Genomic DNA, 52,550 nt, shown 5'->3' on the forward strand with positions numbered 1-52,550 from the left:
ACTGATACAAAGCTATCGTCCATTGCACACATTTAGTTCCACGTATCCTGAAGCATGGATGCAAATTTAGTAGCTGACTGAAGGTGAACAAAATATCAAATCAAACTGTTCAACATCAGTCAGCTACTAAATTTGATTCCATGTTGCAGGATATAAAAAAAAAAAATTACAAGCCTGTAAAACTAAAAATACTTTCTGCATTTCTGATATTGCGCAAAAAAATAAAATTACTAATATGTCAATACAGACTGACTAATAATTTCCCTTTCAGTTAAGTGCCGTCATAGAAAAAAAATTACAGCTTGGAAAACAGAATGTGAAGACAAACGAGTGGCTGGGTAACCTGTGCGAAGCCGTCAAGACGAAACACCGACCCAGGTGGTTCTCACACATTTAGTCGGCGTTTTAAACCAAAACTACCCAAAATACATTAGCCATGTTGTGTCGAAAATTCTTGAGGAAAAATGTTTTATCTGAATTTGTGATCTTCCTGAAATTGGGTGTTCTGTGGTGAAAGTTGAAAATCTTTTTTGCCAATTTTTCTCATGTTTCACCGAACCAATTTTGGCAGATTTTTAGTATGTTGTTACAAAGCCATTCAACAATTAAATGACGTTGAAAAAAATTCTGTTGCAATTAGTCTGATGCTAAACCACAATTTGACTGGACTATTACCACATACATTCCGCAATGTGTCGGCCTCGCCAAAGAACGCGGATGAATCGAGATTCCCTTGTGGCAATGCATGCAGATAAAGCATTATTTTATCCACAATTATACCTTTGTCGTTATTAAAAAGTTATTTCCTCGACCTACTCTTTGGAAATTAATTTATGAGCGACTTTCAGAAATAAGGCCTAAGAGTTTACGACGCTAAATTAAAAGGGCGTTTCTCGTGTACTTGACTCAGGTAAGTGTACTCTGTACTATGTATGATAACATCTTTCGAATTAAAAACAAATTTTTCAGTGAACAGGAAGCTTTAGTGTATCAACTCTTTTTGAGACCTACGTAATGAGTAAGATAAGGTTATTAGAGACTGTCTTTTGAAGGGTTTTTTGGCCTAAATCAAACATACATTTACACGCCCATGCTTAACTTTCACCTCGACTATTAAGTTAGTTATAGTCACAGAAGTGCCTCAATGTTATTTTTCCCTTGTGAAATCCCGCCTGAGAAACAGCAGGTTTTTTTACCAGACTGTCAAGTGGGATAAATTAAAAGAAATATTTTTGTGCATTTATTTTAAGTCCCATGAAAGTTGTGCGACTTTTACTGTTAAGACGTGTGTCTATATAGAATGGCTCTGTAATGAAAACTTGCTGATATTGATGGTCTTTATTTTCTTTTGACTTGTTTTTCGTCAATATTGTATAAGGAAAATTATAAAATATCACAGGATAGATCAGAAATAAAATTTCAAAATCAGTATTGTTGAAATACTTAGGGAAGAAATTGTTGTTTATACAAATGTAAATAGATTTTATCGGTGATCCAACGCGATGTCATCATGAACTCACATTTTTGTGAACTGATTTGAATCTAACGATCAAAAGCCGCAATAAATCTGCTTTTTATATGTTGCGCAATCGTCTCAAATTTCTCACTACAACAGCGTGCAACAAATGGGTGCCCGAACCACGTACTGCGTTGGTTATTTGTTAATTTTTTTTCCTAATTTGAGGCTATCGAGACGTATGCCTACGTATGGTGCAGGGCTTGGACATGCACTACGCGCGTTTCACTTCCGCAAGCAAATAATGGCACAAAACAAACCAAAAACAGATCTATCAGTGTACACCATTCAGTAAAATAAATAATGATTTTAAAAATTCTTAAAACAAATGCGACCATCTTGTGTAAAAACAAAGTTTCCATGCTATAAATCTTTCATTTTTCCGGCTTAGAAATCGATCCTTCCCTCCTTATATAGTTTTTCTAAATACCCTGTTTGTCTTTGGTTATTCATCCTGGTTTTTGTGGACAATTGCGTTTTCTTCCAACCAGACGAAGAGACAATAGACGTTCCACGAGTGGATAAAGTGCGAAGGTATATTAAGTTTTTGGAATAAAAGTAAATGTCATCTTAAGCTTCCGGCCTCTAATTTCTCTTCCCGTTTAAATTCATATTTTTATCCACTTCAAAGGACCTTCGATAAGATACCTGTCGTCTGTAGATTAAATATATCAAGAAGAATATTTATCAATGAACATTTAAATGGTTTTTCATATCACCTCTCCAGGAATTATCCAGATTTTCAGTCAAAGAAAATTGTTTAGTCCAACAGCACGTTCTCAGCGGCTGGCAGGCACAAAACGCAATTTCCATTTCTATTTGGGAAGCCAACAGTTGATAAGCATCCCACGGGGGAAAAGAGGTTTATAAATGTCGAGGCTAATTAACAGAAATATAAAACTGAGACTGGCGTTTTCCACTGAAGAGAGCGGATTGTTTGAAGGTCGGGAGCGTCGCACTGGATTCGAAGGTAAGATAGCAAAAAAACCCTAGAGGGTTCTTTTTTTTTTCCAATTTGAGATCTTGAATTTTACTTTATTTTACTTTTACACATACACGAGTTAATATTCAATATATTTACAATGCGAAGTCGCTGAGGCTGATTTTTGACCGTTTTTCCCTGAAAAACCTTTCAGTACACTACTATAAATTTATGATATGGAAAAGGAAGGCATTGCAGCGACCTAAGCTAATCGTATCTTCTATCTACACTTTTTCAACGGTGTTATTTTTCATTAATAGTTGTGAATTATTTTTATTATATATTTTATGGTCATTGGATGCGCTTATATATATATATATTTTTTTGGCAGACACAAAATCGCTTTTTATTCTAATAGCTTGACTCTAGTTGCAGCATTATATTACTTTATAAAGTATCAGTTGGCTAACGCTTTTAAAAGGAACAGTTTCTTTTAGGATCAGCGGTAGTCGTTTGAGCGGAAGACTTAAAATGAAAATAAGTTTTTAAGTACGCAAAGCGCTGCTGTGTCTAAGAGGACTTTTAACACGGAATAATTCATGAAATTTATCCTTTGTTGACATGTTAGTCACCTTCTTTTGGGTGCAAGCCACAATTACACTCTGGAAATGGCGTCAAATTTTCAACAATGAATACATGATACTAAAAAAGAAAGATTGTCTCAAATCATGAATTTATGCGTCGGGCGGCTTAGCAAATTTGTGAATTTGAAGGAAATACATAGACACTCAAATTCTTATTAATAAATAATGTTTCTGATAAAATTTGAATTCTAGAGGGTTTTAGGTGGTGCTGCCGGTACAGACGGCAAATTGTTGTTGTTCGAAATATCTGTAAGTTCTCTAACCTTAACTTACATTAGTGTGAACTTCAAAAGTAAGGAGAAGTGATATGTCTGTAAAGTGGTTATTGTGAGAAATTCCTGCTTGAATATTGCGTGCCTTAAGGTTTAATTTCGCATTGTATAGTATGGCCATATTCTTGTTGGAGTGACTTGAATCTAGCCGTAGAGAAAGCTTTGTTCTTTATAAGGTCTTGTTGACGTCTATGAGCGTCATGACCACAATTTTAGCGAAAGTCACCCTCCATTCATCTTCTTTTATTAGTATTAATAATTTTTATTTTGGTTCACGAATTACAGATCTTTAAGCACAAAATTCGACGCCGGCGCAGCAGAGACAACAAATGGGTCGCATAAGATATATACTAAGAAAGTTTTTTTATAACAAGCGGTATCATTAGGGTTGAGGTGCACGACTTGCCTACAAACATTTCAATACATAATGAATACCAATTTGACCATTTGTAACACCCACAATTTCACATTAAATACTCGCTGTACTTTCCTCTTCCTACAGAAAGTCAGTAATTGCATTAAAAGAGATCTGTGCAAAATGTATAATTACGTGTAATGGATATAATGGTAGAATTGCCAATCATCTAGCAGCTTTCAGAGACGTTGCAATATCCTAGGGAGCAAAGTTAGCGAGTGTCAAGGCTTGGGAGAAAACTAGGAAAACATTGGAAGGGCAAAGTGCTCCAGCTAATTAAAAAATACTAGATATTCAAGTTTACTTTTCTTGCCTGTCACGGAAGAATCATAAAATTAAACTGACCTTCACGGGCCATTTTGTTAGAGTATCATGTGGAAAGGATAATTTATATTATATTATCTTTATTATTTTTTATTTTTTTCTTTCTTTATTTCTTTAATGAAAATACTAGCATCTGCTCTTGAAGAGGGCACCTTTAAATCGACGAGGACCAATCGACCCAAAGAAATGTTCGTAACAAACCTTTTAGTGAGCTAAACTTAAATTTAAATTTAATTAATGTTCACTACTTCGCGTAGGCTCAAGCCGCTGTAGGAAAAATGCGCGAAGAGGAACAAAGAAAGGTAAGATCCGAAACAGCGGGCAAATCGAGGCAAAATACTGCGTAACATTGAACTTTTCCTGAAGTTTTACTAATTTTGGCAATAGGCGCCTTTTATTGATCTAGCATATGTTTAATTCTAAGATCTAAGTAAGCTTGTGTGTTCAATTGCTGTTGAATTATACAGGTATGAGAGCTATTGCTCATCGTCCTGCGATCCCAAACCCAATAAACATTGGGTAGGATTTTTTTCCCTTTTCAGGAAAACAAAGGAAAACTTACTTGCTACATGGGACCCCACATTTCACGCAAAGTTCTCCACTTTCCCGGCCTGAGTCAATATCTTAATTTTAAGTCAGAAATAAGCTGGTTCTGGGCATCATGTGTTGATTACGAAGAAAAAAAAAGGTGACACACTTATTAGCCATGGAAACGATAGCTTACCGAATAAAGGTTAAAAAGTGATCCTGGCCCTATAAACAAGCCCTAAAGTAAAAAAAACAAAAACATAATGATAAATAAGTGATAATAATAATAATAATAATAATAATAATAATAATGATAATAATAATAATAATAATAATAATAATAATAACAATAATAGTAATAATGATAATAAACGCGATTTAAGTCTATACCCTTCCTCAAGGAAATAATATAATAAAACAAGAGAAATCCGAAAGGGATAATAGTTTTCGATTGATTTTGGTGTTTTTTTGCTTGTATTTAACTTTTTTTCTTTCAACCTCAGTTTGGCTTGTAGCGCCTTAAAGACTTTCAAAGATCGAAAGTCGAGGAGGTACCCGGAACTAGGATTCTTGACAGAGCTTAACCCATACTATCGACATTCTACTTTAATGGGAGACGAGTGACTTTTTAAAGGGCCAAAATTGCGTGATTCGTGGAGGAAATTAACTTGTTATTAATTTAGCAAGGAAGGGCGCTCGACATTGAAGTAAAAAAATAAATTAGCTTCTGTTATTCAATAAACCGTTCATTAAGCCTCGTGAAATTCTATTTTCATGAGCACGCAAACGTCTCACACATAAATATATTAAGTTATACAATTACGAAAAAAAGCAGAAAGTCTTAAAAGGTAACTCTGAAATTTATAGGAGTAATAAGATATTCATTTTTTTCTATTATTTCTCCTTCAATATGTTGGGCTATGATGCGAATTTCATAAAATACTCCTTCATTTGAATTTTAGCTCTGACAAAATTTTCAAAAAAACTTTCCTCGATTTGTGCAATTTATTACAAGACAGCTGTCGTATTCCTGGGGTGTATCTTTTAAAATTTATACATCAATTGCCTGCTGGTGAAGTTAACTTCGACAACGTAAGTGAAAACTAACCTGTTTTAAGTTCTTTTTCTCTGCTTATCTGTATAGTACTTGCCATGTACTGGTTTTAGTCGTATCGTACTCTACCACATTTCTTTCAATTCCTGTTTCTTCGGAAGCTTTGAAAACTCCCATGCTTAAATCTAAATCTTCTTTACGACGCGTCTGTGGTAATAGTATCTCAACTTAACACATTATTCTAAGAAAATGAGGCCATTTTCTTTCGCACGTTAGTCGAATCGGTAACTTTTTGCAAATGAAATTGAACCTGATTATAAAACTGTTGTTTTCTTAAGTCCATAAATTTGGTGAGGCTTGTTTATAATATTTTTCCATACGAATCGAAGAATTAAAATTTTGATTAAATTCATTTCTATATAGCTATATAGCGCTTAAAGCTCTGTCCCTCCGTGCCGTAAATGATATGCATAAATAACGCCGTAAGTAGCTTTAACGTGTTTTAGAATTATAAATCTGGCTTGGTTCCTACGTTGGACCTCACCATTTAATTTAGAAAGACTTCATCGCTTTTTATTCTTTTTTAGTCCCTAAGGCCGATGAAACTCTTGCATGAACCTCACCCTACCCGTGGGCGAACTATTGGGTATTTGCTAATTTTTTGTTTTCTCTTGACTCCAACCCCGGACTGAAGGAAACACCTCTTTAAAATAATAACTACATAATTATATACACGTAGCTAAAATGAATTTTGTAATAATGATGGAATGGTATAGCGAATACAAGTTGTACTTGTTACTTATTCTTTTCCCAAGAGACCCCCTACAAATCTGTTAAAACAAATTGCCAAGAATGATTGCCAGTCTGAAATAATATTCTAAGCGTCTAATTAGACTGTTCCGGGGCTTAATTCTTACGTGCAGTACATATAAATTAATTCATGACATTAGTTTCTCCTAGTCTATTGATTGTTATCATAACTTTATAACCTAAGCAGATTGGCGTCTGTCTTTTTTTGTTTTTACGTCATTTTCTTGTTGTTAATGCTATAAATCTTTTCCCGTTGTCTGCTGCGGAAGGGATTAGTTCCATGCCAACAAATGTAATCTTTTCCTTGGGTAAATTTCTTGTTTATTGCGTTTTTGTCGCCAATATGTCTTATCGTACACGACAAAAAGCCTACTTATTAAATTTCGTTTGTTCTGTTGTACTTTTTTTAACATTTTATCTAAGTTAAAAAAACATATTTTATGTCATTGATTGAACTTTTAAAATTGTATTTTGTCAGTTTCCACTCAAAATCACGAAAAAAATTCCAAAATGAATTACATAATGAAAATTATTTCTGTTGAAAGGATATATCCTGTTACAAGTTTAGATAAGTGAAGAGTTTGTCGCCTCCCTTACTATTACAAAAAAGGAAGACTCAGAAAAGACAACTCATCTTTTGTGCACTTAGGGCATAATTTAATCTCACGACTGAAAAAGCGAATTTATTTACGTCTATTTTCTATATCCTTCAGGCTATAAATTATTCTTTCGTAATATTTACTTTATAAGATGCTATTTGCCTTCACAAATTAAGCAATTACCGATTAAAAATAACGTCAAAAGATAATCCAGCAACTTTGCGTTGAATGCTTTAATTTTATTTAGTTACCTCCTTACTACTAAGCGGCGAGAATTTTTTTTTTTCTCTTTGGTTGCCCCGTACTTAAAATCATCCATCTTAAATCCAGCTCTAAAAGTCCATAACAAATAATAATAGAACTAGTGTAGGTCGCTTTCTAGGCTAACGCTTGTTCAGCCGTGCGGGAACGCTTGGGTATAGGGCCTGGGGAAGCTACTAGCCAGGGTCACGTCGCATACGAAATCTGGTCATTCACGATGACTAACATTATTTTCTATGGTTTTGGAGCAGATGATGGCTTTATAAGCGGTAAATTTAAGACTTAGTTTTGTCTTTTGGCCAACCGTTTTTAATTGCTTATTTCGTGGAGGGGGGAGGAGGACGTATAAGAACCTTCCACGCTCTCTTTCTCTCGCCCTCTCGATACATCGATATAACTATACAGCTACAGCTGTACATAAAAGAAAAAAAAAGGAGAAAGAGTTATCACGACCCCTGCATGAAGCTTCTAGAAGCCATTCAGCACTTATGATTGGGTGCTAACAATTATAATTCTACGTTTTTTTTGTTGTTGCTTTTGTTTTTTGCCGCCACTTATGTAAGGGGATTAGACACAGATAAACTTCCCCTCTTCAATTTCAGCTTACAAAAACTCTTATTGACTTGCCAGACGACGGTCATTTTCCATTGACATTTTTTTGAAATATACACATGTCGAATATCGGCTTCTAGGTGAAGTACCGCGACAACGAAAGTACAGGCCCTCAAAACATTAAATCGCTTGACTGGTCTTGACATAGCTTTTATCTTAGAGGTTCAAATTCTATCCTACTTCTTCATATCTTCGTTTTCTTCTTTCTTCCTCATGTTTCCTCTTTTCCACTGTTTTCTCTGAAACAGTGCAAAACCCCACGCTTATGTAAATCATCTTCTCTAAACATCTGTAAATAAGTGTTTACATGCATTAGTTAAAAAATGTTTTAATATAAACTCTTCCCCGAACTTTTACAAGCTTGTTGAACTGCTTTTGTAAGAGGGCCTCAATGGGGTTAACCAATAGGCGTAAAACGGCCCAAAATTTAGTCGATAGCCGTTAAAATTGAAAAATTTTAACCGTTAGCCATAAATAAGGTAAAAAGAGTCAACCGTAAGAAAATTTTGCTCCTTAGATTTGATAATTTTGAGGAAGGCGCTAAACTCATTTTTGACCGGTTGTGTTTCTTACTTCGCGGCTACTTTAACTCCGATCCGTACGTTCGCGTTTCTGCTAGTATTGCTTTCCCGAAGATTCCTTTAAAATGAACTGTTGTTTACCTTATCAGGAGTCATGAGGAATGATCCTTTTCATGGCTCACAAAAAAATTTTAATTGACTGGCAATAGCTTAGCCTTTTTTTTTTCTATTTTAATCAAAAAGTTCATGTCATTTTAAGAGAATGAGAAAACTCTAATGCGGCAAGGAAGCCGTACTTCTTCTCTTGGCTCCGACACTTGTAAATGTGAGAGTCACAGAAATGTTCGAGTTCTCTATCTGTTTGCTTGTCCTTTTTTAGTTCATGTTGTACAATCTGTTCTTCAGTGGGGTAAAGACCCTAGTTAAAAGGGAAGAGAGTAGCAAATTCAAAGCGACGCGAAGAACGAATCAGTAGCCCCTGAGGAAAAGAAAATCACGCCAAGATGCAGAAGACGGAAAGTAAAGAAATTAATTTTTAACTTTTTTGTTAACCGTAACTGAAAACATAAACCGATAGCCGTAAAAGAGCCCAACTTTCAGCCGATAATCGTGAGAGACCCTCTTGTAAGTGAAATTTGAAACTAATTGTAAAGTTTCCCTTTTTCAAACCTATTATTGGTTTGTTTTCAAAACTTCACTTCCAAAAAATCGTCAGAGGCGTTTTTCCGATTTTATTTGCTGTCTTCATTTAGATTTCTTTTGCACCTAAGTGAAATTTTCTAGGACATACAGCACTTCTACTTTTCGTTGGTAGCTCTCGCGTCCAAGTAAAATTCTTTTTCAAATAACACTGAAATTCTACAGTTCTATTTTTCCAAAAGCTTTGACGCACCTGTTTTTCATGAACATTTTCAATGTTGCAATACATTAAGGTAATCCGGTACAGTTTCTCACAGACTATACCGATATTTTTCAATCTCCACAAGAGTATTTTATGCTCGGCTGATCGCCATAAAGTTTTCACCACTTATTTTGGTATTACCACGATAGCAATAACCAAAAAAAAAGTGGCAATCAGTTATAGTCGAATTTCGCGCGATCTAGATCTTTCTTTGAAAATCCAACAGAAAGAAGACATTTGAACATAACGCTCCCGGACAAACTTCTTGGGCAACCATCATATCTTCATCCCCCCACCCCCAAACTCTGGATATGCAACCGGGCATTGGATAATTTTCTTTCACTCGACTCCACAGCCGTGGAATGACAAACTCCACTAAAAAATACTCCCCCTTTCAACACAATACAAAATATTATCGGTAAAGAAAGGCATTTTGTATTGAAAGAATAAGTAATCCAAGGTGGCCGTTGCCAGGGGCACCCAACGAGAATATAGTTCAAGACCACTTAAACATAGAATTGTTAAACGTATTTTAGTATTTAAACGGTAGATATAGGCATATTTTAATCCGCTAAAAATTTTTCATCTGTTCGGATTTCTTAGCTGAAAGTCTAGTGATCCGAAAATTATAGGGATCAAAACTTAACTTTTCGAAAATTTCAGCCAGAAAAAAGGCTCCCGAAAATTCTAGGCGACCTGTTTGGGGTAAAAATCCGTCAAAAATAGGCAATTATACCATTTTTTAGATGTTCGAAAATACTAGGAGAGGCAGGCAAGCAAGAAATTTTACAACAAATGTTCCGAAAATTCTAGATCTCCAATCGTCTTCCGAACAGATATTTTTCCGAAAATTGTCGTTGGGTGCCCCTGTGTTGCCATATAGTTTACAAGGAGCAAATTTGTGCAACTCCATTTTTTCGTCCACTGAAAGGCAATTTTAAATCTTCACTCAAGCATTGTCAAAAATCCTTTCAAATCTATGGTAATGTAAGAGTCTGTTTCCATGTTATCTTACGTACACCACACATAATTTGAAATCGTTATTTTTTCCTTCTTAGTTTGTTGATTGCAATCAAAACTTCAAAGCGTAGACGCGTGACGTCTGTCGTAGAGCTTGGCGTCTCTTTTTTAGACCAAAACAAATCAAGATAGTCGGAAGAGAATCAAAGCAGATATTTTACGTCTTGCATAATCCATTTATCGGTTACGTGCGAACCAGCAATTTTTTTTATACATTTATTGCGTCTGTTTTTCCTTCTCTTTCGCTAACGTTGTGGTTAAGTAATGTCTGTTCATTTGATTTGCTCAAAAACTGCTCTTTCGTTGCAGGTCGAATTGAGCAATTGGCCATTAAAACTAAGGGATGAAGACAATAATAAAAAAATAATCTGAGGTTGCAGTAAATACCAGTTACTTTGTAACTAAGCTACCGCACGTTTCTTATTGTAAGTGATTTAACTCACTGTTGTGCTTGAATTGCTCTTTTATGAATTCACATACTCTATTGCCCAAATCACCTCAGATTTACTTTTAATTAGCAGGATTTAACAACCACTCGTTTGATTTTAGATTGGAGGCACCTTCATGAAAAGATAAAGTTGTTCACTGCAGTGTCTTGTTGTGATGTTAACTTATTCAATAAAGAAAAAATGATATATGATTTGATGCCTTAAGTGGGTGTACGTGGATTTTGTATGCTCTTTTTAGTGGCATACTACGTACGCCTTTTTGTTAATTGCTGTTATGTCGAAAACAGCACGTAGCACTTAGGGCTTAAAGGGGTACATACAGTCAGAAAGCTTAAATAATCTTCATAAAAGGGCACACTGCAGGCAAGAAAAAAAGAAAGGTAAAAAGATTAAGACAGAGTACTCCAGAAAACGTCGCGAAATAAACCGAAAACAGTGAATTTAATGATTTGTCATTGATGTGTTTATTCTTAAGTTTTTTAAATGTCTTTATTATTATTATTATTATTATTGTTATTATTATTATTGTTGTTGTTGTTGTTATTATTGTTATTATTATTATTGTTATTATTATTATCTTCTTTAACTTAAATTATACCATAATACAGCATAAAAGCTGAGCCCATTCCAAGGGCTTAGGGTGGAATGAGGTAGAAGTCTATTTGATGGATAATGCCTTTCTTAGGATGTGAGATGTTCTAAGCAGTGTGATCCTCTGTAGTTCATGTATTTTGATGTTACCCGGCATTCGTAGTATATATTTCTCCAACCTTCCAACCAAAAATACCCTAAAATATTGTTAAAATATGTTGACATCCGAGAGCAAAATATATAATTGCTTTTAGGTTTGGGTAGCTTTAGTCAGATAGGATTTTGACACGACTTTAAAGCAGCACTATAACCTGAATCTCAGGCAAACGTAGGTCACGGAAGCCTTTTTGACTTTGTGTCCACTTAAATTCGTAACGACAAAAGCATATGCGCAAAACTGAATTAAATGTAAAGTATCATTTAATTTGTAATGGCATCGGCTGGAAACACAAAAGAAAGAAATGTCACGCGTGAAATATTAAAAGTAATATTACTAATACAGTCGAAAAAAAATAAATTTAACTATTATTAAATTCAATGCGGCATCGAAGACGAATTCAAACCTGCTTTCAGACGGTTTGCGGACGGACACAAATTACTTGATGAATGCTATAAAGAAGCATGTGAAAAATTGAACACCTCCGCTCACACCCTTTTGGCTTTTTGCACTAATTAAAATGTTTAGTGCAACTTCAAGCTGCATCCTGTTGCGAAATCAAATTATCTTTTTGTTCCTCGTTTTGAGACCGTCATTTGTTTTATACAATCAAGTTGTTCGTGTATTCGGTTTATTAACAGAACTCGAAGTTTTGGCTGGTCAAAATGACTTTATCAAGACATACATTTACGTTAATACTTGTATTACACCTTATCTACCGTTTTGATCAGTACCGTAAATAAGAAAAACAGAAACATTTTAACAAGGAAGTTTTTCATATTTGCATGATTCAGATCTCCAAAGCGATTTGCCTCTTTGTAGTAAAAATGTTTGTCTAAAAGGATCATTTTGTGTTTCATTCTAGTTAGTGTTTTCCCACATTGATTACTTCCATGTGATTGACAGTGGTGCCAATTTAATATCCGAAAATCCAAAACCACTATATATGTCGTCATTTAACGGACAGCGATTAATTACTGCAACTCCAACAAAAGGCACGGGTTGACGACTCACTGCCACAAAGTGAATTCTATATTCGGCGGATGATCTGCTGATACTGATCGCCAATTGAGCAAACCTCGAAGAAAGATGACAAAAGTGGCCGCCTAGTTCTTTGTTTTCTGATACATGTTGATTTAGTTTTCCTCCCTTCCGACTTGGTAAGAAGGTTTTTTCTCTTTCCGTTTCTTTTAATTCTAGTTTTTTCCCAGAGAGTTTGTAACGTCTCTGAATTTTTCTTGCTTTTACATCTATTATTGAAGCGGTAGTTACGAGTATATTCTTAAACCTCGCTATACTACTCAATTTATATATTTTTGTATCCACAATAACCGCGACCAACTGACCTTTGAATGTCAAGATAACAGCGGGAGGCGATGATTCTTAGTCGATTTTCTCGAATTGAAACGAACTTTAATCAGCTTTAACCATTTTTTATTATGCAAAAGAAGACAATCTTTTTCACCTATTAATCAATACTGTCGCCTGAAGAAAAATGTCAGAAATGTAAGGGCACATTGGCTATCCATCGTACAACTTTGTTTTCTCTGCCAGATGCTAAAATGCATAGCCTTGTCCTTGTACCAATATAGTTTAGAACGCACTGAAATATACATCAATGTTTACTCCGCACTCCATTTTGGCCGTTTCAATTAATTAAGGAAGAAGAGCTGTTATTGAAACAAATCGATTGTGCTGACCAGAATGAGCAGCTGAATAATTTAAAATTTAATTTGTCCATAAAAATTAAATATAAAAAACATATCAACTCCAGTGTATTAAATCTGCATAAATATATAGGAATACTTGAATTGACCGAATTTGGCTTAAACTATACCATAATTTGAAATTATGTTCTAAAAATATTTTTTGTTGTTCCATGCAGTGCGACCTCAGAGAAATGACTTTCAGCTGGATTTTAAAGTTGTCGCATTCTCAGTCTCCGACGTCTTGTTCGATTCAAAAACACGACGTAGGAGCAAAAAAAGGAAAAAAAAGGTTTTCCTGTTCAACGTACAAAATCTGTGATGCACGACTTTTCGTGTAGTGCTGTTTATTTTGTGTCGTTTTTTTTTTTAATTTAATATTTAGTCATCAGTTGATGGATGCGATTGTTTTATTTCACTGAACTACATAAAAATAATAATTGTTTAATGTCATTGAAACTAAACTCGTGCAATTCAGTAGGCTACAAACATGGCGCAGCGGCAAAGACGGATCTTTATTTTATTTTATTTTATTTTATTATTTTGCAACACAAACCAAACGTAGAAAGTATTTTCTCTTTAGGCGGCTTCAGTAACAGATTACTATTCGATCCACTATTATAAGATCAGAAGATGTCAACCTAACACTAATGGTGGCAATAGTAACATCATAGTGCGTTCAAAGTTAATTGACACATTTATATCCACTGTGGTTCACAACAGCCACCTTAAGGTTATTGCTAAATATTTGCAAGGGAAATCAAGAGAGAATACCTCATTCTCTCTTGGTGGAATATGTTATATTACGCCATTATAGGAAGAAGAATACATGTACGTCAAAAAACCAATCGAGTTATCTTTCTTTCGCCATCATGGATTCTCTCTTGTTGTTATACATATTTTTTAAATTTATTTTGTTAATTTGCGTTTGTTAAAGTTGTTGCTTTGTTTTCGTGTAAGAAAACAGCCGACATTTCGCGACGCCACCACTGGTTTCCCAGCCAAATGACGTCGGAGAAACGAGCGCAGGAATTCCATACTGATGACGCGTCACCGCCCAGATCTGGGTAGTGCTTCTGATTGGTCGGGCCGCGTGGGAAATTTGATTCAACCAATCAGAAGAAATCAAGGAGTCCTTCCTGGCTTTTTGGTATCTTAGTTGAGCCCTCGACATTGAAAAAGCAGCTGCTCTTGCAAATTGATTGGCGCCAAAAAAGGGGGCACCTTTTAGTTTAATTTATTTCTTTGATACATTCTGCATATATTACATTCCTCATAATTATGTCATTCCGCAAGCCATGCCACATGCCATTCCGCAAACTCATTCCTCCTTTTACCTTCAACGGGGGAAACCAGTGGTAGCGTCGTCAAATGTCGGCTGTTTTCTCAGGCAAGCTCTCTTTTTGTTTTGTTTTTGTTTTTTATTTTGTTTTTCTAATAAAACGGGCAATCGAATACCTCAAGAGTGATCATGAGTGGAAGTCAACCATTTCACCACATGTGAGATCATCCAGATTCCAGAATCTGGAAAAATTTTTCCTTATGGAATCCGGATTCCTGGGCTTCGAAATCTGGAGTTCAGCTCAATGAATCAGGAATATCGCTAACGATTGGTATCCGGAATTCAAGTTCCACTGACAAGGAATCCGGCCCCTGGAATCCAAAATTCAAGACTGTCCTGGATTTATTGGTATAAGGCGAAAAATCGTTTTAAAAATACAGTGGCGGATACAAGGGAGGGGCCCGGGGGGCCCGCTCCCCCATTTACTTTTAGACCAAAGTGAGGCTCCAAAGGCCAAAATAATTTTTTTTGAGACCGGGCTCCCACCTTATCTCAGGGTCTCGATAACCGCTCTCCTGCCCCCCCTCCCCCCCTTCCCCTTATCCGAAGGTCTGGATCCACCACTGAAATATAACCATTTATCACTTTATATTTCAGGTACCATAGCATTTTCAATCAAGACAGCTCAAGCCAAGACCTAACCACCATTCAGACACTTACGTGATCAGAACAAGCGCCTTCTATAGTGAGTTTTGAATATACCATTTTCTTTTGCTTTGTTTTAGAATTTTCTGATTACTCGTGCACAGGATATTGAATACACAACAAGAGAGGATAAAGGGGACAGAAAAGGCATCCCCCATACACACCCTATTCCACTGGCAATTCGTCTCGAGTTATTCAGTTAGAATCGGGATAAAGTAACCTCGCGCGATGCGTGGATGCTTCGTGGAGGTTTTGCATGACTAAACGCCATGCACAACATGTCGGGCGAAAGGCAATGAAAGCGTAAAGAGATCGAGAGCATTTCTGAATATTGAAGCGAAATGAGTCGGCGCTCACCTGGGAAAAGGGAATCGCTCTACTCCTTGACAACCCGTGAAATCATTTTAACTCGAAGTTATGGTAACCTCAGTGTTTTAATAAAAAGAGAAATTTCGCCGGTCTATTGAAACCGGTCGTTTGTGCAATAAAGCAAGTAGCAAGTAATACTCATGTACTATAATTAGTTTAACAAATTATAATTTTATTGTAGTTTTTCTAAGTTGTGAAGCGCTGTTGATCAGTGAATGTAAATAGCGCTCTAAAAGTTATTAAATTATTATTATTATTATTATAGGACACCAAGTGTTATTTGTGTTGAATAATAAAAGAAGACTAATAAAAGAATAAATATCAAACCAGAAATTGCTCTCTTCAAACTTTAAATTATAAATGATCCTGAGAGAATATTCACTGTGTTAAGGATTTCCCTGCTGTACTGTTAGCTCTATACATGAGAGGAAGGGCGATTCTTTTTTAATTTCCGTTCCGCTGACACAGCTTTAGCAGAAATCTCTCTTTAGTCGTTTTCGTCGACAAAACGAATAGCAATACTGCTCTCGGCGTCTTCCGCCATTTTTTTCTGCCTCAATTCGTGAAGGACGCGTGGCTCTGAGCGTGGGTCATCCACGCGGAACACATTTGCGCTATGTGATTGGCTGTTGTCTAATCCCCCTTGGGATCTGTGGTCTTAAAAATAACTCGAGACGAATTACCTATGGAATAGGGTGTGTATGGAGGATGCCTTCTCTGTCCCCTTTATCCTCTCTTGATACACAATCATTACACGATGTTGGAGATGCTCAGAATCAGTGACGTAATTCAACATAGTGGTCATTTTACTGAAAATTCATGGTGTTGAAAACTACTTACTCAAAAAGGCAGTTGGTTTAGATTGGCAAAACAACTTTGCACGTGATATCACGCTTTTTTGTACATTTCTTTGCCGTCACTGCACGACTACGACGTGAAAATGCCTAATTTCACGTTTTGTGCAGAACGTGAACACAAGACAACTACTTTGTTTTTCTTTTCCTTAACTCCGTTACAGTCCTTTAGAATTCACCTCCAGAAAAATTGCCAACATTTGACGAATTGAACGAGATAGAATAAGGGCCATTAAGTTTGAAGCAGCCCTATATCACCTTTTAACGTCGCCGTCGTTGTTGCTTAATTAACAATTAATGAATGAGGCTGAGTATCTTATGGAGAATTATGGAGCTCGAGGAGGGTGTTAGAGGCGGATAACACCCTCCGAGATCTCCATAATTCTTTATATGATACGAAAGCCGAATTCAATAATTGTATTATTATTCATTCAAAATAATTCGTAGTTTAAAAACATGGCTAAAACATGCTTACCTCCATCGATCCATCGATGTTAAGTTCATTTTCCATAGTACACGTTTAGGGTTATTCAGCTCAGCAAATATTCTCCAAATAGCGGATGTCGCCCTTCAAGTTGTCTTCTTGATGTTCTTGCCATGTTTTTAGCTATTATTTCGCCTAGTTCTTACTCTTGAAATGAGTGAAATGTCCGCTGTTTTTGTTTTCACAACCAAAACATCTCAACCTCGTCCCCAGGTCTTCTCGGTTTACGGTACATTAACCTGCAAGCTGCACTTTTGACGTCATCGGTTCATCAAACGCAAAATCTTCCAAATTTGGTCATCAGTAACCGGTTATGGTCAATTATGCGTGTGCTTTAGCCAATTAGAATGAGGGAAATATTTTTATCTAACAGGGCTGTCGAGGGATTGGATATGGTACACAAACGTTTTATGATCAATAACGGAATACGATAACTATTTCTTGCATGCATGTAGTCAGTCTGCAGACTTTACTACGTTTCTTTCAGTTGTCGATACTTCGATTAAGGGACATGTTTGGGAATTTGACAATTTTGGCAATAGGCCTTTTGCATTGGTTGATCACGAGATCAACTTTCTGTAAACACAACAAAAGTTCGCTTTTAAAAACCTTTGTTAGCAGGAACTGAAAGAGCATATTAAAATTAGGTAACCTGTACATTTTCAGCCGTATATTTCAAAAGTAGTGATTGCAACGGCCGCCGAAAACTAGGAGGATTCGTGTAGGAAAAACAACCATTTCTTGTTAACCTGCAGTCAAGCTTAACTGGTTTTCCAAACAGACCCTTGTAAATTTGGAAATCTTCAAACTGTCATAAGTATTTCCTTAAGCATTATGGGGCTCAAATCTCTTTTTTATTTATAACAGGCAATTTGAGCCCTTAGATGAGTAAGGGAAAGATTAAACGACAGTTGAATTTACAAGGATTTGTACATAATACCACTCAAGCGTGACTGGCAGGATTTGTTTTTCTCAGACATATCCTTCCAATTTTCGGCGGCTTTTGCAGTCGCTCCTTTTGAGATATACGGCTGAAAATTTACAGGGCCTAGTTGTTTAAAGCTGGGTTAGTGCGAGATTTGAATTCAGATTTGAAAGCTTAAAAAGCAGTTCAGTCTTAATTCTTTTGGTCTACAAGTTAATGATTGGAAGCTCTAAAAATATCGGAGAAATTATCTCAGAAAATGCTTTTGAACACAAAAAAAAAGAAACCCGGGTTAAATTTAACTCCGGGTTAAGCGCTAATCGGCCTTCGAACAACCGGGCCCAGATTACTAAATTTTAACATGCTCTTTCAGTTCCTGCTAACAAAATTTTCCAAAAGCGAACTGTTTTCACGTTTACAGAAAGTAGATCAAGTGACTATAAATAAACTATTGCAAAGGGCCTATTGTTTTTGTTTTATTCATTTACCTATTTTTGGTCTACCAATGACTTTATTATTGCTCTTTTTCGTAGAATGAATTCCAGCAATCAAACAACAACACCTATAAATGTCGCGACATTGGCCCCTTCGCACTCAATGGGAACCAAATTTGGATTCACCCTCGCGTACGCAACGATCTTTTTGATCGCGCTCTTCGGCAATTCTATTGGGCTGTATGTGGTGAGCGCAAAAGCACCTTCGAAACGAATTACTTATCTGCTGATCAAGAACTTGGCAGTTGCTGACCTAATTCTAACCCTGACAGTGATGCCAAACGCTGTTTGGATCATGTATTTCGATCATAACCGCTGGTTCGGTGGAACAATGGGAACTATCACGTGTAAAATTGTATTCTATGCCATCACTGTTTCTATCGCTGCTTCCGTGATAACATTGACTATTATCTCCATCGATCGCTTCTTTGCTATCTTTTTCCCTCTAAAGCTAACTTTGTTCCACAAACATAAAACCATCACAATGGTTATATGGTTCGTCTCATTACTCACTGCTACGCCATACTTATTGTTGTTCAAAGTTAAGAAGCGTGGAGACTATTATCTTTGCTTCCCCGAATGGCCATGGTCTGAGGATCTCAAGGAAACATATCTCGTCATGAGAGCTTTTCACATTTTTGCCTTTATTGCCTTTTATGCACTTCCACTGTTAATAACAGCTGTAGTCAACTGCCTCATTGCACGTAGAGTCTGGTTTCACAAGTATCCAGGCAATGCCACCAGTTTCAACAAAACCTTGACGGGAGCAGCGAGGCGAAAAGTCGTCAGAATGTTAACTATCATCGTTGCCGGTTTCGCCCTATGCTGGCTACCTACCTACCTAAATCACTACTTCTTGTATTTTCAACCAGCTGTTTGGAATAAGACTCACATCGCGATCTGGAATTTCAATTTTTGGCTGGCGCAAGCAAACAGTGCGATAAATCCTCTCTTTTACATCGCTTTAAACAGAAGCTTTCGCAACGCATTTCTGGATACTACGGCTGGGCTATTCGCATGTCCTATTCGTGTTGCAAATCATTGCATGGCCTGGTTTGCAGAGGAATCATCAGCATCGTACCTTTCCCAAGAAACGGAGCATGTTGCACGACACAGACAGTGGAATGGCTTCCGCTCTTCAGGTAGTAGGTCAGTTGGTCGAAACGGCACTGGAAGAACCCATGAAACCAAGCTGTAATCCTTTAGGGCAATAATAACTATAATCTCCGTCTAGGTTATATCTTAGTTTTAGATACCTTGAAGTCAGAAATACAATATCGTGAGCATATTGGACTCTTTAGAAATTTTAATCACAAGGATGATTGCAGGCTGAATTGGACGACACGAAGACCTGTTACCAATTAATCATAGCCAATGTATTTTTCTACAACACCTTTTTGTGGATGAATTGTTAATACCAAATATCCCGAATTAGGAAAATATCACTGGCAGAGAGTGTGATGTTACAATTCGTCCATTTTGGAAAATCCCAGTTTGGTAGAGTAAGTGGTTGTTGCTATGGTCACTGTGATAAAAATTCTGTGATTGGTGGATTTAGCTGAGTGCACTTGATATGACTGGCTGGTGTAACTGTTCAATCACAGGTGTCCGATTACAACCATACGCAATAATTAATGAAAAATAAAGCAGTAAATGCGTCAATCATATTTCAGGAAATGCAGTGGTTATGATTAGTGCGTTTTTAATGGTCTGTTTGAGCAAAAATGGCTAGTTCTTCGTTTACTGCCTTGTCAAAACATCGCAATGTTATCCAAAGGTAATTGCTTTATAACGGTGAAATTCAATCATCTCAGCTAGTTGAAGAGTCAGGGTGAATGTCTTCACTTTGCAGAGGTCACCACTCAGTAAAGATCAAAAGGACAGTAAATATGTGAAACAATTTCTGAAAATTTTATTGGCGACCACTTTACAGAATTCTTCATAACTTTAAGACTTTACCAGGTACCGAAAAAAGCAATCGAGCCAATGAACTTAAACCAGTTTGTAGGAAAAATATTTATATTATCATAGAGCCTTTTTGCCCAATATGTACGTCATAAGTATACGATGCACTCTTAGCAAATATTCTGGTTCAGAAAATAAACGCTTCAAAGTAAACGAAAAATTCATAAAACTGATATTCTATCTTTAAAGATTAAACTTATCACCACCTAATGTTGCAAAAGTTTCCCAAAACTTCCATGAGACAGAAATATCAAAAGAAAATCTTCCCTTGGGAATATATAAGGTTGCCATACAACAAGAATGTAAAAAGTAAGGTTTTAAGTTAACAGTTATGCTTTGCAAAATTTCCTATATCAAGAGAACATGTCCTGAACGAGTTATTGCCTAAACATTGCTAAACGTTATTTGTGGCATTAGTGTATCAATGTTATTAATTGAAACTGCTTTAATTGGTGCTAATTAAAAAAGAAAAGTAGAAATTAAATAGACGGCCAAAATTAAAATGTTGAGTTGAATTTGTTGTTTTGTAGTTATGCTCATTTCTCTCTTACTTCTCTGAATTTTATTACCAGCGGATTACTTTTATTTTAGCTGATTCCTGAACATTCTTACTTACTTACACAAACTGTAATGCAATATCACGGTCCATTTGCTTATTAAGTTAATTTACGGGAAGTTTACGCAATGGAGTTAACTGTATATTAAATGAGTTGCTTCCCATGCGGGCTCTACAACAAACAAACAGCTGCAATAGACAGATACAATAAGTCAGATAATTGAAATGACACGGCGTCAAAGCATAGGGGATTCTTGAAAACTCTCAGAGTCTTAAAATAACTGAGAAATGATAATGTCTCGTGTCTTGCCATTAGGAGACGTAAACATGGTGCCCTCAATTCGTGCTAAAGAAACTCAAACACTGAGTGCAGAAGTGTTTCTACTTTTCCCTCGAAATTAGTCTGCAGGAAATTTTCTTCTGAAATCACCCATACCCACCCCAAACCCCCCCGCCCTCGCAAAAGTCAAATGGTCAGCAGGACTTTTTAATCCAAAGGAACCTCACTGTAACTTACTTTTTTCCTTTTTTTGTCATCTACTGGTGCTGGTTGTCACGACTCAGCAACATTCTGTGACATTCTGGCAAGTTTTTTATGCAGAAGAAATTCACAATTGGCACGTTAAAATACACATTGATGATCATGCATAAATAGTATTGATAAAGATCAGTGCAGCGATGTTTTTAAAACTTGTGAACATGTATGGTTTCTATGGTTTGGCTTCCGACGCTGGTACGACTTTTACATAATACCATCAGCTAGCTATTTAGGTGGTAGCCTGTTTCAAGCGTTCACTGATAGTAGACCGAGGGCGAAAACTTGACGGTAGACTAGAGTGGTGTAAGGGGGACAAGTTTGTAAGGGGAGGCTCCCTCGCTCTCGCCCCAGTCTCCCCTCGTTTTCCCCTCGCTCCCAATATTCCTTTAATTATTTAAAACTGAAACAGGGTAGATATCCTTTTCTTATAGAATTATTAATATATGTATACCATCTGAAAATCTTTTAATAGTTTAAAGCGCAATTTAATAAAGGAAGTGCAGTTTAAAACAGTTTCATATACATATTTATTTGCTTAGTTATATTATGTAAATACTCGCTTTTTTGTGAATCAGTTGTATTTTTTATGTGAATCATTTACATTATTGAAAATTGTCACTGAAAAACCCCTATGGGCGGATGTCAATAAATTATTGTATTGTATTGTATTTTCCGAAGTTGAGGGAATTAAATGATTATTTTACAGCAAAGTTGCTCACAAGTGAAACCCAAGTGTACCGAGGAAACCTTACCCCGAGCGATTAGTCGAAGTAAGAAAACGAGATAACATTTATTACCAATAGGCTACAACTACTAAATTATTAGCTACGCCCAAACTACCGTTTTACGTTTATCTAATCCTAAAATGTTCCTTCATTCTTTATCCGTATTATTTGTAGTTTTGTAGAGTGACATGGTTTCTGAGAGGCTGATTGCGTTTTTTGCTTTTGGGATTCTGATTACTTTTTTGGCGCAGACCAAATCTGTGGAGGCTACTCGACGAGTGGTGATCCCTGTAGGTCCCCGCATTGTACAGTGCATGAAGAAGGTGGATCTTCCTAGTACTACGATCTTCCTAGCTGGAGAAGTCCAAACGTAAGAAGCAATTGATTTTACTATATTGTTTTCTTTAGCTAAACATACTTGGAACTAAAGTAGTATATTTGTGTTTGTTCTTAAATGTCCAACAGAATTTGTTACATGACAAAGGTTGTGAGAAAGGGCCTTAATGGGAGTATCGTCCTTATTCAGGGGAAGACTAAAAAGTCTGTCATTAAAACCGCAGCACTTTCTCCTCAGTTATTTAAAGCCCTGAGTGTTGGACCAGCTCAGGTTTTAACCAGCGACTTCGCGCTTGGTAGACCTTTGCTTATCCCATTCAGTTGACCAGGCGATGGCTTTTATTTTTTAAGGGAATTTTTATTCTCACCAACGAAAAATTGAGAGAAGAGCCAGTGAAGCCAAAGAAGCACTAAGATAACGGCAAGTGCGAAAAAGAAATGAGAAAAATCCCTCTTATTTTAAATTCTTAGTCATTTGAAGAGGGTTTGTCGCATTTACTTTCGATTTATTTCACACTATACCGTTCAAAAGTCTTGTAGACCATTTAACTTTTGTGAGCTTATTAATGAAACTTTTGAATAAATGCGGGCTGACTTGCTTGACTACAACTTTACATGCTTTTTGTTTTAGAAATTATGGTGGGGAAAATTCCTATAAGCATAAGAACAATACGGTCTACGTTGCGGGAAAGGGTGTTACAAAACAAGGTAAACCCCAGCCTTGCTTCCACGCGTATTATCTCCCTGTTAGCTTGGGCTGCCTGTGGAGAACCTAATTTTCACAGTGGTATAATTCTTTTCTAGAGGAAGGTTTCCTTTTTGCAAGTTCTTCAGTAACTGACTACGTTGATGCTGGAAACTTAAGTCAACCATTGGATGCATTAACTTTTTGTGTCTGGATCAAATTTGAAGACTCGTCTCGAGATATGGATTGTGTCTTCAGCATTCCATCTCAAACTGAGGAATTAGAGTTTGCTGTCCTAGTTTACTATCGTAGCAAATGTTAGCCGATCTAAGGGCACTCTATACCCTTTATCCTCGGCTCAGCTCAACAATCAAACCCAACAATTCTGCTTTTGCTGTTGTTGTTTTGGTTTTTACCGTGATTTCAGTCTGACGTAGTCGTCGCACTTTGTAATGAAATTGTCGCACTCTCTTACAACGGGGTTAATAGTCTTTAGGCATGTACGCATATATCTTAATCAGCCTGCTCATAGTGGAAGCACTGCATTTTACCTCTTAAGACATTTCCGCATGGAAAAAGCTGAGTGCATTAGAACGATCACCCCATGCTGGTGGAATCAGGACTCCTGGGCTTTGGAATCGGGAATACAGCTCAAGAACCCTGGCGAAATCCCACTAACTACTGGAATCCAGAATCTAAGTTCCGCTGACAAAGACTAGAATCCATCATTGACATGACTTCCAAAGAGCTATAGATTAGACCTTTACGGGTAGTTCCTTCAGATTAATAACCCACCACCTTAGCTTGAATTTGCTCGTCTTACTATTACTGTCTTTAAACTGTTTATTATTTCAAAAGGCAGTACAACGTCATTCAATTAATCGAATGGAGCCATTTCTGCGTTAGAAGGGAATCTGGAACATGGAGAGTGTACATAAATGTAACACTAAAGGACACTTTTAAAAAACCAGGTGACTTGTTCCTCTCCGTGCGTTCGAAGATCGACTGATTTAACTGTTGGATTCTGACCCGTGGGACTCCGGCGAATGCCTTCTTTCCAAATTCTCCAGCTTCAAAAATTGTACATGAATGGAAGGGTCATCTAGAAAATTTTAGCCGTCCTCAAGTAATAGAAGATTCTAAGCGACATCTGCTTCTCCGAAGAGATATTTTACAGAAAACAGTCGTTGGGTGCCCCTGATCATGAAGAATGCTCCCCTTTATGATCAATATTGTTCCTCATTCACACCGAAGCTTTTAAAAAATCGATCAGGAAGTTATTTAATTAAAAAAAAAACGTCCTCGGCATTGAACTTGCATGTTGAAGTGTCTTCCCGCAAATTGAATAGCGGCGCAATTAAACATTAATCCTTTTCTTTTTGCAGGAGTAATCGTCGGAGGAGAAAAATGGGTATACGGGCAATGTTACTTTACATTGGGAGAAAGTGCCTTCAACGGGGAAATGGCAGGTATCAATGTCTTGGATCGCGCGCTGAATAGCCAAGAGATCTCCGAGATTTCACGGTCGTGTGCTGCCAAGAAGGGCAACATTATCACCATGGCTGACTTAAAAGTGATGGGAGGATTGCGAAAAATTATTTTCTCTTGTTAATCTGTGTAAACTGGCTATCATTTTGGTCGGAAATATTTTTTGGGGTAATTTAGAAAGTTATAATCGAGGTACTTTAGTTATTTGGCTCCAAACCATGCATGTAAAAGAGCTTTAATAAAGTCACATGATGTGTATTACCCTATAGAGCGATATTAACGAGAGTCTGGGGAGAGGGAAAGGGAGCCGCCCCTTTCCACTCTCATTCCCCCGCTCGGTTTGCCTCTTTCTTCGTGATTGCCCCCTTGTTCGTCCTTTTCCCCCAAAAGCATCCCCGGAGACCCAACGGCGGTCAGTCGGGTCGGGAAAAACGGCGGCAAAAGTTTTCGAGAACGGACAAGGGAACTCATGGGATGCTATTGTTAAAAAAAAAAACAGTTCCAGGACTCATTCGAATGCTTGTCTATGATTGGGCACAAATAAAAAAAATCAATCAGAGTCAAGCATCTATTGCATGAACTTCGCAGAGACGATTATTTGTTCATCTACAAACATAGTTCCTCTGCCCTCTTTGGGAAAAAATAATAAAGTAAACTCCCTTCAACATAGCATTTTTAAGCGTCTTTCTTCAACCACGTCGTTATAAATCAAAGTTACAATTTTAAATAACTGAGGATCTCTGCTATTTTCTTTGTTTCGTCAATTTAGCCCTTTTACGACGGGAAATATTTTTTATATATTTTTTTTCTTTGTTTTGTTTTGTTTTGGCTTTTTTCTCTTTCCTTCTTTCTTTTCCTTTTTTTTCTTTTTTTTTTCCTCCCGCTTCCCGCCCTTTAAACGAACTTCCAACTCCCGTTATTTCCTCTCCTTCTACCGGAAAACCTCCTACCCTTATTCTCTAGGGATTCCACCCCCATCTTCAAGAAGGGCTGGGAAAAAATAATCTTACTTAGCCGCAAGATCACAGTTTTCATGGCATTTCTGTGATTTTAACACATCAGCACTATCCGAGTGCCACCGATTTTGAATGACTTTGAAAATAGGCCATTTCCAAGTTCTAAAAATTCGCACTTTCAAAACGAGGCCAGGTACAAAACCTTTTCTGTAAAAAAGAGTTTTATTTGCATGAGAATAAAAATCGGTTTTCTATCAATGACTCCACACTTAGCCTCCCTTTGAAACAGAGGCTTATGGCAAATCGGAAATGGTCTATTAAAAAGAAAAAAACCGCGTCATCATGTCACATGGGAGAAGGAGTGCGTCAGTACAAGTTTCAACTGTGGCTGCCATTTGTTTGGTCACAACGCAATTCACTGTGTTTTCATTTGCCCCTGTCACTTTTATGTTTATTGGTTCGCGTATCAGTCTCTCTCGAAAACCAAGTGATCAATAGTTTTAATGAAAATCTTTCAAAACCAAAAGTCAAAACATAATTTGACAGTGCAATTCCGACATTTTCTTATCGGCAAATTCTGGCAAGAGATATTAAACCAACGGTGAAGCACTGCATTGACTTAAAATCAATTTTGAAAAGTAGTCAAGCCTACTACTCCCACATTGGTGCGAGAACTTTCGAAAAATTGAAAATCAAAAATACTTCTTTCTTGCAGCGAAATTTTCCGTGTGCAAACGTGTGTTTTATTCACTCCACTTTCCTTGTGAAAAATTGAAATATAGATACTGCCATTTGTTAACCAAAACGTTTGTGGCGTTTTTTAACGAATTTGCCTCAACCATGCCGTGAGGAAAACTAGGCAAAAAGCTTTTTAGCAACACTATATTAAAATAACGTACAACCTTTACATAACTACACGTCGGCGCCTTTTCTCTTTTGCTGTTTAGACTGTTTAGGCCGTTTAAAGAAGCGTCTTTTCAAATAAAGATCTCCTTTTGTTTTTATTTTAAGTTTTTCTTAGTGCTTTATTGTTTAAAAATTAAAAGTGCATGCCGCCTGTATATAACATCCGATTTTGTCTGTCATCGTGACATATTTCCCACAAGGGTTTAATATTCATACATGAATACGTGTCAAACTGACTGAAAAGTGTACATTCTTTGCACGCAACGGGCCTGAAATAATTTGTATCAATTACTAAACGATGTGATAACTGCGAATATATTCAACTGAGAGACAGCCCTGAGCGTGCATCGAGTCTGTAGAATCAAGTCAAGATTTCACATTGCTGATTGGTAAGAGTACCCGACACTATAAAGTCTCGCGGTCCATTTAATATTTGCTAATTAGTTAAGTGTCTCAAGGAGAGACTGTAGCAATCAGCAGCACCGGAAAATGTTTTTCAACTTTAATATACTGATCAGTTTTCAGCAAGAGATGTGCTGAGTTCAGTTGCCGGTGCAAAGTCCTAAGCCAACATCATATAACTTTCAAGTCATTATGGCGCGTTAAAAGGGAGCTAGTTGTGAAAACAGTATTTAAGGTAAGTATTTATTGAAAAGCTCAGTTGTTTACAAGAACTGATTGTTTCCAAGACTTCTCTATGCCTATTGTTCCACGGAGATTTATTATAGTGTCCGAAATTGAATACGAGAACGAGTTTTCAAACTGATTTCATGCATGTAAACGCTTGTAAGAGCAATGCCTCTTACGATGGTCTCTCGATGTTCTCGGAAGTATTAAGTAGAACGGAGTTACAATATTAGGGGAAATAGCAGGCTCAAAATAGGGACGCCGTACTCGATACGATCTTGGTACTCGCAGTTTACCCAAACGGTCGTTCTAGTACTGTCTCACTTTTATTAGTGTATTCAAATATTTGTTGCTAAAACTTGTACAACTGGAAGACAGCTATAATTAGGAAGGTATGCAGTCAGGTTAACCAATATAAACTAAGGATGATTGAAGCCTTTTTACATAAAATAGCAAGCAAATTCTCTTGAGGAATATAGCCGTATTTTGCAACGGGAATTAATAGCGAAAAGTAATAATTTTTTTGTCACCTTGTTTTGACACTTTTGCTTTCATCTGCTCAGTTTAAAACTAATCTGGCAGTCAACCAGTCAACTAGGTTGACAATGTTCATGGCTTTGAAATGTAATCTGTATGGGAACACCACATTTAGCGTTTCAAGTACAATTTATAATACATTAAATGTAGAAAAAGTTGCTTGTGTCTAACCTCATCGGCAGACCGTGAGCCAGCTAAAAAAGTGCAACGACTCGATTGGAGCTCCAATTCTACGCTTCACTTCGTAGAGACCTATGATTGCCAAAAAGAATAATTTCTCTAACACCTAATAAATCAAATGAAGAAGGTATAGTAAGTAAGTAAAGTAAGTAAAAGCTTTATAAATGTGTCAGTGTATTTAGTTTTCACAACTAATTGGGGGCACAAAATAGAATTTAAAATTATTTACAATTGTTCATAAGAAATTTAAAAAATGTTCATACAATTAACGTATGTAGCATGTATAAATGGTACAATAAAAAAAAAGTATATAAAAGGTAGTCTCTAAGAATTGCACAGGTTACAGCAGCTATTGTTGTTGTTTAAGAGTGAAGTTAGGTCTTTTTTCCTAATGTTCTTTTTAAAAGATTCAGTATTTTAGGAGCCTTTTAATTTATTATCTAGTTTTGACCATATATGAGGTCCTTGATATCTAAGGGAATGTTTTCCATAGTTCATAGCGTTAAAAATAGGAATATCAAAATCACTGTCTCTTAGTGAATAACTAGTGCTTTTCTGCTTAAATACTTCTCGTCAACAATACTCGGTGCGAGGCCATCTTTTACTTTGTACATTAATATAGTGATATCTCGTAGTCTTCGATTTAGTAGTGAAGGTAGCTCTGTGCGCACCAGAAGGTTTTCGTATGATTCTGAATGCGAGTTAATTACTGCTCTAAGTTCGCGTTCTTGAATCCGCTCTATTTTTCTGCCGTCAGAAGATCCGCAGTTATGCCATACCAGGTAGCAATATGTTAAGTGCGGCAGGATGGATGATTTGTACATTATCAGTTTTGTTTTGCATGGTATCAAATTTAGCGGTCTCAATAAGACACCAACTTTTTGACTTGCTTTTATGCAAATGTTACTGATATGGTTGGTGAAGTTAAGCTTGTCATCTAAACTCCAAGTAATTTGATTTGCGAAGTGTTGGTAATGATCTGAACTTCAAACTGCAGGGCTTCAGTCTGTTTATCTGAGTCAATGTTTCTTGGATTGATAGTTTTAATAAAGAAATTAAAACTTCTCTGTGTTGGCAAGTGAAAAGTTATCCCTGTACCACCGATGACATGGCTAACTTCCCTTGATATTGTAGCCTGGAAGATACTATGTTGTAGTCTGACCCTGTTACATATAGCTGATAGTTGTCAGCATACATGAAAAGGTTTCTGTCTTTCACCAACAAGGGATAATTTCCATTATAATGAACCAAATGAAGATCCCTGAGGACAACCGCGTGACATTTTAGACCATTCACTTGTAATAGTGCCAAGTTTTACATGGCTGTATCTGTTATTCAGAAACGATCGAATTAGATCCACTGATTGACTAGTGAAGCCATATGCTTTGAGCTTCTTGATGACTAAATTGTGACATAGAGAGTCAAAAGCCTTACTCATGTCTGTAGATAGAATGGTCACTTTCTGTCGATAGCATGTTTCCAGTCCTCGGTAAGTCTTACTAGTGTCGTTTCACAGCTGCGATTCATTCTATATGCTGTCAATCTTGGAGATAGAGTAGGGTCAAAATAATGGGTTATTTGTTTTCTAAGCAGTGATTCAAAAACCTTGTCAATAATATGAAGCGTAGCGATCGGTCAATAATTTTCGACATTATATTTGTCCCTTTTCTTGAAAATAGGGGGGAGTGAGTTCTCCCCTTTTCCATATAGCTGGCCAGTTACTAGTTTTATTACATCTATTGTAAAGATTCGTCACTGATGGTGCGATACCCTCTGCAACTTTCCTCATTAATTTAGGCATCAGTCCAGGGTCACTACAAGATTTTTTAGGATTGAGGTTTTCAAATGAGTCTTGTACGTCTTTCGTATACACAAGTTTGAATTAAATAGCAACCAATCAATTATGCATTTACAAAAAAGAAAAAAAGAAAAAAGATAGCTAGCTAACTAGATAGATAGATAGATAGATAGATAGATAGATAGATAGATAGATAGATAGATAGATAGATAGATAGATAGATAGATAGATAGATAGATAGATAGATAGATAGATAGATAGATAGATAGATAGATAGATAGATAGATAGATAGATAGATAGATAGATAGATAGATAGATAGATAGATAGATAGATAGATAGATAGATAGATAGATAGATAGATAGATAGATAGATAGATAGATAGATAGATAGATAGATAGATAGATAGATAGATAGATAGATAGATAGATAGATAGATAGATAGATAGATAGATAGATAGATAGATAGATAGATAGATAGATAGATAGATAGATAGATAGATAGATAGATAGATAGATAGATAGATAGATAGATAGATAGATAGATAGATAGATAGATAGATAGATAGATAGATAGATAGATAGATAGATAGATAGATAGATAGATAGATAGATAGATAGATAGATAGATAGATAGATAGATAGATAGATAGATAGATAGATAGATAGATAGATAGATAGATAGATAGATAGATAGATAGATAGATAGATAGATAGATAGATAGATAGATAGATAGATAGATAGATAGATAGATAGATAGATAGATAGATAGATAGATAGATAGATAGATAGATAGATAGATAGATAGATAGATAGATAGATAGATAGATAGATAGATAGATAGATAGATAGATAGATAGATAGATAGATGAGGGTATACTCAGTGGATATACTTTAGCATTTGGACAGATACATGATCTTTTTTAGGCAATGTAAATCTACCTGGAGTTATGAAAACCGGGTTAGAGCAAACATTTTGTAATTTCTCTTAACTTCCCCTGTCTAATAGCTTCTTCACTGAGTTGTTTGCTTATGCCTCTTTTTGTTTGTTTTGTAGTTAGGGATTTTTGTGGAAGTGGCTGTAGACATAATTTCGGGAATTTCTGCCCCCCTCCCCCCACCCCCTCTGTCCAATTTTTTTTTTCGATCCTACCCACAATTCTCTATTAAACACAAGTGACAGTTATTTGAAATCAGTGCGCGCCTAAAGCTGGCTTCGGTGCCGTTTAGCAGTTAACATTTCGTAGTTGGTCATCTTGAGAAAAGTTTCGCCGAGAGCATCTTGTAAAGCTCTGAGATGGGACAAAGTTATTATGATTCGCATCGTCCAATATCGTATTGTCGTTTCATTTGGTTAAACGGATCAATCATCCTGATCCTGGCTGAAACAGAAAGATGCGATATTGTTCGCTTTTGTAAGGTGACCACTAAGTCTTTGGCCTCGAGAACAGGCTCTTGGAAGTCAAATTAATTAGGCGACAGCGACATTGCATTTCTGGTGTGAGTCTGCCGACCGTGTGATTTGTACATTCGCGAACTTGAATAAGACGAGTGTAAGAGAAAAGTTCAGAGGTGTATATCTACCAATAGGCTGAGTTTTTACGAGTTATTCGATGACATTTCGCTTGTGTTAAACGTCAGAAGATTATGCGCGGCTGTTGATAGTTTTATCAGTGCGGCGAAAGTGTGTGATTGTGTGATTTCCGCGTGGTGTTGACAGGTATGTGGTCGCGGGGTTGAGGTGTTTCGCCAAAATATTCTTTGCCAGCCATAAAAACGTTTCTTCGGTGTTTCGGTTTCCTGCTTGTACTTTGGAAAAGCAGCTCTCGACTCAGGAAAATCGGATCTAGGTCTAGTTTTAGCAGGCTCTAATGGCTTTGAACTAAAAGGCCGGTTTTTGCAGATAAGAAATAGATAATTTGTGTACTAAAAAAAATTCAATGTCGCTCTCGCGAAAAAAGTAGTGTTTTGCTATCTATTTAAGTTGTTATGTACGCCTTAACTAGGCACCTTTTCGCTGCAGTTCACTCAACTCTAAAATTTCCAGACTGAAATAACACTAGTTTGAAACTTCACGAAGTCGGATTACTGAATAAATGTTCTAAAATTTCAGTGCGTCTGAATTTGGACCCGTTGAAATGCTTCTTGTAACTACTAACTTACTACCCATCGTTAGATAAAGGCTTTCAATCCGCCTTTGAATGATATTTAATTGTTTTAAATTGCCAAGTAGCAGAATGAGTTGATTTTTTTATTAACCCGGTTTTCAAAAATCCAGGTATAAACAATATGAATGAATGTTCGAACGAACGAAAGAACGGATGAATGAATGCATCAGCAAGTAGAAGTATTTTCAATGATTTCTGTTCATTAAATTAATAGACAAAGAAAACGGTGAAATGTAAACCGCATGCGGTTTAGCCTTCTTTTACGTATGGACCTCCTTTCACCCATGGCAAGTACTCCTTGATTGCGAAAAGAGAACCAAAATCTAACCCTGAATTATCATTGCAAGACGTGATTCGTACCTTCTTATGCAAAATCTACAAGCCTGCGTGGAAGGCTATATGGCTTTGACATGCACTTCAAAAAATATATACTTTATATTTTTCAATAATTGCACTGTTTACTGCAATTTACTATTTTTAAGTAAATAGCGTTCACTCTCTGGTTCATCTAGAAGGAATTAACCTCTCCGGGTTCAAAAGGAACCGCTTGTATTATACCGAGTTGCACAGCTGAACGTTTCATTTATGAGTCCCAGTGGGAAATGAAAACGATTACGTCAACAAACCTCTATTCAACTGTACTGCAGCAATCGAATTTACATATTTACAGGTCTGTCAGTTTTTCAGATTATTTCTGTTTGGATTTTAGGACGACGAAACTAGCACTGAATGAAGAGTTGTTACTCAAAAGCTAGACTACCAATTTTTCCCAGTAATTTTTTCCTAATGATTACGTGGCCTGTTTCATTTTAACAACAGTTGGCGTAGATTGCCCTTCCCTAGGCCTCCCTCTCCACCCCCCACCTCCCATAATGACTGCTTCAGTTATAGCTATTTTCCTAGCTTAACATTGTGAACAACTCACCAATATTTTTACTCTTTCTTAGGTGCACGTTGCAGCTTTTCTTAGAAAGGAAATACCGCATGCTAATTCTTTTCTTGAAAACTTCTAGTGCAATTGAAGGGGGGAAACATTTGTTTTCTAAAGTTCCTAGATGAATCCTTTACTTGTGTGATGTCTTGATTGCATTCATTTGCAGCCTAATTTAAATGGTGTGTGTTTATCGATGAAGTTGAGCATAAAAGCATTTGCACTCTAGCTAGACAGGTGCAGAACGGCGGCCTTTGACCCAAAATATCAGACAGTTATTGGTTTTGATAAATAGCGATAAACTGACAAAATTATTAGTTGCCAAGTGCAAATCTTTAGTGTGGTGTGATCACCATCTCTCATAAACGGAATAGACCGCTTTCATTTCCTTTTGATGCCGAGACTACAGTTTGACGTTATCTGATTTAATCGAAGAATCAAAGGCCAAAAACGCTGAAAATCTGAGAAATTGATAGAAAGAGGTGGTCTAAATAGGATCTCCCTATTGAGGTATGCCTTACAGTACCTTTTAATCCAGACGTTTTTAGCGTTTCATAAAAAACGTAAGTTGTATTTGCTTCATGAACTACAGTAGCTACATACAACCGAGCATTATATAATTATCACTGTGAACAACGGTCCTTTTTTCGCCGAAGATCTAAGACACGCTGGCCTAGTATTGTAAACTGAACCGAGACCTGCACGTGCCGGTTGTGAAAGCCTTTGAGAAGTAGTTTATCTCTAGACTTAAGTCTCCCTTAACTTCTGGGAACGTTTTTTTATCATTACGTAACATTTTTTAGCGTGTTCACCCGCCATTCAAATCTCAGTGCAGTTCGCATTTGCCACAGGCCTCAAGGTCTACGTGCATTGATGATGTTTTAAATTGTAATCGTAGCTCTCCACAAGTCTTACCCGAGTGGTATGTTTCTTACACAAATAACTAAGAAGTTCTGATAAACAGCTGAAATTAAAGTTGAAGCACTTCAATAAAATTCATGATGTGATTGGCAAAATTCACAATGACGACAGCCTTGCGATTTTCATATATTAAGAAACATTTGTTTCATGAAACAGACCTTAAAACGTAACTCTTTTTTCTTTAATTTCCTTTTGGCAGAGAAAGCGCTTTATTTCTTATACAATGTCGAAACTAACCTTCAGGTAGATTTACGGAAGAGTAGAAAGTATGACTTTTTGGGTGGGTATTTTAAGGCTCAAACGAATGAAAGATGGCATAGTTTATTAGAGGTAAGAATTCTTATCTCGTAATAAATCAATTAATATCAGAAATTTCGCTTCATAGATATAAGCCCATATACATGTCAAATTTGGGACATTTGTTTTAAGACCAAACACCACATGTATATCGGGCAAAGTTATATACAGGAAATGCAGTTTGCCTAGTCCACGTTCTACCGGCTTTCCTCTATATATTTATGGCAACTCGAAATTTTCCCATCATAATGCTAGTTATTTAGCAATTATTGCTTAGAAACGGCTAGGGAGAAGTCTACAAATTTTGTCAATGCTGTTATAGCTTGGCTTGTATTTTCTATTTATTTTTCATAGGTGACGAATTGTGAACCAGGACTACCAGGTTAAGGCTTGTTTTCGCTTTACGAGACAGAAAATGGAAATAAACCAGACGAGTAAATAAAGGTAAAGACTAAAGACGATAGTTGACGATGGTGCTTGTGGTGTTTTTGACTGAATGACGATGACCATAGCTGCTGCTGCTGCAGATGATGGAGATGATGACAATGTTGATGACGATGTTGTTGATGATGACGATGATGACGATGTTGATGACAATGACGATGACGATTTTGATGATGATGATGATGATGATGATGATGATGATGATGACGATGGCGATGACGATGTTGATGACGATGGCAATGTTGATGATGATGATGATGATGACGATGACGATGACGATGTTGATGACGATGACGATGTTGTTGTTGATGATGATGATGATGGTGAAAGTAGTGGTGGTCATATAAACCACCACTACAAGGTGCCTCTGACTTTATTACCGGACTAACTGGTTCATGTGTATACCTTTCCTACCTTAATTTATTTCCTTCCCAAATCAACATCATTCCCCCAAAAAACAACCGTAATGCCCCCCTTAAAAAGAAAATGTGTGATATATATACAGTGTATATATAGCTTAGGTACAAGTGGTAAAATGGTAAAGACTTAGAGCTTGACAAAGTTAGATCGGTATAGTACTCTGTGTAAAATTATTGGCGAACAAATTGCTTGTACTCCACTTATAGGGAGTTTAAGCAACGACGACAGGGACGTCAACGAAGACGGCAAAAAGGCAGTTGGTTTAGATTGGCAAAACAACAACTTTGCACGTGATATCACGCTTTTTTGTACATTTCTTTGCAGTCACTGCACGACTACGACGTGAAAATGCTTAATTTCTTCACGTTTTGTGGAGAACGTGAACACAAGACAACTACTTTGTTTTTCTTTTCCTTAACTCCGTTACAGTCCTTTAGAATTCAACTCCAGAAAAATTGCCAACATTTGACGAATTGAACGAGATAGAATAAGGGCCATTAAGTTTGAAGCAGCCCTATATCATCTTTTAACGTCGCCGCCGTTGTTGCTTAATTAACAATTAATGAATGAGGCTGAGTATCTTATGGAGAATTATGGAGCTCGAGGAGGGTGTTAGAGGCGGATAACACCCTCCGAGATCTCCATAATTCTTTATATGATACGAAAGCCGAATTCAATAATTGTATTATTATTCATTCAAAATAGTTCGTAGTTTAAAAACATGGCTAAAACATGCTTACCTCCATCGATCCATCGATGTTAAGTTCATTTTCCACAGTACACGTTTAGGGTTGTTCAGCTCAGCAAATATTCTCCAAATAGCGGATGTCGCCCTTCAAGTTGTCTTCTTGCTGTTCTTGCCATGTTTTTAGCTATTATTTCGCCTAGTTCTTACTCTTGAAATGAGTGAAATGTCCGCTGTTTTTGTTTTCACAACCAAAACAACTCAATCTCGTCCCCAGGTCTTCTCGGTTTACGGTACATTAACCTGCAAGCTGCACTTTTGACTTCATCGGTTCATCAAACGCAAAATCTTCCAAATTTGGTCATCAGTAACCGGTTATGGTCAATTATGCGTGTGCTTTTAGCCAATTAGAATGAGGGAAATATTTTTACCTAACAGGGCTGTCGAGGGAACGTTTTATGATCAATAAGGGAATACGATAATTATTTCTTGCATGCATGTAGTCAGTCTGCAGACTTTACTACGTTTCTTTCAGTTGTCGATGCTTCGATTAAGGGACATGTTTGGGAATTTGACAATTTTGGCAATAGGCCTTTTGCATTGGTTGATCACGAGATCAACTTTCTGTAAACACAACAAAAGTTCGCTTTTAAAAAACTTTGTTAGCAGGAACTGAAAGAGCATATTAAAATTAGGTAACCTGTACATTTTCAGCCGTATATGTCAAAAGTAGTGATTGCAACGGCCGCCGAAAACTAGGAGGATTCGTGTAGGAAAAACAACCATTTCTTGTTAACCTGCAGTCAAGCTTAACTGGTTTTCCAAACAGACCCTTGTAAATTTGGAAATTTTCAAACTGTCATAAGTATTTCCTTAAGCATTATGGGGCTCAAATCTCTTTTTTATTTATAACAGGCAATTTGAGCCCTTAGATGAGTAAGGGAAATATTAAAGGGACTGTGTCACGATATTGCGCATGTGTGAGCTGTGACAGTAGCTGATTGTCTTTGAACCAATCGGAAGCGAGTAAGATGCACGCGAGGAAATTTACATAATTCAAGATTCATTGTTCGCTTAGCGGGAGTCTTCCGGACGCTTTTGTTCGATTTTATATATCCCCATAATTCATATTTATTCCCTGGTATTCCTCAGATAAATGTTGCAGCTGATAAGAATAAGATTAAGAACCCTGTCCTGCTTTGAAACAAACATTTACCTACGTGTATTTTTACGTACCCACGCTAGAGAACCAGTCTCCGATCCGCAAACAAAAATAATTTGTAAACAAACCTTACTGATCTCTCTGTTTACCTTATATAAACTTAGAAATACCTGCAAATAGCTCCTGACCGCTGATCAAAACACACAGTATAGGATAATGCAAACGATTTGCTTAAAATGCCAGCTAATTGCGCGCTAAAATAAAATATGCGATGCCATGCGGTCGGCTAGCGCGATGAACATTCTGCCAACTGCAGGTCAGTCGATTGATACCACAGGGTACCCACACAATCTGTTTGTGTAGCCGATTGTTATTTTATAGTAAATGTACTGGATTTACCGTTTGCTTCACCTATAGCGATATTTCGCTAACTTTGTATATAAATCAATGATAAATAAACGTTGAATTACCTTACCTGTGGTGTATAGTCGTCCTTTTGCCTCAAAAGCGGTTTTTTGAGCGATTTTGAATGAATTTGAGTTCGCCGTTGACTGTTCCATATAATAGAAGGACAAGGGAGGAATCCTTGTTTTGAAAGGGTTCCAGCGCCGGAGCGATTTTTCCCCCCAAAATCGCATCGCTCCGCTTTCAAACTTCGCAGCATAAGGGTCAAAAGATTCACGATTCTTCTCGTACCTTCCAATCGAACATCCATCCAAACGGTCCGGAGCTAGCCCTCGAAGAAAATCAAAATCCCACAGTATTCGAGCGACTGGAATGCGTAGCAAGATTCATACGTGCCGGCCAGAAACCGTCCCGCTGATTGCCTTTTTTTTATTGGATGTCGTTAAACAAATGGTTAAATAATAACTGATGAAGAAGACTTGGTAAGCGTTTGTTGTTTAACGACATCCAATCAAAAAGAGGCAATCAGCGGGACGGTTTCTGGCCGGCACGTATGAATCTTGCTACGCATTCCAGTCGCTCGAATACTGTGGGATTTTGATTTTCTTCGAGGGCTAGCTCCGGACCGTTTGGATGGATTTTCGATTGGAAGGTACGAGAAGAATCGTGAATCTTTTGACCCTTATGCTGCGAAGTTTGAAAGCGGAGCGATGCGATTTTGGGGGGAAAAATCGCTCCGGCGCTGGAACCCTTTCAAAACAAGGATTCCTCCCTTGTCCTTCTATTATATGGAACAGTCAACGGCGAACTCAAATTCATTCAAAATCGCTCAAAAAACCGCTTTTGAGGCAAAAGGACGACTATACACCACAGGTAAGGTAATTCAACGTTTATTTATCATTGATTTATATACAAAGTTAGCGAAATATCGCTATAGGTGAAGCAAACGGTAAATCCAGTACATTTACTATAAAATAACAATCGGCTACACAAACAGATTGTGTGGGCCCCCTGTGTTGATACCAGCTGAAAATCGTAGCAGTGTTTGAAAGCAATTCTTAGCGCTTTATCGTAAAACGCTTTCATTGCAATAGTAGCCACATAACGTATAAGTATAAAGATTATTCTAAAAGAACAACGCAAGAAAAGGCATAAACAGGAGCCCATCACTATGGCATAAATTTCAGTTGCTTATCAGCAAATAAATTCCGTCCGAGTGGTTGCGTCGGGTGTTCCGCAAAACAAACATTATCGATTCAACACATAAAGAAACCAGATGTTAAACGGAATATTAAGGCAACAATTTATTTTTAAAAGATCAATTCTTAAACATCTACGCTCATACAGAAAAGATACAAGGAAAATTCCCAGTGAACTACATCAGTAAAGATCGCGCGGCCTGTTGTTAGAACTTTCTGCTATATGTTCTTCAGATCGGAGTCATAAATCAAATGCCGCCTGTTAAAACGTTTCATGTTCGATGGATTGTTTTCTCAAACCTCACACGACTTCCTGTACAACAAAAGATTGCTGGGTTTTCTCCTTCTGATTCCAGGCACTCGATAAATTAAATTGTTGCAGTCATGTCGCAGATCAGCTTCACTCGCCGCTGCGTCCCATTAGCGGTCCACGGCTGTATCGAGGAAACCCTTTTGAACTCTCTTTGCATATTTATCGTTTAAAAAATATTCGTCAAGGGTAGATCGTTGACTGGAGAACATTCATAGACAGAAATGAAAGCCAGATGACCCCATTAAAGGCCACATTTGATCTGTTTGTATGAACACTGACAACAACGAACATGGCTTCGTACGGTTATCCTCAATGACTTCGAATTTTCTCGACAATACTTGCACAAAAGTACAAAATATAGCGTTTAAAACTTCCCAAATGGACCAAATAGCTCTTGAATACTGATATTATGGCTTTCTCGGGCGTCTCAGGGTCGATGGAAGAGGATTTCTTCACCGAAACGCCAATCTTGAAAAACTGTCCGCTGGAAAGAAATCAAGTTGCCGCACATGCGCAGAAGCGTGTCACAGTCCCTTTAAACGACAGTTGAATTTACAAGGATTTGTACATAATACCACTCAAGCGTGACTGGCAGGAGTTGTTTTTCTCAGACAAATCCTTCCAATTTTCGGCGGATTTTTCAGTCGCTCCTTTTGAGATATACGGCTGAAAATTTACAGGGCCGAGTTGTTTAAAGCTGGGTTAAGATAACCCAGAGTTCGAGATTTGAATTCAGATTTGAAAGCTTAAAAAGCAGTTCGGTCCAAATTCTTTTGGTCTACAAGTTACTGATTGGAAGCTCTAAAAATACCGGAGAAATTATCTCAGAAAATGCTTTTGAACACAAGAAAAAGAAACCCGGGTTAAATTTAACTCCGGGTTAAGCGCTAATCGGTCTTCGAACTACCGGGCCCAGATTACTAAATTTTAACATGCTCTTTCAGTTCCTGCTAACAAAATTTTCCAAAAGCGAACTGTTTTCATGTTTACAGAATGTAGATCAAGTGACTATAAATAAACTATTGCAAAGGGCCTATTGTTTTTATTTTATTCATTTACCTATTTTTGGTCTACCAATGACTTTATTATTGCTCTTTTTCGTAGAATGAATTCCAGCTATCAAATAACAACACCTATAAATGACGCCACATCGGCCCCTTTGCACTCAATGGGAACCAAATTTGGATTCACCCTCGCGTACGCAACGATCTTTTTGATCGCGCTCTTCGGCAATTCTATTGGGCTGTATGTGGTGAGCGCAAAAGCACCTTCGAAACGAATTACTTATCTGCTGATCAAGAACTTGGCAGTTGCTGACCTAATTCTAACCCTAACAGTGATGCCAAACGCTGTTTGGATCATGTATTTCGATCATATCCGCTGGTTCGGTGGAACAATGGGAACTATCACGTGTAAAATTGTATTCTATGCCATCACTGTCTCTATCGCTGCTTCCGTGATAACATTGACTATTATCTCCATCGATCGCTTCTTTGCTATCTTTTTCCCTCTAAAGCTAACTTTGTTCCACAAACATAAAACCATCACAATGGTTATATGGTTCGTCTCATTACTCGCTGCTACGCCATACTTATTGTTGTTCAAAGTTAAAAAGCCTGGAGACTATTATTTTTGCCTCCCCGAATGGCCATGGTCTGAGGATCTCAAGGAAACATATCTCGTCATGAGAGCTTTTCACATTTTTGCCTTTACTGCCTTTTATGCACTTCCACTGTTAATAACAGCTGTAGTCAACTGCCTCATTGCACGTAGAGTCTGGTTTCACAAGTATCCAGGCAATGCCACCAGTTTCAACAAAACCTTGACGGGAGCAGCGAGGCGAAAAGTCGTCAGAATGTTAACTATCATCGTTGTCGGTTTCGCCCTATGCTGGCTACCTACCTACCTAAATCACTACTTCTTGTATTTTCAACCAGCTGTTTGGAAAAAGACTCCCGTCGCGATCTGGAATTTCAATTTTTGGCTGGCGCACGCAAACAGTGCGATAAATCCTCTCTTTTACATCGCTTTAAACAGAAGCTTTCGCAACGCATTTCTGGATACTACGGCTGGGCTATTCGCATGTCCTATTCGTGTTGCAAATCATTGCATGGCCTGGTTTGCAGAGGAATCATCAGCATCGTACCTTTCCCAAGAAACGGAGCATGTTGGACAACACAGACAGTGGAATGGTTTCCGCTCTTCAGGTAGCAGGTCAGTTGGTCGAAACGGCACTGGAAGAACCCATGAAACCAAGCTGTAATCCTTTAGGGCAATAATAACTATAATCTTCGTCTAGGTTATATCTTAGTTTTAGATACCTTGAAGTCAGAAATAGAATATCGTGAGCATATTGGACTCTTTAGAAATTTTAATCACAAGGATGATTGCAGGCCTGAATTGGACGACACGAAGACCTGTTACCAATTAATCATAGCCAATGTATTTTTCTACAACACCTTTTTGTGGATGAATTGTTAAAACCAAATATCCCGAATTAGGAAAATATCACTGGCAGAGAGTGTGATGTTACAATTCGTCCATTTTGGAAAATCCCAGTTTGGTAGAGTAAGTGGTTGTTGCTATGGTTACTGTGATAAAAATTCTGTGATTGGTGGATTTAGCTGAGTGCACTTGATATGACTGGCTGGTGTAACTGTTCAATCACAGGTGTCCGATTACAACCATACGCAATAATTAGTGAAAAATAAAGCAGTAAATGCGTCAATCATATTTCAGGAAATGCAGTGGTTATGATTAGTGCGTTTTTAATGGTCTGTTTGAGCAAAAATGGCTAGTTCTTCGTTTACTGCCTTGTCAAAACATCGCAATGTTATCCAAAGGTAATTGCTTTATAAGGGTGAAATTCAATCATCTCAGCTAGTTGAAGAGTCAGGGTGAATGTCTTCACTTTGCAGAGGTCACCGCTCAGTAAAGATCAAAAGGACAGTAAATATGTGAAACAATTTCTGAAAATTTTATTGGCGACCACTTTACAGAATTCTTCATAACTTTAAGATTTTACCATGTACCGAAAAAAGCAATAGAGCCAATGAACTTAAACCAGCTTGTATGAAAAATATTTATATTATCATAGAGCTTTTGCCCAATATGTACGTCATAAGTATAAGATGCACTCTTAGCAAATAATCTGGTTCAGAAAATAAACGCTTCAAAGTAAACGAAAAATTCATAAAACTGATATTCTATCTTTAAAGATTAAACTTATCACCACCTAATGTTGCAAAAGTTTCCCAAAACTTCCATGAGACAGAAATATCAAAAGAAAATCTTCCCTTGGGAATATATAAGGTTTCCATACAACAAGAAGGTAAAAAGTAAGGTTTTAAGTTAACAGTTATGCTTTGCAAAATTTCCTATATCAAGAGAACATGTCCTGAACGAGTTATTGCCTAAACATTGCTAAACGTTATTTGTGGCATTAGTGTATCAATGTTATTAATTGAAACTGCTTTAATTGGTGCTAATTAAAAAAGAAAAATAGAAATTAAATAGACGGCCAAAATTAAAATGTTGGGTTGAATTTGTTGTTTTGTAGTTATGCTCATTTCTCTCTTACTTCTCTGAATTTTATTACCAGCAGATTACTTTTATTTTAGCTGATTCCTGAACATTCTTACTACACAAACTGTAATGGAATATCACGGTCCATTTGCTTATTAAGTTAATTTACGGGAAGTTTACGCAATGGAGTTAACTGTATATTAAATGAGTTGCTTCCCATGCGGGCTCTACAACAAACAAACAGCTGCAATAGACAGATACAATAAGTCAGATAATTGAAATGACACGGCGTCAAAGCATAGGGGATTCTTGAAAACTCTCAGAGTCTTAAAATAACTGAGAAATGATAATGTCTCGTGTCTTGCCATTAGGAGACGTAAACATGGCGCCCTCAATTCGTGCTAAATAAACTCAAACACTGATTGCAGAAGTGTTTCTACTTTTCCCTCGAAATCAATCTGCAGGAAATTTTCTTCTGAAATCACCCATACCCACCCCAAACCCCCCCGCCCCCGCGAAAGTCAAATGGTCAGCTCCTTGAGCATGAACAGTGTGTTAACGCAGCCGGTGTCCATTTCTATTGTTAGTTTGGTATCATCTAATCACCAAGTAAGTTTTTGTTGCCTTTGAATGACGTGTGGGATACTCGACAAATCGGGCGCTAGTTCGGTTGAAATAATCAGCCTTTATCATTGCACGCGTAAAGGTTAATAAGGGGCGCTGTCGTTAGGAAAGTTGTTTCTAGGACTTTTTAATCCAAAGGAACCTAACTGTAACTTACTTTTTTCCTTGTCATCTACTGGTGCTGGTTGTCACGACTCAGCAACATTCTGTGACATTCTGGCAATTTTTTTATGCAGAAGAAATTCACAATTGGCACGTTAAAATACACATTGATGATCATGCATAAATAGTATTGATAAAGATCAGTGCAGCGATGTTTTGAAAACTTGTGAACATGTATGGTTTCTATGGTTTGGCTTCCGACGCTGGTACGACTTTTACATAATACCATCAGCTAGCTATCTAGGTGGTAGCCTGTTTCAAGCGTTCACTGATAGTAGACCGAGGGCGAAAACTTGACGGTAGACTAGAGTGGTGTAAGGGGGACAAGTTTGTAAGGGGAGGCTCCCTCGCTCTCGCCCCAGTCTCCCCTCGTTTTCCCCTCGCTCCAACCATCTAAACACCGCGCTCTACTATCTGAACGCCCGAAACGGGCTATCTATCTGGAGTTATAATGTTTAGTGTTTGGCCAGGAGAAGTCACAGACACTCTTGGTCCGAGTGGTTTTAAATGCAAACATCGCGTTTTTGGAAGGGAAGTCGTGGTCGCGCAGTAACAGATCTTGAGTGAGGACCTGAAACAAAATATTGCCTGTGGGAGGACTAAAACTGAAGAAGATCCCCTTTTACAAAAAATGAAAAAAGTAAAATGAATAGAAACTGATAATTTTGATGTTGTTTGGTGGTCATGTCATACTTTAAAGCTAAGTAAAAAAAATTTTACGTGTCTTTTGCGTGTCGGTGGTTGGCTTTCAATTCTAGCCTCGAGGCGATTTGACACTGTGAGAAAATTGTTTCTCTCAGAAATTAAACTCGCGTATATTAAGGTTGTTTTACCTCTGGTGGGCGTGTTTCCTTTTTGTTTCTGACTACTATACCTTCCAATAAAATTTGTTAAATTCCGCCAATTGACGATCGACGCTCAAGTCACTGTGAGAATCTGTGGAACCTCAGAAAGAACGCTTTTACATACGTAAGAGTAGCCCGCATCACTAAAACATACTTTTGCACTTATTTTAACTAAAACAACTGAAGAACCAGCTTTCGCCTGGAAGGGTTAACTTTATCTTCAACGCTAAGACTTTAAAAGGTATAGGCAATTATCAATTATAACTGTAGCATAGAAGTCGTAATTTACCTAGGTTGCAGGTAAGGTCGCATGTATTATGCCCTCTTAAATCCTGGGGTCGTTAGAAAACTGTCGTTTACTTTGTTGACGTTAAAGTAACAAAGGGCAAGTTGTGTTTCCAAAATATCTTAGCAAATGTTGCACAATCGAAACGCGACAAGACACTGGACACTTGAACAGGAAGAAAACCAGCTAAACGCGATTCAACAACGTGTAAACAGGAGATATATATTAGTGAACATGAAGAAGATTCATGACGAAAACAGACCTCTCTTCAAAAGACAAACATGGTTTTCTTGTTTTGTTTCTTTGCTCTCTTTTTTTCGCACTTAAAGGTGAAAAAAACTTTTGCAATTTTGAAATTTGTGAAACTGTTTCAAAATATGCCTTGTATGAAAATACATTTCCTTCCCTACATCAAAGGTGAACTTTGTCGATCTTGTTTTATTTTTCGTAATTAAACCGCTGCTACTAATTCTACCAAGTTATTCATTACCCTAACACCACTACACCATACTTGATCTGTGAGACAAATCTACATGCATAGAGAGCTAAATTCGAGCAATTAATTTAAATAGCAGTTGGCCCTAGTAAAAACTAATTTTTCTTCAAAGATGCCGTAAGGTTATAGCATAGCATTTGAGTGTGTGACGGGCATGACCTCAGAGAATTTAGCAGTAGTGGGAGGTAGTGAGTATTTTCGGGTATTTAGAGGTAGTGCTAGCGGCCGCCAGAAGCTAGAAGCAACTGAACATTCCTTTAATTATTTAAAACTGAAACAGGGCAGATATCCTTTTCTTATAGAATTATTAATATATGTATACCATCTGAAAATCTTTTAATAGTTCAAAGCGCAATTTAATAAAGGAAGTGCAGTTTAAAAGAGTTTCTACGATAAGCCTCTCTGCAGTCACCTCTGCCACCAGTTTTTCGTATACTTGGACTTTTTTTTTTTGCTTGGTTATATTATGTAAATACTCGCTTTTTTGTGAATCAGTGGTATTTTTTATGTGAATAATTTACATTACTGAAAATTGTCACTGAAAAACCCCTATGGGCGGATGTCAATAAATTATTGTATTGTATTGTATTGTATTTTCCGAAGTTGAGGAAATTAAATGATTATTTTACAGCAAAAGTTGCTCACCAGTGAAACCCAAGTGTACCGAGGAAACCTTACCCCGTGCGATAAGTCGAAGTAAGGAAACGAGATAACACTTATTACCAAAAGGCTACAACTATTAAATTATAAATTATTATCGATATCTGCTAAGTTAGGCCACGCCCAATGCCGTTTTACGTTTATCTAATCCTAAGATTTTCATTCATGCTTTATTGGTATTATTTTTAGTTTTGTAGACATGGCTTCTGAGAGGCTGATTGCTTTTTTTGCTTTGGGGATTCTGATGACTTTTTTGGCGCAGACCAAATCTGTGGAGGCTACTCGACGAGTGGTGATCCCTGTAGGTCCCCGCATTGTACAGTGCATGAAGAAGGTAGATGAATTGAAAAAGCAAATCGCCTCTTTGGAGAAGTCCAAACGTAAGAAGCAATTGATTTTACTAAAATTGTTTTCTTTAGCTAAATATACTTGGAACTAAAGTAGTATATTTGTGTTTGTTCTTAAATGTCCAACACAATTTGTTATACACGTACTAGGGTTGTGAGACAGGGCCTTAATGGGAGTATCGTCCTCATTCAGGGGAAGACTAAAAAGTCTGTCATTAAAAACGCAGCACTTTCTCCTCAGTTATTTAAAGCCCTGAGTGTTGGACCAGCTCAGGTTTTAACCAGCGACTTCGCGCTTGGTAGACCTTTGATTATCCCATTCAGTTGACCAGGCGATGGTTTTTATTTTGTTAAGGGAATTTTTATTCTCACCAACGAAAAATTGAGAGAAAGCCAGTGAAGCCCAAGAAGCACTAAGATAACGGCAAGTGCGAAAAAGAAATGAGAAAAATCCCACTTATTTTAAATTCTTAGTCATTTGAAGAGGGTTTGTCGCATTTACTTTCGATTTATTTCACACTATACCGTTCAAAAGTCTTGTAGACCATTTAACTTTTGTGAGCTTATTAATGAAACTTTTGAATAAATGCGATCTGACTTGCTTGACTACAAATTTACATGCTTTTTGTTTTAGAAATTATGTTTGGGAAAACTCAGCATAAGAACAATACGGTCTACGTAGAGGGACTGGGTGTTTCAAAACAAGGTAAACCCCAGCCTTGCTTCCACGCGTATTATCTCCCTGTTAGCTTGGGCTGCCTGTGGAGAACCTAATTTTCAGTGTGGTATAATTCTTTTATAGAGGAAGGTTTCCTTTTTGCAAGTTCTACAGTAACTAACTACGTTGATGCTGGAAACTTAAGTGAACCGTTGGATGCATTAACTTCTTGTGTGTGGATCAAATTTGAAGACTCGTCTCGAGATATGGAGTGTGTCTTCAGCATTCCATCTCAAACTGAGGAATTAGAGTTTGTACTGTTACGAGCTTATGGCAACCTCGTGTTAGCTACCAAAGGTCGACTTGGGTAATGGAAAACGTTTATTGTCATTATCATCATCATCATCATCATCATCTTTATCATAATTATTTTATTTATTAATTTATTTATCTATTTTTTTGTGATCTTTTCATTTTAGTGCTGTCCTAGTTTACTATCGTAGCAAAATGTTACCCGATATAAGGGCACTTCATACCCTTTATCTTCTGCTCAGCTCAACAATCAAACCCAACAATTCTGCTTTTGTTGTTGTTGTTTTGGTTTTTATTTTGTTTTCAATCTGACTAGTCGTCGCAATTTGTAATAAAATTGTCGCATTCTCTTACAACAGGGCAACAGGGTAATAGTCTAGGCATGTACGCATATATCTTAATAATCAGCCTGCTCATAGTGGACACACTGCATTTTTCCTTTCAAGACATTCCGCATGGAAAATACTGCGTGCATTAGAACGATTGCGGGTCACGGAATCGGGATTCTGGAATCCGAGAAAATTTTGCTGGGGGAATCAGGATTTCTGGGCTTTGGAATAGGGAATACAGCTCAAGAACTCCGGCAAAATCCCACTAACTATTGAAATCAAGAATCTATAAGTTCCGCTGACAAAGACTAGAATCCATCATTGACATGACTTCCAAAGAGCTATAGATTTAGACATTTACGGTTAGTTCCTTCAGACAAATAACCCACCACCTTAGTTTGAATTTGCCCGTCTTACTATTACTGTCTTTGAACTGTTTATTATTTCAAAAGGCAATACAACGTCATTCGCTTTAACGAATGGAGCCATTTCTGCGTTACAAGGGAATCTGGAACATGGAGAGTGTACATAAATGGAACACTAAAGGACACTTTCAAAAAACCAGGTGACTTGTTTCGCTTGTGAATAATCGTATCATTAAGCTTCTGTGCGTTCAAAGATCGACTGATTTAACTGTTGGATTCTGACCCGTGGGACTCCGAATGCCTTCTTTCCAAATTCTCCAGCTTCGAAAATTGTACATGAATGGAAGGGTCATCTGGAAATTTTTAGCCGTCCTCAAGTAATAGAAAATTCTAAGCGACATCTACTTCTCCGAAGAGATATTTTACAGAAAACAGTCGTTGGGTGCCCCTGATCATGAAGAATGCTCCCCTTTATGATCAATATTGTTCCTCATTCACACCGAAGCTTTTAAAAAATCGATCAGGAAGTTATTTAATTAAAAAAAAACGTCCTCGCATTGAACATTTTGAAGTGTCTTCTCGCAAATTAAATAGAGGCGCAATTAAACATTAATCCTTTTCTTTTTGCAGGAGTAATCGTCGGAGGAGAAAAATGGGTATACGGGCAATGTTACTTTACATTGGGCGAAAGTTTTCAGTCCGGTGGTGCCTTCATCGGGGAAATGGCAGGTATCAATGTCTGGGATCGCGTGCTGCGTAGCCAAGAGATCTCCGAGATTTCACGATCGTGTGCTGCCAAGAAGGGCAACATTATTACTATGGCTGACTTAAACGTGATGGGAGGATTGCGAAAAATTATTTTCTCTTGTTAATCTGTGTAAACTGGCTATCATTTTGGTTAGGAACATTTTTGGGGGTAATTTAGACTGTTATAATCGAGGTACTTAAGTTTTTTGGCTCCAAACCATGCATGTAAAGAGCTTTAATAAAGTCACATCATGTGTATTACCCTATAGAGCGATATTAACGAGAGTCTGGGGAGAGGAAAAGGGAGCCGTCCCTTTCCACTCCCAATCCCCCGCTCGGTTTGCCTCTTTCTTCGTGATTGCCCCCTTGTTCGTCCTTTTCCCCTAAAAGCATCCTCGGAGACCCATCGACGGTCAGTCGGGTCGGGAAAAACGGCGGCAAAAGTTTTCGAGAACGGACAAGAGAACCCCTGTGATGCTATTGTTAAAAAAACAGTTCCAGGACTCATTCGAATGCTTGTCTCTGATCGGGCACAAAAAAAAATTAATCAGAGACAAGCATCTATTGCATGAACTTCGCAGAGACGATTATTTGTTCATCTACCAACATAAATAAAAATGAATCAAGGTCAAACATAGTTCCTCTACCCTCTTTGGGAAAAAATAATAAAGTAAACTCCCTTCAACATAGCATTTTTAAGCGTCTTTCTTCAACCACGTTTGTTTTTGCTATCTTGTCTCTGATGGATGAACTGAGGACCACTTCGATCCGGTAGACTCTATGAAGGCCTGAGGGAATACAAAATTTGTAAATAACAAACTGGTCCAGAAGGCAAACATTGCAAATCAAAAAATATTTCTACAATCAACAAATTTGCCAGATATTTCGGTTTGCAAAACAAACCTTCCTCGGGGGCTAAAATAAAAATAAAGAGAAGTGTAAGGGTCGTTATAAATCAAAGTTACAATTTTAAATAACTGAGGATCTCTGCTATTTTCTTGGTTTCGTCAATTTAGCCCTTTTACGACGGGAAATATTTTTTATATATTTTTTCTTTTTTTTGTTTTGCTTTGTTTTGTTTTTGTTTTGGCTTTTTTCTCTTTCCTTCTTTCTTTTTCTTTTTTTTTCTTTTTTTTTTCCCTCCCGCTTCCCGCCCTTTAAACGAACTTCCAACTCCCGTTCTTTCCTCTCCTTCTACCGGAAAACCTCCTACCCCTATTCTCTAGGGATTCCACCCCCATCTTCAAGTGGGTTGCGAAAAAAATTATCTTACTTAGCCGCAAGATCACAGTTTTCACGGCATTTCTGTGATTTTAACACATTAGCACTATCCGAGTTGCCACCGATGTTGAATGACTTTGAAAATAGGCCATTTCCAAGTTCTAAAAATTCGCACTTTCAAAACGAGGCCAAGTACAAAACCTTTCCTGTAAAAATGAGTTTTGTTTGCATGAGAATAAAAATCAGTTTCCTATCAATGACTCCACACTTAGCCTCCCTTTGAAACAGAGGCTTATGGCAAATCGGAAATGGTCTATTAAAAAGAAAAAAACCGCGTCATCATGTGACATGGGAGAAGGAGTGCGTCAAGTACAAGTTTCAACTGTGGCTGCCATTTGTTTGGTCACAACGCAATTCACTGTGTTTTCATTTGCCCCTGTCAATTTTATGTTTATTGGTTCGCGTATCAATCTCTCTCGAAAACCAAGTGATCAATAGTTTTAATGAAAATCTCTCAAAACCAAAAGTCAAAACATAATTGGTAGTGAACTTTTCACTCATTTGACAGTGCAATTCCGACATTTTCTTATCGGTAAATTCTGGCAAGAGATATTAAACCAACGGTGAAGCACTGCATTGACTTAAAATCAATTTTGAAAAGTAGTCAAGCCTGCTACTCCCACACTGCTGCGAAAAGTTTCGAAAATTGAAAATCAATAATACTTTTCTCTTGCAGCAAGATTTTCCGTGTGCAAACGTGAGTTTTATTCGCTCTACTTTCCCTGTGAAAATAGAAATATAGATACTGCCATTTGTTAACCAAAACGTTTGTGGCGTTTTTTGACGAATTGGTCTCAACCATGCCGTGAGGAAACTAGGCAAAAAGCTTTTTAGCAACGCTGTGTTGAAATAACGTACAACCTTTACATAATTACACGTCGGCGCCTTTTCTCTTTTGGGGTTTAGGTCGTTTAAAGAAGCGTCTTTTCAAATAAACATTTCCTATTTTTTTATTTTGAGTTTTTGTTAGACTAAGTGCTTTATTGTTTAAAAATTAAAAGTGTATGCCGCCTGTATGAAACATCCGATTTTGCCTTTCATCGTGACATATTTTCCACAAGGATTTAATATTCATACATGAATATGTGTCAAACTGATTGAAAAGTATACATTCTTTGCACGCAAGGGGGCCTGAAATAATTTGTATGAATTGCTAAACGATGTGATAACTGCGAATATATTCAACTGAGAGACAGCCCTGAAGGTGCATCGAATCTGTAGAATCAAGTAAAGATTTCACATTGCTGATTGGTAGGGTGTGTGTACCCGGCATTATAAAGTCTCGCTGTCCATTTAAATATTTGCTAATTAGTCAAGTGTCACAAAATCAGCAGCACCGGAAAATGTTTTTCAGCTTTAATATACTGATAAGTTTTCAGCAAGAGATGTCCTGAGTTCAGTTGCCGGCGCAAAGTCTTAAGCCAACATCATATAACTTTCAAGTCATTATGGCGCGTCCAAAAAGGAGTTATTTGTGAAAATAGTATTTAAGGTAAGTATTTATTGAAAAGCTCAGTTGTTTACAAGAACTAATTGTTTCTAAGACTTCTCTATGCCTGTTGTTCCACGGAGATTTATTATCGTGTCCCAAATTGAATACGAGAACGAGTTTTCAAACTGATTTCATGCATGTAAACGCTTGTAAAAGCAATGCCTCTTACGATGGTCTCTCGATGTTCTTGGAAGTATTCATTAGGTAGAACGGAGTTACAATATTAGGGGAAATAAAGGCTCAAAATAGCAACGTCGTACTCGATACGATCTTGGTACTCGCAGTTTACCCAAACGGTCGTTCTAGTACTGTCTCACTTTTATTAGTGTATTCAAAAATTTGTTGCTAAAACTTGTACAACTGGAAGACAGCTATAACTAGGAAGGTATACAGTCAGGTTAACTAATATAAACTAAGGATGATTGAAGCCTTTTTACATAAAATAGCAAGCAAATTCTCTTGAGGAATATAGCCGTATTTTGCAACGGGAATTAATAACGAAAAGTAATAATTTTTTGTCACCTTGTTTTGACACTTTTGCTTTCATCTGCTCAGTTTAAAACTGATCTGGCAGTCAACCAGTCAACTAGGTTGACAATATTCATGGCTTTGAAATGTAATCTGTATGGAAACACCACATTTAGCGTTTCAAGTATAATTTATAATACATTAAATGTAGAAAAAGTTACTTGTGTCTAACCTCATCGGCAGACCGTGAGCCAGCTAAAAAAGTGCAACGACTCGATTAAAGCTCCAATTCTACGCTTCACTTCGTAGAGATCTATGATTGCCAAAAAGAATAATTTCTCTAACAGCTAATAAATCAAATGAAGAAGGTATAGTAAGTAAGTAAAGTAACTAAAGGCTTTATTAATGTGTCAGTGTATTTAGTTTTCACAATTAATTGGGGGCATAAAAAAAATAAAATTATTTACAATTATTCATAAGAAATTTTAAAAAAAATGTTTATACAATTAAGGGCCGGTTTACATGGAGGTGGAGGACCCCAGGTAGATGAGGTAACCCGCTTAGGTGGGGTAAATAATTAACCCTCCTTTACATGCAATCTTACAACCACGACATCCCGGGGTGCACTTTCTCAAGATAATTGAATGGTCGCTAAGCACATAAACAAGAAATTTGCTGGAAAACCACGTGTTTTGGCGATTAATACTCTTCTACACTCCCTTGTTGCTCTTGCTGCAACCTTCACTGCTGTGGCTTTCTATTTTCACCTTTAATAATGATGCAAAGCCATCGCCAAAGTGAATTTTGCGCGAATTTGATGTATTACGAATCGGACCCCAGCTGGGCAGGTTACCCCACCTTGAACGTTTACATGGCAAAATTTGACCCCGGCTGAGAGGGTTACCCGGTCTGGCAGACCGGGCTACCCGCCCTGGCGTGTCGCCCCACCTATCATGTAAACGTGATCAAATTAAAATGAGGGATTATATGGACAGGCGGGTTACCCCACCTAAGCAGGTTACCTCACCTACCTGGGGTCCCCCACCTCCATGTAAACAGGCCCTATCATATGTAGAATGTATAAATGGTACAATAAAACAAAAGGTATATAAAAGGTAGCCTGTAAGAATTGCACAGGTTAAGGCAGCTATTGTTGTTGTTTAAGAGTGACGTTAGGTCTTTTTTCCTAATGTTCTTTTTAAAAGATTCAATATGTTAGGAGCCTTTCAAGTTATTATCTAGTTTTGACTACATATGAGGTCCTTGATATGTAAGAGAATGTTTTCCATAGTTCA

At 37.3% G+C, this 52,550-nt stretch overlaps 2 protein-coding genes across 2 annotated transcripts; both read left to right on the forward strand.

The window, feature by feature from the left end:
* The first annotated feature begins 12,568 nt into the window (after positions 1-12,568).
* Positions 12,569-20,895, forward strand: LOC140933164 (neuromedin-K receptor-like). The gene is made up of 3 exons (XM_073382679.1): positions 12,569-12,756; positions 15,242-15,329; positions 18,455-20,895. Exon 3 carries the CDS (start codon positions 18,456-18,458, stop codon positions 19,611-19,613), a length of 1,158 nt encoding a protein of 385 aa, XP_073238780.1. The 5' UTR covers positions 12,569-12,756; positions 15,242-15,329; position 18,455; the 3' UTR covers positions 19,614-20,895.
* Positions 20,896-39,738: 18,843 nt separating this feature from the next.
* LOC140935228 (neuromedin-K receptor-like) lies at positions 39,739-40,975 on the forward strand. Its single transcript, XM_073384767.1, has one exon. The coding sequence runs from the start codon at positions 39,764-39,766 to the stop codon at positions 40,919-40,921; it is 1,158 nt and encodes a 385-aa protein (XP_073240868.1). The 5' UTR covers positions 39,739-39,763; the 3' UTR covers positions 40,922-40,975.
* The last annotated feature ends 11,575 nt before the right edge of the window (positions 40,976-52,550 follow it).

Source organism: Porites lutea, chromosome 4 (genome assembly GCF_958299795.1).
Source record: "Porites lutea chromosome 4, jaPorLute2.1, whole genome shotgun sequence".
Classification (NCBI taxonomy): domain Eukaryota; kingdom Metazoa; phylum Cnidaria; class Anthozoa; order Scleractinia; family Poritidae; genus Porites; species Porites lutea.

Coding starts and splice junctions, on each gene's coding strand:
- LOC140933164 (XM_073382679.1), top strand. CDS start 18,456: ATGAATTCCAGCAATCAAACAACAACACCTATAAATGTCGCGACATTG.
- LOC140935228 (XM_073384767.1), top strand. CDS start 39,764: ATGAATTCCAGCTATCAAATAACAACACCTATAAATGACGCCACATCG.